The sequence below is a fragment of the Camellia sinensis genome, chromosome 4 (genome assembly GCF_055761805.1).
Source record: "Camellia sinensis isolate YWXY chromosome 4, ASM5576180v1, whole genome shotgun sequence".
NCBI classification, from domain to species: Eukaryota; Viridiplantae; Streptophyta; class Magnoliopsida; order Ericales; family Theaceae; genus Camellia; species Camellia sinensis.
In genome coordinates this window covers 68,003,918-68,076,006 of record NC_138964.1, presented here as the reverse complement: position 1 = coordinate 68,076,006, position 72,089 = coordinate 68,003,918, and positions in this window count along the sequence as shown.

Sequence of the window (72,089 nt, the reverse complement as noted above, 5' to 3'; positions counted from 1 at the left end):
GGCATGCAAGCCAGGGACTGCCTTGACTCTTCTCCGGGTGATGAATGATGCATGTGCGGGTTGCCTTTGCGCGGAAATCCATGGCGATGCCCCGATTAGCCTCTATTTGCACTTTTTCTTGAAATGCGCGTGTAGACACCCCATTTTTGACCGACCTTAAGACTCAGACGTCACCGATTGAGCGCTAGGTGATGTTGCATAATTTGCTCATTCAGAAGTTTCAGAGTCGCGGCCGTGAGCCCTGCCTCCGGACTTCCGAACCCTTTTCTGTGCCTTGTCTCGGTTTGCGAACCAGACTCGGTTTTCTCTGTTTCTTTTTTTCGAGGGAAGGGAGAGGTCCCGTAGACCATCTCTCAATGTCCATAGGCTACATTTGGTGGCCGTAGGCCATTTTGCCCATTTCGGAGTCCGGTTCCCGGTTTTCGGAGCCGTCAGGCCGTGTGCCTCGGTTCGGGACCGCCTAACCATCTCCGTTTGCTCTAATTTTTGGTATACATCTTATTTCATCCCTTTTGAGGGACACTGGGGGCTAAGAAACCCACTTCGAGGTCGAATACCATTTTCGGTGCTTAACAGCCCATTTTCGGGACCCCGAACTGCGTGTTTTGGCCCCGGAACGTTCGTTTTACAACAGTTTTCGTTCATTTTTGGCAGGTACCTCTGTTTTATCACAGGAAAGGTCACTGAAGGGTGGGAGGCCAGCAATTGTTGCAGCAACCATTTATCTCTCTTCCGGAGCCTCCCGGCGCCCGTTTTTCGCACTTCCGGGCTAATGTTGAATACCTTGGAGCTAGTGTTGCCAACTTTCAACCACATATCTGTGATCTACACATCTGAGAGGCCCCTAAAAGTTCATGGCCGGCCATGAAGGTCACCTGACCCTTTTGACCCCTTTCTTCCGGGCTAATGTTGAACCCCTTGGACCTTTTTTCTTGAACTTTGAACCACATATCTGTGATGTACACACATGAGAGGCCCCTAAAAGTTCATGGCCGGCCAGTAAGTCAACTTGACCCTTTTGACCCCCTCTTTCCGAGCCATTGTTGAACCCCTTGGGCCCACTTTCTTGGAATTTCAACTACATGGTTGTGTTGTACACACATAGGACTACCTCCCCAATAGCTGGCCGGCCAGAAAATCACCTTGACCCTTTTGACCCCTAGCCAGCCGGCTAGGGGGTGTGGCCGGCCGGCCACCTCCAGCAAAAGTGTGAGGCCGGCCTGCTTCCTTGCACTGTGCCCTTTCCAGCTGTGGGGCAATATCCCCCAGATATTTTCTGTATCCGGGGGATATTTTGTGGGGGAGTTTTGCCCTCCTTCTCCCCCACCTTTACACCCCATTTTGAACCCTTATAACCAGCTGGTGGCCTTCTTTGTAAGGGTTAGAAAAATTATTCTTCAAAGCTCCATAGCCAACTCCATCTTCTTCCCTCTCAATTCTTCAAAAAACCCTAAGTCCCTAACCTTCATTCCTTCTACACCACCAAGCTCTACCACCACCACATCACTTCCAGCAGCAAGGAAGGTTTCTAGAAGGCAAAAGAAGCTGCAAATCCATCCAAGAAGCAACAAAAGCTTGAATCTTCAAGGGTAAGTTACACTTTTAACCTTTTGACCCTTTTCCTTGATCTATTTCTAAGCCCCACTTATTTTTGGTTTCAAGCTCCGGCCCTAACTGAAAAGGGCCATATTTTGAGCTCATCTTCACTTCTCATTAAGGGCTCAACCTTGTTTGAGCCCTCCATAATATACTTGCTTCATTGATCATCTTGTATGTCATGATTTTGCATGCTATCTTTGGCCCATGAGCAATCTGTTTTTGAGCATGTTATAAACTGATATAAGGCTTATTTTGAGCCCCTCTTCAACATTGGAGAAGGGCTCAACAATTTTTGGTATTTCCATGTGTCACTTGTAGTTATATCCCCTATTTGGCCCCATTTTTGCATAAATTGATAGCCCTCTTTGCTTCTGTTTTTGGCTCTTGGTCCGAACTAAAAGTGGCCTTATTTTGGCCTATACTTCATGTTTCATTCACACTTTTTTTCTGTTTGGTGATTATTTTATATACTTCATGTTATAGCACCTTTTGAGCCTTGTTTTGCATCACATTTTTAGCATGTTTGTATACTGATTTGAGGTCTGCCATATACTGTAAATGTTCATATTTTTGGTCCATATTCAGTGTTGTAGAAGGAAATTTTTCAGTTTGAGTTTTGCTTATACCACTTGCCTCATTACCCCTCTTTTGGCCCCTATTCTTGCACGCTATTTTCCCCTTACTTATACTTGCTGTTTGGCCATGTTTATAACTGTGAAAGTACATCTTTTGGGACTGTCTAGCTTCTGTCTTTGCATTGCATGTCCATATTGTACATGTTTGGCATAGCTATAGGCCATTTCGGGTGCCTAATGTCGCATTTCGGGACATTTCCTTGCATTTCATGTCATTTCGCTTCATTTCGGGACTATTTTCCCCCATATTTTAGTGCTGAAATTCCATTAGTATGCTTGCATATCACTTTTGCCATATTTCATCACATTTTAGCATCACCTCAGTTTGCGTGCCAGTGTGCACGCATTTCGAGGCACTTCATTTTCTGCCATCGGCATCTTATGTGAGTGTGGCTGAGGCTCTCTCATGTTGGTATAAGCCCATTTGTCATTTTCATGTCATTTTCATATCATTCTGTCATCGCCTCGGTTTGCGTGCCCGTGTGCACGCATTTCGAGGCACTTCATTTTCTGCCATCGGCATCTTATGTGAGTGTGGCTGAGGCTCTCTCATGTTAGTATAAGTCCATGTTGCATTTTTCATGGCATTCGCATCGCTTTCGCATCGCCTCGGTTTGCGTGCCAGTGTGCACGCATTTCGAGGCACTTCATTTTTATCCGACGGCATCTTATGTGAGTGTGGCTGAGGCTCTCTCATGTTAGTATAAGCCCATTTGTCATTCCCATATCATTTCATCATATTCTAGCATTGCCTCGGTTTGCGTGCCCGCGTGCACGTACTTCGAGACACATATCATTGCCTCGGTTTGCGTACCCGCGTGCACGTACTTCGAGGCACATATCATTGCCTCAGTTTGGGTGCCCGCGTGCACGTACTTTGAGACACATATCATTGCCTCGGTTTGCGTGCCCGCGTACACGTACTTCGAGACACATATCATTGCCTCGATTTGCGTGCCCGTGTGCACACATTTCGAGACACATATCATTTTCTCGATTTGCGTGCCCGTGTTCACGCACTCCGAGGCATTTCATTTTCTCGGTTTGCGTGCCCGTGTTCACGCACTCCGAGGCATTTCATTTTCATAGCATTCTGTATTTTCTCGATTTGCGTGCCTGCGCGCACGCATTTCGAGGCATCTCATTTCATAGCATTGTGTACGTTAGGATTGTATCTTAGTTGAATTTCATGCATATCATGCATATTGCATCGTGTCCAGAATAGGAGTTAGCCCGGGCACGGGAAACGAGGTACATTTCGTACTCCGAGTGACGGAATGTGTCTCAATTCCCCAGTCACCGACACTCCGGATTACCCATGATGGAGTTAGGTTTTAGCTGTAGTTTCATGTGCATTCATCCTATATTGAGTTGTGCATTTCGACTCCTCGACCATCATGCCTCGGTATGCGTGATTGGTGGCACGAGGATCGAGACATGCATATATTTTTGCAAATACATTGCTATGCCCCTTTCCTGCTCTCTGTTGCAGCAAAACCAGGAATCAGCAACTTTCCGGGACTTGGCACGCTTTTCAAGAATAACAGGTGTAAACAGAGGCTAATTGGGGCATTCCGGTGGATTTCCGCGCAAGACAGTCCGGACATGCATCATCCACCAGAAGCAAGGCAGTCCCTGGCTTGCACGCCAGTTTATTTGCTTTCTAGTTAATTCATTAATTAATTAGAATTCTGTAATATTTTGGACTGTAATATTCTTTTATTTTGGGGACTGTAATATTTGGACTGTATTACTTATTCGGATCCTCCGAGTGAGGGCACAACTGTAATAAGTGTGGGTGAGTGTGATGTATGTCTTCCAACCCCACGTCTTTCTCCCTTTTATTTATCCGCTTTTGATGGTTAGATTAGGGCATATTTCAATTAGCATACAGTATGACAGCATGTTTGCATCATTCATCTGTATTGCATGCATCGGGCTCGGCGCATCATACTAACTGCATTGTACTTTCAATTCCAAGTTGAATACATGTTAGTTGTAGCATTTCATATGCCATCTTAGAATAGCCGAGCCTACTATAGTTGCATTTTCCATGTGTTACATTAAGCATTTTTGTATACTTAGGATCATGCATGATTTCTAATGTAGTTTCTGTTTTTGGCTTGGAGTACTCGGTAAGCTTTATGCTTTAGCATCCTTGCATGCGTGTGAATGAATGCCATGATAGCATGCTTACCATGAGGCTATGTGCTTATCTGATATATCTGCCTGAATGCCTGTGGGTGAAGGTTGGGTTATCTGAATTGGAATGAATCATCAAAATGTTTCAAGCCTACATGCGGGTAGCAAACCATTTTAAAAAACAAACATAAAATGTTTTGTTCCAATTCGGGCGACCCGGTCTATACTTATATGCTGTGAGCATCACATAGTAACCTAGGCTAATAACCGGAATAAGAACTCACAATGTTTTCAAAAATTGATATCATGGTTAGTAGAGGCCGGTCTATGACCGGGCGAGCGGGGGTGCTCACGAAGTGACCTTCCCCAATCGTACCCAAGTTCCCGAGCCGAGGCAACTTTGGTGATGACGGACACGTGGCCTTTTGGCACCGAGTCAGGGTTTCCTAAATTTCCCAAAATAAAATATTTAGGTGGCGACTCTGTATCTGGCAAAGCAGTCCATGTTTGGCACTTCTTTCAAACATCAGTTTTCCTAAAACGATTTGCCGGACTTGGACTCTTTGGTTCAGATTTAGAACCGTGACTACGAAAAGTCGAGTACGAGCTGTAGCGAGGTCCCCCGCGGGCTTGTTACAGTTTCTGGCGACTCTGCTGGGGATTTAGAGAACTTGACTCGAACTCATGATATCTGTTTTTGACTACACTGGTGTGATTCTTTGCATTGCATTTGCATTGGTGCGCCTAGGACACCGTGTTTGCCATCTGCTATTCCTGAACGGTTTGCCGGAGGCTTGTCTTGTCAAGGCATGACCATAAGGCTGACCGGTTGTGGGCTCTGCCAGTATGGGAACACAAACCCCGGTTTTTACCGGGGCACCCTTTTTGACCATTCGACCTAGTGCATATTCGGATCCATAGTGACCATTCCAAATTAGGACAGGTTGCTTGCCCGTTTATAAGTTGTTTGAAACCGCTGCGTGCGTAGTGAAACCCTAGTTCCTGACACAATAGGACAGGGAAACCCTACCCCAACATAGGGGTGTTTTGGCTCTCACTTATCTGTTATGTGCTTTAGAGTGCGTCTCTACAGGAATACATGTATCTGTATATGAGTTTGGGCATCAAGCCTGCGGGCTTCAGTTCAGAATTGTCAGCATCAGGCCTGCGGGCATCAGATCAGTATATGAGTTTGAGTATCAAGCCTACGGGCTACGGTTCAGTATTGACAGTATCAGGCCTGCGGGCATCAGTTCAGTATTGTCGACATCAGGCCTACGGGCATCAGTTTTGTATTACGGGTATCAAGCCTGCGGGCATCAGCCAGTATTTGAGGATTAATTATCTGCGGATATCAGATTCTGTTTTAGGGAACAATGATACAGGGATAATAATCAGTGTTCGAGGCCAGTGTGTATTTCAGCTTATTGACTGTGTGTTGATTATGCCCGACTGTGCGTCTTGCATTTTATTTTAAGCTGTTATGCTGTCCGTTTATCTGTTTATTTATTTCCTTTTCGCTTTATTTATCTTTTGCTAGGTCAGTTTTAGCACGATTGCTTCCAACCCAACAGGCATTCCCCAAGCACCTTGGACACGAGGTCGTCGACTCCACCGATATGAGGATCTAATCGACGGACAGCCAGTGTTCCGTTCTCTACCCCCTGTTACCAGAAGGAAGCCAAAAAGGCGCAGTACGTCAGAACAAAGATTGTCAGAACAGTGGGTTACTTTATCAGAGGACTACAGGACTGAGGTCTCAATTACTGCTGTAGAAATAGACATACCAGTTAGACAGATGGATCAACCGAATACATTAGGGATGGAGGCTTTGATGCGCCAGATGCAGGAGAGTATGAAGCAAATGCACGATGATGCCGCCCGTCAAGCGGAATTCTCCAAACAGCAGGCCACAGTCATGGCCCAGCAGGCTGAGTTGATTGCCAGACTGCAACAACAGAATACGGCGTCTCCTTCACAAACAATCCCTCCTCCGGCAGGAGCCCCAATGCCTGAGCAGGCACCTGTTGTTCAAAATATTCCTCCGAATACCCAGAATACTGTACCAACTGTCCAAATTTTACAAGAGGACACGAGTCTTCCAACGGGGCCAGCTCCGCCCCCACTTCCACCACAACTGTCCAAGGTCCATACATCCAATCACCCGGACTCTCCATCCGAGGTCGAGGTTGATCATACGGCTCTGAAATTGAGCAAATTGGAGAAACTCTTTAAGAAATCCCAAGGGGCCAAGGCTATGCCGGATATCGGAGATGGATATACCGAGGAGGCCGTGACACTCCCCGATAGGTTCAAAATGCCACAAATAGACCGTTTTGACGGGACTGGCGACCCCATGGTCCATATCCGATTGTTTGCAGATGTCTTGCGGCCAATGGGCCTTACACGACCACAGAAGCTCTCACTATTCGGCCGAACCCTGTCAGGTGTGGCCTCCCATTGGTACGCAAGATTACCAGATGAAGTGAAGAAGAATTGGGATGAGATGGCTGAGGCCTTTGTCACACAATATTCATACAACACTCAGATCGAGATCACAACCCGTGATCTTGAGACGACAAGGCAAGAGCCTAAGGAATCTTTCTCGGACTTTGTGATCCGATGGAGGGCAAAGGCGTCAACGATGACTTTAAGGCCTACTGACAAAGATCAAATTCGGATGATTGTGCGCAATCTCCACCCGAAGCTGATGCAAAGAATGATTGTAGTCCCCTTCCCTACTTTCGCAGATTTGCATGATATGGGGGTGCAAATAGAAGATGCTATGAGGCAAGGTCTGTTTGACCAAGACAGAGAACAACCCAGGAGGACCTTCAATCGCAATAACAATGCAGGCCCGAGCGGCGCTGCAAATACGAGAGCCTCGGAAGTTGGTATGGTCACCACCACTCCCCCTCCCCCTCCAAGACCTATGACTGCCACATCTTTTTCCGGCGCGTCCGGAAGCAACACACAAGCCAACAGCCGATTCCAACCACGAGGCCAAAGAACCTTTACCCAACTATATATGCCTCTGACCAAAGTTCTAGGAATACTGATCAGAAAGAATCATTTAAAACCCCTAGAACCAAAGCCATTACCGAATCCACTTCCCCCCTCATATGACCCGTCAAAATACTGTGCATACCACCAACAACACGGTCATGACACCGACCGTTGTTACAGATTGCGTCATGAGATCCAAGATCTTATTGACAAACAGGTGATCGCACCTCCCGATCAACCCAATGTTACAACCAACCCTCTCCCATCACATAACCAAGCTCCTCCTCCCAAAAGAATTAACTTTATCCAGACTGGGGTCGCATCTTACGATCCTAGCATCTACATTACGCCCACCCACCTACCCAAGCCAGAGGTGCTCCTTCCCGATTGCACTGATTTCTTGTGCATGGTGGACATCTCCAAAACCCAAACAGAACCGGTGGTGGTGACCGTCGAAGACAGGGCAGGGCAGATTTTGGGAGGAAATGAGATTGTTGAATCTGAAACTGGACAGAATTTTGTCGGGGGAACCTATGATCCAAGAAAGCACATCCTATCAACAAGCCGAATTGGGCTAAGTGTAGAATTGCCAGAGACAGGAGAGCTATGCATGATCCCGGGGGATAGATCTGGGCTATGGACAGATGAGCTGACAACTACAGGGGAGGACTTTGCCAACCTGCAACTTCTTGATGACCAGGAACTGGGGGAGGCGTCAATTAATTGGTATGATTATGAGGAATCAGAGGAGGCCACAGGATGGCTCGAAGATCAACCGGATGCAGTGGGGGAAGCCCAATCAGAACAGAGCCCGGCAGGGGCAGAAATATCAGTTGTGGCCGGAACGGCCGAAAATCAAGTTGTATCGCCGGAGAGCGCCGGTGTTAAGAATTCCGCTCAGGACATGGGCATTACGGATATGGGAACTGTTGAACAAACAGCTGTACTGATGCAGCTAGAACCAGAAAAGTTTGAGGAGGCTGAGAGAGCCAGAAAAGCTAAAGACCCTGAGGGGATCGAAAGTGCTGCGTGCACGAAAACAGAAAATGCTGCGAGCATATGGACAGAGAGCACTGAGAGTGCGAGTGAACCGGAGCCAGACAGGTGTCTGTTGGCTGCCAGTGGAATGTGGTGGGAAGATGACGACTTGTGTCTTGCCCACACGGGTGAAGACTGGGGGAATAACCAGCCGGATGATACTTGGTACCTCGATGAAGTGGACCATATGACAAGAAGTGGGCGGTACTTCAAGCCCCCACACATGGACCAACCCGAGGCATCCGGGAAGGATAGAGAAGTGGAAAGACAGAAGGAGAAGCAGATCGAAGATGAGGCTGTGTTGAAACAGTTAAAGAAAATACAAGCAGACATCTCCATCTGGGGACTGCTAATGGCATCACGAGTACACAGAGAAGCTGTCCTATCTGCCATGGACAAATCCAAACTCTCCATAGACACCACGCCTGAACAGCTGGTTGGGCTGGTTTTTCCGGGAAGAGGTTCCCCGGCATTAACCTTTTCGGACAAGGAGCTACCGCCTGAGGGCACAAACCATAACAAACCGCTCTATATTTCTGTGGAATGTAGAGATAAGTGGATACCGGTGGTGCTTGTTGATACCGGGTCTGCGATTAATGTCTGCCCGACCAGAACGGCATATGCAATCGGGTTGAAACCCGTGGACTTCGTCCCAACTACCCAAGTGATCAGAGCATACGACAATACCAGCAGGGAAGTGATGGGGACTGTTGAAATTCAAACCAAGGTTGGTCCAGGACAACACAGTATCGAATTTCATATCTTGGACGTTCCTGCAACCTTTAACCTACTTTTGGGGCGACCGTGGTTGCACCAGGTCAAAGCAGTCTCTTCCACTCTACATCAGATGCTAAAGTACCCCCACGGGAAAGGGGTAGCGATAGTTTTCGGAAATTCATCAATCCATCCGCCGCCGGAGGTTTCAACACCTGTCTTGGAGATTGAGCACGGCACGGAGGATGTATTTTTATCGGGGTTCACTTTGGCCGAGGCTCAAGTGGTGCAGAATGTCATGGCTGCGAATGAGGGCATGTATGTTAGTGCACAATCCATATACCTCATGAACAAGCTAAAGCATACCCCTGGGATGGGATTAGGGAGAAGCGGCCGGAAAGGCATTTCAGTATTGGCCGAAGTGCCGCACAACCCCCACACCTTTGGACTGGGTTATCTGCCCACCAAGGAGGATTGGGTAAGGAAAGGGAAAGAAATGGCCGGAAGGGCCAGGGCAAAGAAGGCCGGGAAGCCATTTGATTTAATGCACAGGCCCATCTGGGGTACCCTAAACGGACGTTTCGTCCGGGAGGGGGAAGATTTTCCATTCTGCGGCTTCCCGGAGCCATGGCTAAACGCGGACGGGACGCGCGTGCCTGGTTTTGAAATATTCTTCGACATACAATTATCTGGGGATGACGTTGCCGAAGCGCAGACAGACCCACCAACTGAGACTGAGCAGTGTGAAGCAGTGGATCCTGAGAGCACAGAGCTTGAAATGGGGGTAGCACTGGCGAGTCTACTATCAGATCCTCCGATCGGCCAAGAGTGCTTGGGGGATAACTCTTTGGTTTCTGTGATTGGAGATGAAATAGCTGCGGGCTTTCCAGCGCCGATCTTGGATGCATCTATCGCACCTTCTCTCATCTGGCAGTATGAAGAAGGCTTTTTATCTAGCAGTTCCGGGTCAGGTAGTGAGCCGGAATCTGATTCTACCGAATCTTCTGCGTCGGAATCAGATTCCAGCTCGACTGAGTCTGAGTCCGGTATTCCTGGGGGTGATAACCCGGATGCCACAGTCCTGTCTTGGTCGTCTTTTTCATTTTCTTTTGAGTCTGTTGTAACAGAGGAATCTGACGGCTTGGAAGTGTTTAATGAGAATGATGTGGATGTGGTTTCCGAGTATTTTTCTGTGCCTTTGATTTATTGCTTAAATCAGGATTTTCAAAATTTTGATGAAATCAGCGAGGAAGAAATTCCCTCAGTTTTGCAACGATTAATTGATCAAGAGCAGGAAAGATTTGTTAAACCATTAATGAACGAAATCACTACTGTGAATGTTGGTACTGAGAAGGACCCGCGGCTGGTCCAGATCGGGTCCACGTTGTCTTCAGAGGAGCGCGAGCGCTTAGTCGCTTTATTAAAAGATTTCAAAGATGTTTTCGCGTGGTCCTATGAAGACATGCCTGGAATCGATCCTGAGATTGTACAGCACCGGATCCCTCTTGATCCAGAGGCCCGCCCTGTCAAACAGAAGCTCAGAAGGATTCGTCCAGACTGGGCCCTCAAGATTAAGGAAGAGGTCACCAAGCAAATTGATGCAGGGTTCCTGCTGCTATCTGAATATCCAACTTGGTTGGCCAACATAGTTCCGGTGCCGAAGAAGGACGACAGAATTCGGGTCTGTGTAGACTTCAGAGATTTGAACAGGGCCAGTCCGAAAGACGACTTCCCTTTGCCGCACATCGATGAATTGGTAGACTTCACGGCAGGACATGCCTTGCTTTCGAAGACCGCCTTACATATTGTTATAGAGTGATGCCATTCGGGTTGAAAAATGCTGGAGCTACGTATCAACGGGCAGCAACTACAATATTGCATGATATGATCCATAAAGAGGTCGAGGTGTACGTGGACGACATGATTGTCAAGTCCAAAGATAGAGAGGGCCACTACACCGCCTTACAAAAATTCTTTCAAAGGATCAAAGAGTTTCGGTTGCGACTGAATCCCCAGAAATGCACGTTTGGTGTTACAGCAGGGAAGATGCTAGGGTTTCTGATCACACAAAGGGGCATTGAGGTCGACCCTTCCAAAATCAAGGCCATCTTAGAAATGCCACCACCAAGGACTGAAAAGGAGGTGCGGGGCTTTCTGGGTAAAGTGCAATTCATAAGACGGTTTATTTCTAAATTAACCTTGACTTGTGAACCACTTTTTGGTCTCCTGAAGAAAGGAAAGAAATTCCAATGGGACGGCCGATGTCAAGCAGCTTTCGAGCAGATCAAAGAATATTTACAGAACCCACCCGTGTTGTCACCGCCAGAGCCGGGGAGACCGTTGATACTGTACCTTTCGGTAACTGAGACTACCATGGGCTGCATGCTCGCGCAGGAGTCAGAAGACAAAGTGGAAAGAGCCATCTACTATTTGAGCAAAAAGATGCTGGATTACGAAACCCGCTATACGCCGCTGGAGAAGGCTTGTTTGGCCTTGGTATGGGCAACCAGGAAGCTGCGGCACTACCTGTTAGCCCACTCTGTAATGCTGGTTTCGCGTTTGGATCCCATCAAATATCTCTTCGAGAAACCAGCACTTACGGGTAGGCTAGCTCGTTGGCTGCTGTTGCTCTCCGAATTTGATTTGAAGTATGTAACACGCAAATCAGTAAAAGGAAGAGCGGTAGCGGAGTTCCTTGCCGACCACCCGATTGAGGGGGATGAAGCGATTGAGTATTTATTCCCAGATGAAGCCATTCTGCACGTCGAAGATGAAACTTAGACGATGTACTTTGATGGAGCGTCAAACCAGTATGGGTATGGGATAGGGGTGTTGCTGATAGTGCCTGACGATTCCCGTATCCCCTTAGCATTCAAGCTCCGGTTCAAGGTTTCCAACAACGAAGCAGAGTATGAGGCATGTATTGCTGGCCTGGAAGCAGCCCTGGAACTAGGGGCAAGACGAGTGGACGTCATTGGGGACTCGAACCTTGTTGTGTCTCAAGCAAAAGGAGATTGGAAGGTCAAAGAGGAAAGGATGATAATCTACCACCAAACCTTGGATTCGCTAATTCCTCGGTTTGAAAAGCTAAATTTCACCCACCTCGTAAGAGAGAACAACAGGTTTGCAGATTCACTAGCAACTCTATCTTCTATGATAGACATCCCGTCCGGAGTCCGGATGCGTCCAGTCATTATTGATCAGAAGTTCGTGCCGGCATACGAGTCGATTTCCGCCATAGATGAGGTTCAAGACGGCAACCCCTGGTACTACGACATCTGGAACTTCTTGGAAAAGGAGACATATCCACTAGGGGCAAATGCCAAAGATAAGAGGGCTGTCAGAAGAATGGCTGCTCAATTCGTTATCTGCGGGGGAAATTTGTACAAAAGGGGTCATCTGGGAATGCATAAGCTCTGTGTAGAAGCTGAAGAGTCAAAACGCCTGATGGAAGCCATCCATGGGGGAGAGTGCGGTGCACACATGAATGGAGTAATGCTGGCCAGGAAGATCCTCAGACAGGGCTACTACTGGTCAACCATGGAGGAGGATTGTATTGGCTTTGTTCGACGATGCCACAAGTGTCAAATTCATGCAAACCGCATGAACATCCCGCCGTCAAAACTGTACAACATGACTTCACCATGGCCTTTTTCAGTCTGGGGAATTGATGTGATCGGAGCTGTTACCCCAAAGGGGTCAAACGGGCATGAGTTTATCCTGGTAGCGATAGATTATTTTACAAAGTGGGTCGAGGCCCAATCATACGCGGTGTTGAAGGCGTCGCACGTCGCAAAGTTCATCAGGAACAATATCATCTGTCGCTACGGGGTGCCAAACGAGATAATTTCAGATAATGGTTCCCATTTCAAGAAAGAAGTGATAGACTTGTTGGAGAAATACAATGTGGCTTTTCACAAGTCATCTACATACAGGCCGCAGACCAATGGAGCGGTTGAAGCCGCCAACAAGAATATCAAGCATATACTACAGAAGATGGTGGAAACCTATCGAGATTGGCCAGACAAGCTGCCGTTTGCTCTGTGGGGCTATAGGACTTCAATCAGAACTTCTACTGGAGCAACTCCGTATTCATTAGTCTATGGAATGGAGGTTGTTCTACCCATTGAGATTGAGGTTCCGTCGTTACGAGTATTGGCTGAATGCCAGATAGCCGAAGCAGATTGGCAGCAAAGCAGATTCGAAGAACTCATGCTCTTTGATGAAAGAAGACTGAAAGCACTGTACCACATCCAAGGCTATCAACGCAGAATTGCCCGGGCTTTCAACAAGAAGGTTAAGTCCAGGAATCTGAAAGAGGGAGATTTGGTGCTCAAAGACAACCGAGCTCCCATCCACGACCCAAGGGGCAAGTTCAAACCCAATTGGACTGATCCTTACATCATCAAAGCTATCTGGTCAGGTGGGGCCGTGGTTCTGATGGATCTAGATGGCTTGGAGTTCTCACAACCGATCAATATGGACAAGTTGAAGAAATACTATCCTTGAGAGGCTCGCTAGGCCGAAAACCCGAAAGGGCGACCTAGGCAAAATTCAGGGCACAAAAAAATAGAAAATATAAAAACTGAGCTCGCAAGGTTGAAAACCCGCAAAGGGCAGCCTTGGCAAAAGTTAGAGCGCAAAAGGAGAGTGAAAATACTCGAGTGAACCTCAGCCTGAACTACGTAAGGCTTGATTCCCATCCTTGGGATACGTAGGCAACTTCACCTTGAAGTTCAGCCATAAACTTTTCCCCGATCAACTCTGTCCATCTTGATCATCTCAGTCATCTCTATCCATCAGCATTTATCGCGATCTCCGGTACAGTGCTGTTCAGACTAGGGGCAACTTCCCGTTGCCGCGACGGTGTAAAGTTACTCAAACTAGGGGCGACTTTCCATTGCTGTGGAGTGCCGCATTGTTCTTCAGACTAGGGGCAATTTTCCAGTTGCGGGGATCTGGGGTTGTGCATCTCAGTGACAGATTTTCGGCATGTCCAATTCTGATCCACATCGAAAATAGTTTTGAAAAGTTTTAATAAAAGTTGACTTTGTTCAAATTAATCTTTTTACGACTAAGACCATTTTTGGACCAAAAACGGAAAATTTTCAGTACCATAACTTTCAATTTCATTGATTTCAAAATAGAGTTCTCCTGCTCTTGCATTACAATCGAGGTTGCTTATTTTAGTACATTCATAAAGAAAACTTGAAAATGCTAAATAAACAATAAATTTGAGGCATAGTTGAATCAAGTATCTCTGTGTCCCCTCCCGGAGCTAGACGGAGCATCTGATGCCAAGCTGGGCCCAACCTGCGCCTCTTCATTGAGCCAATCCAAACACTCATCGGATAAAGTGCAACTGAAAGTTGGGGCAGGGGCCAGGAGCTCTCTAGTCCTCCATGCCGTGGCATATCGGGCAAGCTGTGCACCCCAAACTGGGAAAGCGGCTGGATACTCAATCCCCTCCGGTGGACAAGTCTGATCATGACCAAACTGACGCAGGAACCGGAACGGAAAATAGAATACGCAGTGGGTTAGACCAATCAATTGGATCCCAATCAGCCGAGACATACTATAGCTCATTGCCGGGAGGTTAAGCCAAGGACAACGCCAAGCAATGCCGTCTGCGGATAAATTGCACATCCAATCGAACCACCACCTTTCGTCGAGAGCATTGACTAGGCGCTGCCGAAAGAAGTAGCCTCGAGCTGAATAGGCCGGGCAAGAGTCCACAACCTGCAACTTGTCCATTAACCATACCTAGGGGAGGGATGGAAAATGAGAGAATAAAGAATAGAGAGATGTACGATGAGAGAAAAGTAAGACAAGGGTTTTGTGAGAAAAACCGAGCCTGAGGGTCGAGTGATGTGAGCAGATATATATGTGAGGTCGGGTGGGAAACATTACCTGCAGTAGCAGTGGACTCCCGGCAAACCTAGTCGCCTCCCGGCGATAGGCAGAATCTAAACCCATCAATGTCTCGGCCAAGGTCATGGCAATACAGCTCTTTCCTTCTCTCAAACCTTGGGCGACTTCAATCAGGCGAATGCTAGCCCCGCCAAAGCCCGAGGAAAGCAGAAAGTGAGACAACAAACATAAGCAGAGGGCGTGTTGCCGGAAACCCTGCCAATAATGGTTGCTGCGGTCACCAGCGTCGGAAAAACGGTGGATCAAGCCGAGGATGTCCAGCTCTCCACTGCAGATCAGAGATCGAGCGTCATGCACTGTGAGCCCACACATCCGCCCTAAAGCTTGGGCGTGACCAAAACGAAACTGGGACAAGATCACTTCAGAACACTCGGACTCCATCAAAACTTGAAAGTCTTCGAAAGTGGGGCACATCTCTTGGTTGCCAAAGCTAAAAACATGCGTCACTGGATTCCAGAACCTTGCCGCGACATGTAGAAAAGGGAGATGTAACGGTGTACGGCTCAGCGTGAATAGTGCATTCAAGCCGAAACCCCGGAAATTCAGCTTTTCTTAGCCATCTAGAGAAGAGATCCAAGATATGATATTTTCTGCGAGAAATGCCTCCATCTTTGCCTAAAAATAAGATGAAATGAATGTTCCCGAAGTTGAGGCTTATATAGAAGGAAAAACACTGTTCACGGGGACACGTGTCAAAAATCTGGTGGCTGCAGGACTGAATGGCCGGCCAGCTACTTTTTCTGGCTGGCCAGCCATTTACTTTTTCAGAAATGGCCGGCCAGCTGCCTCTCTCCACCAAAAATGGCCGGCCAGCTCCCAAGGATGGCTGACAATGCTGCAGTGTATCTCCTTGACCCTGTTTTATCCTTCGAGGGAGAATTCCAAGCATTTCCGGGCAACGGGAGACTCAAAGGCCTTCATCTCCCTCCGTTTCGGATGCGTTCCGATCGTCAGAAGTACACTTTGTTTTTGTTAAGGTGTTTTGATTATCGAGTTGTTGTTTTTGCTTATCGAGTTGTTCGTCGAGCGGACGTGTTTTGTGTTTTTGAGTCATTGCTCTCTGTTTAAGCAATTTTTGTTCAAGTCTAGTTTATTGGTGTTGTTGCATTTTGCTTATCGAGTTGTAAACTTTCTAAGGTCCTGTTATATCTTAGTAAGTTGAGTTGTTTAGTTTGTTGCGTCGGTTCACTACCTGACTTGGTGATTACACAATGCGCATTTCCATTCAATTTTATTTTTGTGCAAAATAAATTGATGCGATACGATGCTAAAAATACAAACATCTTTTCAAAAGCTATTTCATTTCATCATGCTTTACAACATACAAAGGTACAAGTTTTACAAAAAATAAAACTACCTAACAATGTGCAAAGTGTTACAAACTACTAGCAAAAAAGAAAAATAAAGCAGGAAATAACAACATCAAAGTCCTCGGGAGCGGGAACGAGAAGCACGCCTCGTCCTCTTTTGCGGGACGACCTCCACACCATCATCTGAGTCGGAGCCGTCATCCTCAGGGTCCTCCTCAGCCTCGCCTCTGTTCCCCGAGCCAAAACCGGAGCCTCCCTCCTCAACAGATGTCTCGAACTAACGGTCGGTAGCCTCCTCCTCCTCATCATCAGACTCCACCTCCACAACATGAGCCCTGCGTCTGCGGACAGGCCCTCCTCGAGCTCCTCGGAAAGGCCTAGATGGCCCAGATCCTCTGGAAGGCCGAGATGGCCCAGCTCCCCAATGAGGCCCGGATGGCCTAGTCTGCGGCTGGCCGGACCATGAAGGCATCTGAAAACAAAAAGTTCAATTCAAATACATCAGTCCAAATATATACATCAGATGCAGATACAAGCAGAGGCTACATGAAGTGAGTGCATGTAAGTACAGTGTATAAGTGGGGTGTGTGTCAGATGTGCTCTACACAAATAGTCTATCGATGCAGTAGAAATCAGCATGTCATCAGAAGTATGATAAATGCCAGAAAACTGAAGGGTACCTGGATGCCCGCGACAGACAACTGTGCCTCCCTACGCAGGACCATGCCTTCGAGTGTGGCCACCAGCCCAACCACCTCCTCCATGTATCCTCGCGATGGCTGCAAAAACAAGTTCATCATCATCAGTGAACAGAAGAGTGTCTAAACATCTGAATGATGAATGAAAAGAAGTGGAGCATACCGGCGGTGAGTCCGGATCAATGGCGTATCGATCACTGGGCATCGGAGGCTCTAGTGGAATCAGAGTCGGAGAGCTAGCCCCATACTGCCACGCCATCAACTCAGTAGGCATATCTGGCCATCCGACATGAGGATGAATCGACGGAGTCGGAGGAAACGGTCTACTCCCACCTCTAGATGCGCCAGCCCTGCTAGAAGAAGGAATGTCTGTAGCTCGAGCCTGAGCCTGATCCGAGGATGACGTACCGGCAGGCCTCATCATCGGGATACGAGCTTCCGTCAATGGGGGCATCAAGTATATGTGACGGTAGGTGGCGTAGTCCCCCTCCTCAATATATAGTAAGGCTTCAGTACCCAGCATGGCGCCGACTACCTCTGAGTAAGAGAGCCTGTCAGCGGTCCGCATACTAGCTGGGGGTGCTGCGGGAATATCCTGAGAAAGATACCCCCATACCTGGCGCAGAAAGCGCTCCCCCAGGAACCATGCCCTGCCAACCGGCCCTTCAAGCAGGACCCTATACTGGGAGATGCCTGATGCTCCGGTATACTGAAGTCGGAGATCATCACCCAGGGGCGCCCAAGGCTGCCATGTAATCTGCGGATGACAAATGCATAAACCGATCAGAAATCAAGAATATACAGAGCAAATCAAAGATGAAAACGAAAAGAACTGAAAGTTCTGGAGTACCTCTGAGTGTCGCACCGTGTCGAAATACTGTCGCAGGCGAAGGAGGGTCTCTCGAGGCCTCGCCCGGTGCGGGCCCTCAAATATCAATGAATATGGGGTCACGGGAATCCCTACCACCTCCAGCTCTGGGGCTAATGACGGGAAGTATACATAAACCCATAGCTGAGAAAAGCAGTGCAAAATGTAAGTACGAAATGCTGAGAGCAGAATACAGACTGTAAAAGTGCGCTGTGGGTGCAATGTACAAGTAATGAGAAGCAGAAATGTAAATCAGGGGGACAGAAAAGTACCTCCCAGGCTCTCCAGTAGCCGCCAAGTAAGTCGCCCCCCGCCCGCGGGAGGTCGCGCTCATATAAAAGTAGAGGGTAGCCAGGCCAGCGCCACCCCAATCATATCTACTGACCTCTGATAGGTCAACCAGAGCGCCCAGCAGGTATAGCCCAATGGTGTTCCCTCTGTCGGTGAACAGGGTAGTCCCGAAGAGGAACATCAGGAAGCCACGAGCATACTGCTCTGTCTCCTCGGGAGTCTCGGGCACCATCTCTGCCCGCCGAAAATGGGAAGAGAACCAAGTGTATCGGACTCTCCCAGAGACCCTGTCAACAGGTGGGTGAGCCCCCAATAAATACATCCAGGCGGCCTCCCACTCGCCCATGTCCTCGTCGTAGGGGATGGACCAACCTCCGACGTCAAGGCCAGTCAATACAGCGAAATCAAAAGGGGTCATGGTCATGTCCCCGGTAGCAGAGAAATGGAAGGAATTGGTGGTGTCCCACCATCTCTCCACCAAGGCTGCCATCAGCGTCCTCCTGGCAGGACAACGTGACAACCCGACGCAGAAGGGGCCGAACCCCGCCAAATCTACCAAGTCTCTGATGCCCTCCGGGAGCTCAGCGTACCAATCCCTCGCCGCAGTGGAACCATACCCCCGCACACTGCGGGAACTACCCTGCATTCAGAATGAATACATGTGTCAATAATGAAATGAAATGGGCTGTGTGCCAATGAAATGAAAAAGGGCTGTGTGCCAATGAAATGAAGTTTGGGCTGTGTGCCGATGAAGTGAAATAAGCTACTTGCACTATCCACCTGGGCTGCGTGTTCAGAAAATTTGAGATTTGGGCTGCGTGTTCAATTTTCAGTTAATTTGTGGGCTGCGTGTTCACTATCTACCTGAGCTGCGTGTTCAGAAAATTTGAGATTTGGGCTGCGTGTTCAACTTTCAGTTAATTTGTGGGCTGCGTGTTCACTATCTACCCGAGCTGCGTGTTCAGAAAATTTGAGATTTGGGCTGCGTGTTCAACTTTCAGTAAAATTGTGGGCTGCGTGTTCACTATCTACCTGGGCTGCGTGTTCAGAAAATTTGAGATTTGGGCTGCGTGTTCAATTTTCAGTTAATTTGTGGGCTGCGTGTTCACTATCTACCTGAGCTGCGTGTTCAGAAAATTTGAGATTTGGGCTGCGTGTTCAACTTTCAGTAAAATTGTGGGCTGCGTGTTCACTATCTACCTGGGCTGCGTGTTCAGAAAATTTGAATTTTGGGCTGCGTGTTCAACTTTCAGTTAATTTGTGGGCTGCGTGTTCACTATCTACTTGGGCTGCGTGTTCAGAAAATTTGAGATTTGAGCTGCGTGTTCAACTTTCAGTTAATTTGTGGGCTGCGTGTTCAACTTTCAGTTAATTTGTGGGCTGCGTGTTCACTATCTACCTGGGCTGCTTGTTCAGAAAATTTGAGATTTGGGCTGCGTGTTCAACTTTCACTTAATTTGTGGGCTGCGTGTTCACTATCTACCTGGGCTGCATGTTCAGAAAATTTGAATTTTGAGCTGCGTGTTCAACTTTCAGTTAATTTGTGGGCTGCGTGTTCACTATCTACCTGAGCTGCGTGTTCAGAGAATTTGAGATTTGAGCTGCGTGTTCAACTTTCAGTTAACTTGTGGGCTGCGTGTTCACTATCTACCTGGGCTGCGTGTTCAGAGAATTTGAAATTTGGGCTGCGTGTTCAACTTTCAGTTAATTTGTGGGCTGCGTGTTCACTATCTACCTGGGCTGCGTGTTCAGAAAATTTGAAATTTGGGCTGCGTGTTCAACTTTCAGTTAATTTGTGGGCTGCGTGTTCACTATCTACCTGGGCTGCGTGTTCAGAAAATTTGAAATTTGAGCCGTGTGTTCTAATGTGGGCTGTGTGTTCGCAATTAATTAATGAGCCGAGTGTTCAGAAATTCAAGTGTCGAAACTACATGTTCAAGCATGGCAAAGGTGCGAAATGTAAAATACAGAAGATAAGGTAAATACCTCTCGGGCCTCGTGAGAGAGATGCTGCTCCGGCTCTCTGAGAAGCAGATCCACGGGTGCTCGCTCATCAAAGCTGGTAAAATGACGGAAGACGGCACGCGGGAGGACGTGAGCTGGCGGACGGTACCTCCCGGGAATGAAAGGTCGGGTCCTCGGAGGTAGAGTCGTGGGATCGAAATCATCTCCGGCACCCGGAAAACCTCCACCATGGGAAGAAGTACCCGCCATTTTCAGGAATCTGCAAAAGGGGAGCAAAAATGAGCAAAATGGGCCAAAATTGGAAAAAGTCAACAAAAGTCAACTCTCGGGAAATAAAAAGTCAACAAAAGTCAACTCCCGAGAAAATATTCCAAATATTAAGATAAACTTACCTCAAGTGGTGAAAATGCAAAAGGAAGCTCCGAAGCCGGAATTTAATCGCTCCAAAGTGTTTAAAACTGAGTGTTTTTGCAAAAACAATTTGCGCGAGGCGTTGGAAAACGCGCGTAAAACTCAAAACTGGAGAGAAAAGTGTTGAAAGAGGCAAGAAATGAAGTGAGGTTCGGCTACCATTTATAGGCCTCAAGCCTTGGATTGCAAGAGCATCAAAAAGGAGGGAAAAAGACCAAAATGCCCCCGGAAAAAGGGCATGGCCGGCCGGCCCCTATTTCTAGCTGGCCAGCCATCTGCTTTTTGCAGAAATGGCCGGCCAGCCATCTACTTTTGTGGAAACCGGTTGGCCACCTCCCCTGGGGAAGATAAACGGCCGGCCATCATCCTCACATGCTCACCTAGCTCTCTGCAAATTTTGAGGAAGATCGGAGTTCCCGGGACCTGAAAAAGTTCAAGAAAAGTACACTTCCGGTCGCGAAATTGCTCCGTCGGGACTTCGGTTTCAAGTTCTGACATGTGTCTTATCTTCACTCATCAAAATCAAAGTGTATCCTTTTGAATGAGTTGTAACCTTTCAAGGAAGCAGATCGGAGGCCGTGGTCGAGTCGTACTCGCCGAAACGCGCATTTCCATACTCGTTGTTTCATGACAAACAAGCGCCCTGATTCTTGCTCGTGTTACATTATCTTCCATTTTCATGAACATACCTGCATTAACATGCACGTTTCTTGATGTTAATCATACTTCCGTGTTTGAGCATGCGTTGTCACGCATGTTCCATTCTTGCATTGCGATGCATTCACTCACCGGCACTGCATGTGTCGAATTTTCAAAGTCACATTGAATGCATATTGTTAGCATATTGTATTTGTTGCAATTTCTCTCTTTTGCAGGCACGATATTGTATGTACGGTTCAATTGAGACTGGTGCGACCAGACGAATCGCGCAGGTATCGTATCTCCTCCGTATGAGACGTGGCGGGGATTGAATAATCCTCCGCATCCTTAACTGCTTGAAATGTAGTTTTTGGCTTTGCATTCTTGCTTAAAACTGTTGCATCTATTTGCGAATACTTGCTTCATTACAGCTTGCTGCATTTGCACGATCATTGGGTTACCTTAGGCTTCTTGCATATCGTTTGCATTTTGCCCCCCCTGCCTGCGGGCATGCCTGCGGGCGCATCTCTGTTTATCCAGTATGTTTGTCTAAGTCTTCGGCCTTGTCAAAAATGGGTCGTCTCTGGGCTTTGACATTCACTCCCGTCACTTGTGACTTCCGAGTTCTGTCAAAGAGGGGCAACTGTAGACACCCCATTTTTGACCGACCTTAAGACTCAGACGTCACCGATTGAGCGCTAGGTGATGTTGCATAATTTGCTCGTTCAGAAGTTTCAGAGTCGCGGCCGTGAGCCCTGCCTCCGGACTTCCGAACCCTTTTCTGTGCCTTGTCTCGGTTTGCGAACCAGACTCGGTTTTCTCTGTTTCTTTTTTTCGAGGGAAGGGAGAGGTCCCGTAGACCATCTCTCAATGTCCATAGGCTACATTTGGTGGCCGTAGGCCATTTTGCCCATTTCGGAGTCCGGTTCCCGGTTTTCGGAGCCGTCAGGCCGTGTGCCTCGGTTCGGGACCGCCTAACCATCTCCGTTTGCTCTAATTTTTGGTATACATCTTATTTCATCCCTTTTGAGGGACACTGGGGGCTAAGAAACCCACTTCGAGGTCGAATACCATTTTCGATGCTTAACAGCCCATTTTCGGGACCCCGAACTGCGTGTTTTGGCCCCGGAACGTTCGTTTTACAACGGTTTTCGTTCATTTTTGGCAGGTACCTCTGTTTTATCACAGGAAAGGTCACTGAAGGATGGGAGGCCAGCAATTGTTGCAGCAACCAGTTATCTCTCTTCCGGAGCCCCCCGACGCCCGTTTTTCGCACTTCCGGGCTAATGTTGAATACCTTGGAGCTAGTGTTGCCAACTTTCAACCACATATCTGTGATCTACACATCTGAGAGGCCCCTAAAAGTTCATGGCCGGCCATGAAGGTCACCTGACCCTTTTGACCCCTTTCTTCCGGGCTAATGTTGAACCCCTTGGACCTTTTTTCTTGAACTTTGAACCACATATCTGTGATGTACACACATGAGAGGCCCCTAAAAGTTCATGGCCGGCCAGTAAGTCAACTTGACCCTTTTGACCCCCTCTTTCCGAGCCATTGTTGAACCCCTTGGGCCCACTTTCTTGGAATTTCAACTACATGGTTGTGCTGTACACACATAGGACTACCTCCCCAATAGCTGGCCGGCCAGAAAATCACCTTGACCCTTTTGACCCCTAGCCAGCCGGCTAGGGGGTGTGGCCGGCCGGCCACCTCCAGCAAAAGTGTGAGGCCGGCCTGCTTCCTTGCACTGTGCCCTTTCCAGCTGTGGGGCAATATCCCCCAGATATTTTCTGTATCCGGGGGATATTTTGTGGGTGAGTTTTGCCCTCCTTCTCCCCCACCTTTACACCCCATTTTGAACCCTTATAACCAGCTGGTGGCCTTCTTTGTAAGGGTTAGAAAAATTATTCTTCAAAGCTCCATAGCCAACTCCATCTTCTTCCCTCTCAATTCTTCAAAAAACCCTAAGTCCCTAACCTTCATTCCTTCTACACCACCAAGCTCTACCACCACCACATCACTTCCAGCAGCAAGGAAGGTTTCTAGAAGGCAAAAGAAGCTGCAAATCCATCCAAGAAGCAACAAAAGCTTGAATCTTCAAGGGTAAGTTACACTTTTAACCTTTTGACCCTTTTCCTTGATCTATTTCTAAGCCCAACTTATTTTTGGTTTCAAGCTCCGGCCCTAACTGAAAAGGGCCATATTTTGAGCTCATCTTCACTTCTCATTAAGGGCTCAACCTTGTTTGAGCCCTCCATAATATACTTGCTTCATTGATCATCTTGTATGTCATGATTTTGCATGCTATCTTTGGCCCATGAGAAATCTGTTTTTGAGCATGTTATAAACTGATATAAGGCTTATTTTGAGCCCCTCTTCAACATTGGAGAAGGGCTCAACATTGTTTGGTGTTTCCATGTGTCACTTGTAGTTATATCCCCTATTTGGCCCCATTTTTGCATAAATTGATAGCCCTCTTTGCTTCTGTTTTTGGCTCTTGGTCCGAACTAAAAGTGGCCTTATTTTGGCCTATACTTCATGTTTCATTCACACTTTTTTTCTGTTTGGTGATTATTTTATATACTTCATGTTATAGCACCTTTTGAGCCTTGTTTTGCATCACATTTTTAGCATGTTTTTATACTGATTTGAGGTCTGCCATATACTGTAAATGTTCATATTTTTGGTCCATCTTCAGTGTTTTAGAAGGAAATTTTTCAGTTTGAGTTTTGCTTATACCACTTGCCTCATTACCCCTCTTTTGGCCCCTATTCTTGCATGCTATTTTTCCCTTACTTATACTTGCTGTTTGGCCATGTTTATAACTGTGAAAGTACATCTTTTGGGACTGTCTAGCTTCTGTCTTTGCATTGCATGTCCATATTGTACATGTTTGGCATAGCTATAGGCCATTTCGGGTGCCTAATGTCGCATTTCGGGACATTTCCTTGCATTTCATGTCATTTCGCTTCATTTCGGGACTATTTTCCCCCATATTTTAGTGCTGAAATTCCATTAGTATGCTTGCATATCACTTTTGCCATATTTCATCACATTTTAGCATCACCACGGTTTGCGTGCCAGTGTGCACGCATTTCGAGGCACTTCATTTTCTGCCATCGGCATCTTATGTGAGTGTGGCTGAGGCTCTCTCATGTTGGTATAAGCCCATTTGTCATTTTCATGTCATTTTCATATCATTCTGTCATCGCCTCGGTTTGCGTGCCCGTGTGCACGCATTTCGAGGCACTTCATTTTCTGCCATCGGCATCTTATGTGAGTGTGGCTGAGGCTCTCTCATGTTAGTATAAGTCCATGTTGCATTTTTCATGGCATTCGCATCGCTTTCGCATCGCCTCGGTTTGCGTGCCAGTGTGCACGCATTTCGAGGCACTTCATTTTTATCCGACGGCATCTTATGTGAGTGTGGCTGAGGCTCTCTCATGTTAGTATAAGCCCATTTGTCATTCCCATATCATTTCATCATATTCTAGCATTGCCTCGGTTTGCGTGCCCGCGTGCACGTACTTCCAGACACATATCATTGCCTCGGTTTGCGTGCCCGCGTGCACGTACTTCGAGACACATATCATTGCCTCGGTTTGCGTGCCCGCGTGCACGTACTTCGAGACACATATCATTGCCTCGGTTTGCGTGCCCGCGTGCACACATTTCGAGACACATATCATTTTCTCGGTTTGCGTGCCCGTGTTCACGCACTCCGAGGCATTTCATTTTCATAGCATTCTACATTTTCTCGGTTTGCGTGCCTGCGCGCACGCATTTCGAGGCATCTCATTTCATAGCATTGTGTACGTTAGGATTGTATCTTAGTTGAATTTCATGCATATCATGCATATTGCATCGTGTCCAGAATAGGAGTTAGCCCGGGCACGGGAAACGAGGTACATTTCGTACTCCGAGTGACGGAATGTGTCTCAATTCCCCAGTCACCGACACTCCGGATTACCCATGATGGAGTTAGGTTTTAGCTGTAGTTTCATGTGCATTCATCCTATATTGAGTTGTGCATTTCGACTCCTCGACCATCATGCCTCGGTATGCGTGATTGGTGGCACGAGGATCGAGACATGCATATATTTGTGCAAATACATTGCTATGCCCCTTTCCTGCTCTCTGTTGCAGCAAAACCAGGAATCAGCAACTTTCCGGGACTTGGCACGCTTTTCAAGAATAACAGGTGTAAACAGAGGCTAATTGGGGCATTCCGGTGGATTTTCGCGCAAGACAGTCCGGACATGCATCATCCACCAGAAGCAAGGCAGTCCCTGGCTTGCACGCCAGTTTATTTGCTTTCTAGTTAATTCATTAATTAATTAGAATTCTGTAATATTTTGGACTGTAATATTCTTTTATTTTGGGGACTGTAATATTTGGACTGTATTACTTATTCGGATCCTCCGAGTGAGGGCACAACTGTAATAAGTGTGGGTGAGTGTGATGTATGTCTTCCAACCCCACGTCTTTCTCCCTTTTATTTATCCGCTTTTGATGGTTAGATTAGGGCATATTTCAATTAGCATACAGTATGACAGCATGTTTGCATCATTCATCTGTATTGCATGCATCGGGCTCGGCGCATCATACTAACTGCATTGTACTTTCAATTCCAAGTTGAATACATGTTAGTTGTAGCATTTCATATGCCATCTTAGAATAGCCGAGCCTACTATAGTTGCATTTTCCATGTGTTACATTAAGCATTTTTGTATACTTAGGATCATGCATGATTTCTAATGTAGTTTCTGTTTTTGGCTTGGAGTACTCGGTAAGCTTTATGCTTTAGCATCCTTGCATGCGTGTGAATGAATGCCATGATAGCATGCTTACCATGAGGCTATGTGCTTATCTGATATATCTGCCTGAATGCCTGTGGGTGAAGGTTGGGTTATCTGAATTGGAATGAATCATCAAAATGTTTCAAGCCTACCTGCGGGTAGCAAACCATTTTCAAAAACAAACATAAAATGTTTTGTTCCAATTCGGGCGACCCGGTCTATACTTATATGCTGTGAGCATCACATAGTAACCTAGGCTAATAACCGGAATAAGAACTCACAATGTTTTCAAAAATTGATATCATGGTTAGTAGAGGCCGGTCTATGACCGGGCGAGCGGGGGTGCTCACGAAGTGACCTTCCCCAATCGTACCCAAGTTCCCGAGCCGAGGCAACTTTGGTGATGACGGACACGTGGCCTTTTGGCACCGAGTCAGGGTTTCCTAAATTTCCCAAAATAAAATATTTAGGTGGCGACTCTGTATCTGGCAAAGCAGTCCATGTTTGGCACTTCTTTCAAAAATCAGTTTTCCTAAAACGATTTGCCGGACTTGGACTCTTTGGTTCAGATTTAGAACCGTGACTACGAAAAGTCGAGTACGAGCTGTAGCGAGGTCCCCCGCGGGCTTGTTACAGCGCGCCAAACTCCGGAAAGTTGCTGATTCTTGATTTTTGCTGCAACAGAGAGCAGGAAAGGGGCATAGCAATGTATTTCACAAATATATGCATGCCTCGATCCTCGTGCCACCAATCACGCATATCGATGCATGATGGCCGAAGAGCCGAATTGCGCAATTCAATGTAGAATGAATGCACATGAAAACACAACAAAACCTAACTCCATCATGGATGATCCGGAGTGTCGGTGACTGGGGAATTGAGACACGTTCCGTCACTCGGAGTACGAAACGCACCTCGTTTCCCACGCCCGGGCTAACTCCTATTCCGAACACAATGCAATATGCATGACATGCATGAATGCAACTACGATACAGCCTAGCATGCACAATGCTATGAAAATGAGATGCCTCGAAATGCGTGCACACGGGCACGCAAACCGAGAAAATGACATACGCAATGCAAATGACATGGAAATATGATATGGGCTTACACTAACATGAGAGAGCCTCAGCCACACTCACATAAGAGGCCGATGGATGAAAACGAAGTACCTCGAAATGCGTGCACACGGGCACGCAAACCGAGGCGATGATAGAATGCGATGCAAATGACATGGAAACATGATATGGGCTTATACCAACATGAGTGAGCCTCAGCCACACTCATATAGGATGCCGGTGGATGAAAATGAAGTGCCTCGAAATGCGTGCACACGGGCACGCAAATCGAGGTGATGGCAGAATGCGATGTAATGACATGAAAACATGATATGGGCTTATACCAACATGAGTGAGCCTCAGCCACACTCACATAGGATGCCGGTGGATGAAAATGGAGTGCCTCGAAATGCGTGCACACGGGCACGCAAACCGAGGTGATGGTAGAATGCGATGTAATGACATGAAAACATGATATGGGCTTATACCAACATGAGTGAGCCTCAGCCACACTCACATAGGATGCCGGCGGAAAAAAATAGAGTGCCTCGAAATGCGTGCACACGGGCACGCAAACCGAGGTGATGGCAGAATGCGATGTAATGACATGAAAACATGATATGGGCTTATACCAACATGAGTGAGCCTCAGCCACACTCACATAGGATGCCGGCGGATAAAAATGGAGTGCCTCGAAATGCGTGCACACGGGCACGCAAACCGAGGCGATGACAGAATGCGATGCAATGACATAGGAAATGATATGCAAACATGGTAATGGGTTTTCAGCACTGAAAAATGGGAGAAAGCAACCCCGAAATGAGACGAAAGTACTCCCGAAGCACGAAATGGTCCCGAAATGCAATATTAGGTACCCGGAATGGCCAATAGCTATGCCAAACATGCACAATATGGACATGCAATGCAAAGAAAGAAGCTAGACAGTCCCAAAAAAGGCATTTTCACAGTTATAAACATGGCCAAACAGCAAGCATAGGTATGGCAAAAATGGCATGTAAGAATAGGGGCCAAGAGAGGGGTAATGAAGCAAGTGATATAAGAAAAATCCAAACTGAAAAATTTCCTTCTACAACGTTGAAGAGGGACCAAAAATATGAATGTTTACAGTATATGACAAGCCTCAAATCAATATAAAAATATGCTAAAAAAAGGCACAAGATTGAGGCTCAAAAGGTGCTATAACATGAAGTATACAAAATAATCACCAAACAGAAAAAAAAAATGTTAATGAAACATGAAGTATAGGCCAAAATAAGGCCACTTTCAGTTCGGACTAAGGTCCAAAAACAGAAGAAAAGGGGGCTGCCAATTTATGCAAAAATGGGGCCAAATAAGGGATATAACTACAAGTGACACATGGAGGCACCAAATGGTGAGGTTCCCTTCAACAATTTTGAAGAAGGGCCTAAGATAAGCATATTTACAGATTACATCATGCTCAAAAACAGATTACTCATGGGCCAAAAATAGCATGCAAGATTATGACATATAAGAGGATCAATGAAGCAAGTGCATCATGGAGAGCTCAAACAGGGTTGAGCCCTTAATGAAAAGTGAAAATGAGCTCAAAAGAGGGCCCCTTTAAGTTAGGGCCGGAGCTTGAAACAAAAAGCATATGGGGCTTACAAATGGATCAAGAAAAAGGGTCAAAGAGGAGAAATGACACTCACCCTTGAAGACTAAAGCTTTTGTTGCTTCTTGGACCAATTTGGAACTCCTTTAGCCTTTGAGAAGTCCTCCTTGTTGCTGGAAATGAAGTGGTGATGGTAGAGCTTGGTGGTGTAGAAGAAATGGTGATTAGGGACTTGGAAATTTTTTAGGAAATGAGAGGTATAGAGAGGGATTTGTGTATGGAAGCTTGAAGATGATTTTTCCTAACCCCAAAAACAGATATGGAATGCTGGTTATAAGGGCCAAAAAGGGGGTGTAAAGGTGGGGGAAAAGGAGACCAACTTTCCCTCACAAAATATCCCCCGGATATTGATATTTTCTGGGGGATAAAGCTATACAGCTGTAAAGTGAACAATGCAAGGAACTCGGCCGGCCAGTTACTTTTGCTGCAGGTGGCCGGCCGGCCACAGCCCCTAGCCGGCCAGCTAGGGGTCAAAAGGGTCAAGCAGATTTAGTGGCCGGCCACCGCATGATGGTGTCCTCCCATGTGTGTACATCACAAATATGTGGTTCAAAGTTCAAGAATGTGGGTCCAAGGGGTTCAACATTAGCCCGGAAAGAGGGGTTCAAAAGGGTCAAGCAACATTAGTGGCCGGCCACCATTTTTTAGGGTCCTCTCATGTGTGTACATCACAAATATGTGGTTTGGGTTTGAAGAAAATGGCCCCAAGGTGTTCAACATTAGCCCGGAAGGAGGGGTTCAAAAGGGTCAAGCAACATTAGTGGCCGGCCACCTTTTTTTAGGGTCCTCTCATGTGTGTACATCACAAATATGTGGTTTGGGTTCGAAGAAAATGGCCCCAAGGTGTTCAACATTAGCCCGGAAGGAGGGGTTCAAAAGGGTCAAATTGAATTAATGGCCGGCCACCACTTTTTAGGATCCTCCCAAGTGTGTACATCACAAATATGTGGTTGAAAGTTCAAGAAGATGGCCCCAAGGTGTTCAACATTAGCCCGGAAGTGCGAAAAACGGGCGCCGGAGGGCGTCGGAGGATGTATAACTGGCTGCTGCAACAATTACTGGCCTCCCATCCTTCAGTGACCTCCCCGGTGATAAAACAGAGGTACCTGCCAAAAATGAACGAAAACCGTTGCAAAACGAATGCTCGGGGACCAAAACACGCAGTTCGAGGTCCCGAAAATGGGCTGTTAAGCACCGAAAGTGGCATTCGGCCACGAAGTGGGTTTCTCAGTCCCCAGTGTCCCTCAAAAGGGAGAAAATAGGAAGTATGCCAAAAACCGGAGCAATAGGAGATGGTTAAGCGGTCCCGAACCGAGGCACACGGCATGACGGCTCCGAAAACCGGAAACCGGACTCCGAAATTGGAAAAATGGCCTACGGCCACCAAATGTAGCCTACGGACATTGAGAGATGGTCTACGGGACCTCTCCCTTCCCTTAGGAAAAGAAACAAAGAAAACCGAGCCTGGTTCGCAAACCGAGGCAAAGTGCAAAAGAGGGTTCGGAAGTCCGGAGGTAGGGCTCACAGCCGCAACTCTGAAACTTCTGAACGAGCACATTATGCAACATCACCAAGCGCTCAATCAGTGACGTCTGAGTCTTAAGGTCAGTCAAAAATGGGGTGTCTACAATGCCTTGCCTCTTGAATTGATTATGATAGAGGTTGGGCTTTATGTGTTTGTGTGCATTACATTTGACATCAAAATGCACAACTTGACTCATTTGGCCATCACGCATTGAAATGCGCGATTGGTGGTCTGAGGGTCAAGGACCATCCTCCTTTGAGTCATGAACATGATAAGGAGGGTGTTGGTGCACACATTTGCTTGAAATGCATTGGCATTGCATGTTTGCCATCTGCTGCTGTCAAAACAGGATTCTGCAGGAATGGATGGCCGGTCGACTTCATAAAGTGCCGACTGACCAATAATATTTGGCCGAGAGCTGAATATTTGGTCGATGACCAATTACCTATGGTCGGTGGTGTTCCCCCTTAGCTGGTGACATCCCATAACCCTCAGGGAGTGATGTTGTAGCATTCTTGGGATTTGTGTAAGTCTTAGAGGAGAAAAACAGGGAAAACAGAGGCAGCTTGTGCATGGCGGCGGATTTCCGGGCGAAGCCAATCCGAGCATGCGTGCATCCCTTTTCCCGAGGCCTTTTACTGCTTTCAGTAGCTTAATTGATTCGTTAAATGGTTAAGTGTTGTATAAATTAATTAATTATCTTTTAAGTTAATTAATTTGTATTATTCCTTCAGTCCCTCCGAGCGAGGGTGAATTTGTAATAAGTGTGGGTGCGTGTGTACATGTCTTCCCACCCCCACTTCTTTCTCCCTTTTACTTATCTGCTTTTGATGGTTAGTATTAGGACATATTTAATTTAGCATCCTTATGCTATGCATGCGTGCATCCATTCATATGTATTGCATGCACCGGGCTCGGCGCATCATACTAACTGCATAGTATTTTAAATCTAACTTGAATACGTGTTACTTGTTGCATTCCACATGCCACTCTTAGATTAGCTGAACCTATTCTAGATTGCATTTTGTATGCAATGCATTAGCCATTTAACATGGACTTGGATCATACATTTGATTGCTAACATGTTCATTGTTTTGGCTTGGAGTACACTGTAAGTGTTTTATGCTTTAGCATCTCGCATGAGTGTGAATGTTAACATGACAGCATGCTTACCATGTGGCTATATGCTTATGTGATATATCTGCCTGAATGCCTGTGGGTGAAGGTTGGATTGTTTGAGTTGGAACAACTCGTTGAAATCCATGTTTTTCCAAACAAATGGATATGCGATGCTTTGTTCCAAATTAGGCGATCTAGTCTATACTTTTGTGTTGTGCACATCACATAGTAAGATTAGCTAATTAATCGGAATAAGAACACATAATGTTTTCAAAACTTAATATCATGATTAGTAGAGGCCGATCTTTGATCGGACGAGCGGGGGTGCTCATAGTTGACCTTCCCCAATCGTACCCAAGTTCCCGAGCCAAGGCAACTTTGGTGATGACGGACACGTGGCCTTAGGAAAACGAGTCAGGGTTTCCTAAATTTCCCCATAAAAAATATTTAGGTGGCGACTCTGTATCTTGCAAAGCAGTCCATGTTTGGCACTTCTTTCTAAAAATTTGTTTTTCAAAATGATTTGCCGGATTTGGACTCTTTGGTGATTTATCAATCTCACATTGCACATTGTGAGATCAGATTAAGAACCGTGACAATTTGAGAGTCCGAACTGTAGTGAGCCCAAATGAACAGAATGGGATTCATCCTCCCAGGACGTTCGGGGACGTCTTCCGAGCATTGGGAGATTTTTAGTTGTATAACTCATGGATTTGGTTATGGAAATGTTTAATTAGTGAATTTGAAAAATGTAGTTTGAATTGTTTTTAATGAGAAGAGTGAGTGATTTGTGTTCCTTTCTAGTTGACCAATTGTATAAAAGTTTTAAAAATAAAGGAATAAACTCCGCTGCGTTGTTTTATTGATAATAATCTCCAACATAACAAATGAAAGCAAACTAACTAATTCCCATTCAACAAAAGTTTTGAAATGCTAAAGTAAAAAGAAAGTGGGGACAAAAGTTTAAACTAGGGGTACCGCGAGTCGAGTCAGAATCACCCAGTCTTATTCTCTTGAATGCTTTCTCTCTGTGTGTTTCGACCCATTAGATCTCATGCTCTAGCCATCAAATATATGCACTCAACAGTCTGTAACTGAAACCTTCTCCTGCTATCATGAGTGTTTTGTCCTGCCAAGCCTTGATGTTTGCTTTAAATGCGAAGCCCAAAAAGCAAAGGAAGGTACGAACAAAAATGAACCCAAATGAGCCACCTACTTACGCCCAAATTGTTATAGAATCCAATGAGGAAAGTAGTAAGCGATGCGAGTCAGATCGACTACTTGCACACTTGGAAATGGGAACATCTCTCGAGTCATAGCTCGAAGAGCCAACCAGGGACAACATCGAGCTATATCTCTGTAAGTTTGGGAACACATCCAGTCATGCCAACCATTAACAATGTTCATCCTTACCAACTGGGCAAAAGTATGGTATGAAATCACTGAGTAACAGGTAGGAGCTTCTTATACCTTTAACTTGTCCATAAGTTATATTTGGGAAAACAGAGAGAAAAAGAAAAGAGAGACAAGAAACTGTGGGCTTGCCTTTTTTCACGCCCCGCCTTTCGGAAAGGGTTTGAAAAGAAGGCCTCATAGTTCGGACTCTAGCGGTTCTGAATCTAGTCTCACAAGTGCAATGTGAAACTGATAAACACCAAAAAGTCCAAATCTGGCAAATCATTTTGGAAAATCGATTTTAAAACAAATAATGTCAAAATTGGACTACTTTGCAGATTGCAGAGTCGCCACCTAAATATTTTGTTTTGGGAAAATTTAGGAAACCCTGACTCATGCCAAAGGCCACATGTCCGTTATCACCAAAGTTGCCTCGGCTCGGGGCCTTAGGTACGAGAGGGGAAGGTCCTGAAATGAGCACCCCCGCTCGCCCGATCAAAAGATCGGCCTCTACTAATCATGATATGTTCTTTTATAGAAATTATGTATTCTTATTCCAGTTATTAAACTAGTTTTACTATGTGACGCGCACAAGCAAGTATAGACTAGTCGCAAGAATTGGAACAACTTAACTCATGTTTGTTTTCAAAAAATGGTTTGAATTTGCCACCCTCAAGTGGGCTTAAAAATGCGGATTTGCCACCAAACATAATGGACTTCAAACATGATTTGCCATTTAATAAAGTGGGATTAAAACGTACATTCGTTGAATTGTTCCAACTCAAACAACAAAGCCTCTATCCACAGGCATTTAAGCAGTTTAGCATTTAAGCATATAGCCTCATGGCAAGCATGCTAATCATGGCAATATGACAATCACACTCATACAAGTATGCTAAAGCATAAAACTTACCGAGTACTCCAACCCAAAACAAAAGCTAGTTAGAAAGATGCATGATCATAACTATACAAGATGCCTAATGCAGCACATGCAATAATGCAATTAATAGGCTCGGCTACTAATATGGCATATGATTGATTTGAACAACATGCGATTAAACATGTATTCAAAGAAGATATCGAAATTGCAATGCAGTTTGAATGATGTGCCGAGCCTCGGTGCGTGCAAGACAAATGAATGAATGCAAGCATGCGATATGCTAATCTAACCATAGAAAGCGATTAAATAAAAGGGAGAAAGACGTGGGGTTGGAAGACATACACATACACGCACACCTATTACAACATTATGCCCTCGTGAAGGAGGGTCCGAATGAATAAGCTAACTAGCTACGCTAATTAAGCTAAGCTATTACAACACGAAACTAATTAACTAACTACTCTAAGCTAATTAAATATTACAATTCGAATTAATAAGCTAAACCCTTTAACTAACTAATTACAAAGCAAGTAAATTAGCTACCACTAATGAACTAAATAAAGCAGTTAAATGGTCTCGAGGGATTAGGGATGCATGCATGCTCGACTTCTCCGCCTGAAAATGCCACCGCCTTGCTATTGTAGCCTCTGTTTGCACATGCTTGAACACCAACAGTGCTGCCGACTTGCAGAATGCCTCTGCTCCAACTCAGGAGCACACTTGTGCAACTTTTTATTGATGGCCAGTTGGCTAACAATGGTGGCCGGTCGGCTACTGCAGGTGGCCGATCGGCTACCCCTTCGCTGAACTTATTTTTTTTGCTATAACAGAGAGCAAACAGAGGCAAAGCAGTGTATTCTCAAAGAGTGTATGTACTCCTACCCTCCATATCATTACACAAGCTCAAAGGAGTGTAGTTCTTGGCCCTCAAACCATCAACCGAGCATTTTCAATGCATGATGGCTAAGGAACCAAGCTTATACAAGCTTAATGAGTGCCCAAGAAGACTTAACAAAGCCACAACCCTATCATGTTTGATCAAGGGTGATGGTAACCAAGGAAAGTGGCACGTTTCATCACTTTTAGTATGAAACGTCCTATTTTCCTCGTGTTCGAATTAACGTCTGATCCGAACACATGCAAGGCAACACGAAGATGTTTATCTCGCCTCTTTTACTTGCCATGTTTTATTTACTCATTTTAGTTACCGATCCATTCTTTAATCGATTAAGTCCAAAAGTGAGTGTCTTCTGAAGCGAAAGAAGTGTCAACCAAGGGGAAGTTCAAGGCATGAGGGAAGCATCATGCCATTGGTAATGAACCCTCAAAAGAGGATTAAACCATTAAGCATGAGCCTCAACCTCAAGCTTAAACAACCCTCAGGTTGAAACAACCCTCAAAGCAAATGAAAAAGTGAAGCAAAGTAGGAGGTTGCAGAGATTTTAAGTGCTGGAATTAGGTATGAAAAAGCATTAAAGCATGTAGCCAACACACACAAATGATGCTCAATGCCTAGAAACACTAAGCTAGTGAAGGAAATTACACCACATCTATGCAATACAAAGCTCAAAAGCAACAACCAGCCCAAAACAGATGCAAAACAGCCTAAAATATAGCTTAAAACATTCTGAAATTAAGCTAACAAAAGCTAGAATAATAGGCTAAAATATGAAGCATGCTACACTAGTAAGCAAAACACAAGGAGGGGAGGCTACCTCCTCCATTTTTAGACTTCAAAACATGTTTTTATCCACCGAAATAGCTCTAAAAAAATAATGTTTAAAAGCTTGGAAAAAGATAGCAAAAGGGTGGGAAACACAAGCACAAAGGCCTCGAAAACAAGGTACAAAGAAAGGCTATCAACACCTCAACCTTTAATGGCCTTTGGAACCAAGCTTCAGCCCAAAAACACAGAGTTTTTATAGCCCAAAATCAGTTGGAAAACATGCTGGAATGAAATAAGCTAAAACATGGGGTTGCACTACAACCATGCAAAAGACTACTCATATAACACAAACAGCCCAAAACAGAGCTGAAGTAGTCCAAATCAGAGGGAAAAACATGCTGGGATTAAGCTACAAAATGCTAGAAAAACATGCTCATATGTTAAGCTATCTAGGCATGCAAATAAGACACAAGGAGGGGGTGAGCCCCTCCAATTTTGGAGTTCAAAAAGGTTTTTACCACTAAAAAACTTCTGAATTTCAGTGGTTTAAAGGCCCAAAAAGTTTGATTTGAATGTGAGGAAAGATGACACAAAAGCTTTAACAACAAAGGAGTGAGAAGGGTGAACCACCTCCTAACTTGAAATGGCCTTAAACCAACACTTTTAACCCATAAAAATATAGGGTTTTTTAGTTCAAAACCACCCCAAAAGCAATATAAAATGATGGCAAAAACAAGTATGAAAAACAAGCTTAATGGGTAAAGGTTATATCTCTTGAAGCCAAACACATTTTAGGCACAAATGAGGCACCAAATCAAGCTAAAATCACATTCTAAAGCTCAAAGAAGGTCCCAAGGAATATCAGCCTAAAGATAGGCAACTTTGATTAAGGTTGTCTAGGCAAAGGAGAAGTGTATCTCTATTTGTATGCAGAAAATGGCAAGAGAGAGAGAGAGAGAGAAATATATATATATAGAGAGAGAGAGATTTTAGAGAGAGAGGCTCCCAAACATTTACAACCTTGAAAACAATAGAGAATGGCCTCTATATATAGAAAAATATGGCTTCAGGTCGAAAATATCTAAATTAGAGGCAATTGGAGCAGTGTGATATAGCTGGAGGAAAATATCTGCAAAATTTGAGCTTTCTGGACACTTGTGGCCGACCGGCCACCATTGGTGGCTGACAGGGATCACTCCTGGCCGACCTATGGCCGTCAAACTCCATTTGTGGCCGACACATGGCCGACAAGCTTCACTGGTGGCAAACAAGCAAAAACTAGTTTTTGGTCCTGACTTCAATTAGGCATATCTTCTTCATCTAGACTCTTTTGCAAGTCATTCTTGAGTCTAACTTGTAGCCACGAAAGTCTTCGTTCCAATAGTGATATCCTCACATCAAAATTCCAAGTGTACAAAAAGATATGCCTCTTTTAGTAAAGACTGCTCAGTTTCGGTCCCGTCGGCTTGATGCCCAATTTCAACCAGCCATACCTCTCTCATCCGGACTCGGATTTAGGAGATTCTTAAGTGTAAAATGAAGCCCTGGAAGTCCACTTTCCAATGGTGTTGGCCTCATACCTTAAATCCAAGTATACAAAAGGATAGGCCTGATTTAACGAGGGCTGCTCGACTCTCTCTTAACGGTTCATGCCCAACTTCTTCCCCAACTAGGTTTCTTTCCTCTCCTCTAATTTTCTTCAACTCCAAACCTCTAAATAAGGTGTTTTGAAAGAGTTTTCAAAAATTTCACCTCTCTTTCATGCATTTCCACTTTGTCCTTGCTCAATTTACCGAAAAGCGCAACATTTAACGAAATGTGAGCCTCGGAACATCGTAGGAACTTTTTCAAAAATATTTTGAAGAGAGGGTTTTTAAGTTCTAAAAATCTTTTTGGTCGAAATAGTTTTTGGTCCAAAATGGGGTCTGAGGTTCGGATTTGGAGCTCTCCTTGCTGAAGAAATCGAACCTTTGCACAACATAACCTTCACCATCAAGTAAGCAATCAGTGGGACCTAAGTCTTAAGGGCGGTAAAAAATGGGGTGTTTACAGTTGCCTCTCTTTGACAGAACTCGAAAGTCATGAAATGACGTGAGTGAATGTCAAAGCCTAGAGACGACCCATTTTTGACAAGGCCGAAGACTTGGACAAATAAACAAAATGCAAATGTAGTTGGTTGAACCCGAGGCTTGTCTACGTATCCCTTTGCAAGGAATCAAACCAGCGTAGTTCAGGGGCAGAATGCGAATGATACACATTGCAACGAAACAATGTAATGATATACAATGTGAATAAATAATCAATCCACAAGCAGTACAAAACCACACAAATACCATAAAGGGATGGAGATGCAAAATCAAACTACGTTTACCACAGAAAAGGGGCCGGAGCATTCTAACCACAATTTTTGCAGAATAGGTGCATGCACATGCACATGCAGAACTATGTGTTTCGCAAAAAGAATACAAGTAATTGGGTGAGATGATATAAGTGGGGAATGATCTGCAGAGGAAAGATCGTGATCCTAAATGTTGAATGCAACAAAACAAAGCACGATGCAATGGATGCGGTGAATAAGGCGCAAGCCAAACCATATTTTATCTAGAAAAGGTATGGACACAAAACAAATCACGTCTAACAAAGAAAAGGTGTCGAAACCCTCAAACCACAATTCTCTTAGTGGTATAGGTGCCTACACATGCATAGCTATGCTTTAACGAAGGAAATGTATGAGCATATGCTAGACTAAGCTTAACATGGAAAGGATGCAGGCGAAAAAATGCTATAATGCAATGGATAGTGTAGTAGATGCAAAGGGTGACATACTCCAACCATGCTGGAATTATGAAAAGAGGAAGAATAAATTCCAAATACGCCAAAATCGTGTGAGGAAATGAACACTCTAACCACGCTGAAATCGTGAGAAGAGGTCTGAAAACAACTACTCAAGGGCGCGTTCCATGCAACCTAAGATAAATTCCAAACACGCTGAAATCGTGTGAGGAAAGGAACACTCTAACCACCCTGAAATTCTGAGAAGAGGTTCAAAGAAAACCAATCAGGAGCGCGTTCCATATATCCTGAGATAAATTCCAAACACGCTGAAATCATGTGAGGAAAGGGACACTCTAACCACACTGAAATCGTGAGAAAAGGTCCAAAGAAAACCATCAGGAGTGCATTCCATGCATCCTGAGATAAATTCCAAACACGCTGAAATCGTGTGAGGAAAGGGACACTCTAACCACGCTGAAATCGTGAGAAGAGGTGCAAAGAAAACCAATCAAGAGCGCATTCCACGCATCCTGAGAAAGCCCTGGGGGACAACGATCCTAAATGCTACTCAGCGTAAAAGGATAAATGATACAAGATAACACAAGATGCAAATAAATGCAAGAAGTGCGATGATATGGTACATGTTACAAGCAATGTAGTGCATGATGTTTAGGGAATGCAATAAACAAACAAAGCGGCACTTTAGCAAGCACCTCATGGGACGAGTGGCGATGAACCACTTTACTCTGACAGGGATCTCCCCTTGTGTTCTTTGAACCCTTACCTTCAACTCACAATACAAAGGTCCTAAAATGCTGACAAGGGGTAACCTCTGCATGTAGAAGCCACGGATGCTGTTTTTCTTCCCGATCATATTCACAACTTTCTTTATTCTCCAACGGGGTGACAGATTAGGTTGGTTCAATATCCAGAACTGAGGCGCACACATGCTATCTCAATCTATGGGGTTGCCATACAGATTTCAAGCCGGGGATGCATCCCTGGGTATTTAAAGCAGACTTTAGTCTCGAAAATTTCAAACCTTTATGTTCTAGGCATTAGCCACTCGAACTCTAGTTTCCACCGTCGCTGTTGGTCTTCTAGGAACTCATTGCAAACACAGCCAAGATGCCTCTTGCAGGGACTAGTTTTCGGGGATAGGACTTTGATCGCCATTCTGGCTTGAAGCAGGCTTGAGCTTGAGCTTGTGGTAGAGGTACATTCATACTTCGGAGCATTGACAAGACCTGAGGAGGTATATCCGGAATGCAATCTCAGAAATTACTGAAGGTGAAACAAACTCAGATGCTCTAATTTTTCCTCTTTTCTTTTGCTTTGCAGTTCGGAACCTATATAGCTTCATATAGGTCCTTGTTCTATTGTTCTTACATGACCTGGGTTGAACCCTATAGTCTATAAAAGAAAGAATCCTATTTTGTACAAATATGGAGAATGTCACAGCACTCTGAGCACAAATCGATTTATTTTTGCAATTGAAATTGAGAAATGAGTTCTTAACTAGGTATTGAGCCTACGACTGACCATAGTACACCACGACTCAACAAAGGAAAACAAAGGTAAAAACAACAAAACTATAAATGACTCAAAACAAGAATCGAGACAAATAACAAATACAACACTTGAATGTGTTCTAATGGTTAGAGACTTCTTAGTTTACGTGGAGCCTGGTTCTCCGGGTATTGTTTCCCACCCTTTCTTATTTGTGATTCTTACATCACTATGGCATTCAACCTCTATTTCTCTAACAAGCCCTTTCCTCACTTTTTCTTCTCAGTGCACATCTCTCTATTCTTTAATCTCTCTTATTTTTTATCCCTCCCCTGGGTGGTTAATGGATAAATAGGAAGTTGTGGGCTCTCACCTCTAGTATTCTACTAGATTCTCTTTCTTTCGCTCACAACTCGTGAACTTTCCCACAGAGGGGTTGCACTACAATTGGGTGTGCAGTAGATCCGCAACTGACATCGGTTGATGGTGCCACTGGTTTAGCTTGATCGAGGTGAGTTACAGCATGTCCCACCGGCTAGGCATACAATTGATTGGTCTCACATATTGCATTTTCTACGTCCCCATTCTGGGTCAGATGCCAATTTGAGCGTGATCGTCTAGATGAGGGAACCGAATATCTAGCTTTGTTTTCAATTCGTGCTTCACACTTGGCTTGATACCTCACTGTTTGGAGGATAAGAAGGCTTTTGGCCTTCTGCTGTTAGCTTCAGTTGCGTCTTTTCTGGCAAGTGCATTGATAAAGGGGGAAAAGACAGAAAACCTGACTTGACTGTGCCCCTAGTTCATCATTTTGACCATTTTTTGTTTTTGGCTTTCTACTAAAATAATTTTGACCAACATGAGAGCTAGATTAAGATACTTGTTCAATTTTCTGATTTGAAATCATGCAAGTTAGGTTGTGCGCACTGAAATTTTTCCTTTTTTGGTCCAAGAAATGGTCTAGTTTTGGAAAAATAGAATAATTTTCGAGAAAACTAGTCAACCCCATTAAAAATCTTCAAAATTGTTTTTGCAAATGGCCATTGCTCAACCAACACGGAATCTACTCTCAAGATGCACAATCTTAGATCTGAATTTGTTTTGTCTTGCAGCTGAATTTTGTAACGGAATAGGACACCTGAATTTGAACGAAGACAAGCCAATTTGCACATGGATCAGATAGTCGAGTTTGAACAAGGATAAACCAATCAACATGGATAAGACAAGCAGACTGAAAAGGATTGGGGCCAAACTTTAGGATGAAGTTGCCTACGTATCCCAAAAATGGGAATCAGGCCGTACGTAGTTCCGGGTTAAGGTACACTCGGGTGTTAACACTCTCCTTTTACTCTTTAACTTTTGCCAAAGCCGCCCGTTCAGGTTTTCAACCTTGCAAGCCCAATTTTTATTTTCTTTTCATTATTTTTCTTTTTTCTCTTTTGTTCTTTCTTTTTTTTCTTCGTCTTTTCATTTTTTTGTTTCTATTCTTTTTTTTTTTTCATTTTTTGTTTTTTTTTTCTTTTTGCTCTAATTTTGGCCTGGGTCGCCTTTCCGAGTTTTCGGTCTAGCGAGCCTCTCAAGGATAGAAAAGTTTAACTTTGTCCATGTTGATCGATTTTGAGATCTTGAAGCTATCTAAATCCAAGAGAATGGCTGCTGTTCGATGATGATGTAGGAGTCCATCCGATTAGGGTCTGAATTTGCCCCTAGTGTTATGGAGAAGAACTTGATTTTCCTTTGGCAATAATTTCTCTTCCCTCTATGCTGGGATTTGGCTTTCTTGCCGATCCCCATTGGCTTGTGAAATGACCCAACTTTGAATCTTTGAACACATTTGATATTTTTACCCCTAGCTCAAGGGCTACTTCTGACCTAGCTTTGCAAGCTTCCTTTGATGACATTTGACCTTCTTGCCCCTAGTTCAAGAGCTGCTTCTAATCCGGCCATACAAGCCTCATGTTTTGGTTAATCGTTGAACATTTTGAGTCAAAGTTCATGGTCTGAATATAAAAAAAGATGAGTCTCAAGGCCGAGAGTGATCCTATGCTGTACAATCTCAAGATCAATTCCACGCATGTCTTCGCAGGACCACGCAAAATATTTTTTGAAATTGTTTAAGAAAGTGACTAGTCGCTCGCACTGAAGACAATGTAGAACCAATCTGGATCAAGCCAGGATCTTTCCCAGTACTCACATTAACAAGCATGATCTTATTCTTTAAGGGCTTAGCATGCTTCTCTTTCTCTCAGTTGATCAAATTTTTACAAATGCAAAGGAATTCCTCCCTCGTTGTTTTCATAGTGTTAGAAAAGTTTTGAAAAACTTAGGTCAATGCAATGACTTCCAGGCACAGAAAAATTTAGGTGAAAATTACTGTCGTTTCATTCAGATCTTCTGGCACAACTGGCTCAATGGCAGAAACAGACACAAAAGAAAGAGTGTAAAAGATAAACACAAAACAAGATAATGATGTTCGAGGTAACACCCCCAAAATCACTCGACTCTAACACAATAGGACTGACTCGATACAACAAGACAGACTTAATACAACACAACAAAATAGACTCAATACCCAAGTCAGAATGTACAAGAAACAACATTTTCAAATTGTTCAAAACAGTGTGTGCCACCCACCACATCTGGAGTAAAATGATCGCCATCAGCATGGTGGTTCATTCCCTAATCACATAATCATAGTATTCCCCAAGTTCATCGATCTAGTACCGATAGACTTTGCAGGACCTGGTGCAATGATGACCTCTTTATCGATCAGATCTTGTATTTCATGGCGAAGACGGAAATAACTGTCAGTGTCATGACTGATTTGTTGATGAAAGGCACAGTACTTGGCAGCATTGTGCTTGGCCGGAAGGGGATCCGAGAGAGGCCGAGGCTCAAGGGGTTTGAGATGGCCCTTTTTGGTCAACACACCCATAGCTTTGGATAAGGACATGTAAAGCGGGGCGAAAACCCTCTGGCCTCGGGCCTAATGGCTTGAGATTTGTGGGGTTGTATTGGATGTACTGGCAAAAAGGGTGGTAGGTGCTAACTAGGTTTGATGATCTCTTTCGAGTGTAGGATTGGAGCTGAAATGGGTGTTTCTGGTATGATAGCCCTTCTCTCGGCTTGCCCCTTGATTCATAATGCTCTCATCCTGAGTGGCAAATATGTCATCGACAGTCTTCGCAACAACTGTGAGCACTTGCTGTTTGTTCAGCCCTTCGGCTTTCAAAGCCTCAACAGCCCACTGAAGATGTTCATAGGGACCAATGCTTGCCCCTACCTTGTTCTTATCACTTGCCTCCACTTTGCTAAGGGATTGGGTCGCTATATCAGAGAGGAGCCTAGTTGTTGTCGACATGACATTGCCCAGACCTGAGATAGCTTTAGGTTGGCCATTTTCAACCACAGCTTCCCCCAAGATTGGGGGGCCTTCTGGCGTGAAATTTTTGGCATGTGATGTGGTCGATAATGGAGCCAAAACCCCAAAGGCTAAATCTTCCATAGCTCTCTGCAAATCTTCAATCATACTCATTAGCTTAGAAGTAGTAGGTTCACGGGTTTAAGATGATTGGGGTTCGAGTTCATCCATCATGCATAAGTCCGTGCTTTCTGGAATAAACACGTCAGGCTTGGGTAGATGGGCTGGGGTGATGTATGTGTTGGGGTTGTAGGTGGATGGCAGTGTATGAAATAGATTGAGATGTGGAGGTAACAGGTTAGGGGTGGCCTGTGGTCTTTTTGGTGGAGCTATAGTCTCTTCATCAATAAGATCCTGAATCTTATGACGAAGGCAGATGCAACGGTTCATATCATGAGCGTGCTGTTGATGATAGGCACAGTATTTAGCTGGGTCATATCTTGGTGGAAAAGGATTTGAAGGGGTTGAGGTTCTAGGAACTCTAGGTACCCTTCTTCTCATAGCATTTTCAAAGCTTGAGACAGACTCATGTAAAGAGGATGGAAATTTCGGGCTTGGGGCCACGTTGAAGTGGTTGGTTTTTGGCCATTGAAGAGAGTGGTGACAGTGTTTACTTCTGAGCATTTCGCAACTGTGGTACCATCAGTAGTAGCATTGGAACTGCGAACAACATTCTTCCTCAAAGGCTCATTATCTTCCACAAAGATTCCTTGTCTGATGGAATCTTCGATTTGAACCCCCGTTTCATGAAACTTGGAAAGGTAAACAAAGGTAGAACGATCATCTTCTGTAGCAACTTGTCATGCAGATTTCGAACAATCATCTTGATCTGATCTTTTTCGAAAGGCCTTGTAGTCATCATCGAGGCCTTTGCTCTGCACCTCATCATGAACTCTGAGAAACCCTCCTTTAGCTCTTGGCAGGTGACTTCGAGATCATGAGTTGTGACCTCGATCTGTGTGTTGTAGGAGTATTAAGCAATAAAGGCCTCAGCTGTCACGACCCGAACCCGCCCCCGTGGGTTAAGGACGTAACCGGCCAGTAATCATGAGATTACCTACGGCCTTAAACTGTTCTAAACGCATTCTAACAGAGTTAATGGGGGCTAAACGGAAGCAAAATTAAAAAAACTTTGTCCATAGAGCCGTGCTTATATGCACATCAAACAAACCATACTCAGATACGTTAATAACTCACATCAAAAGTACAGTTTCACAAAATTCATTACAGACAGGATCGTCCAAAACGAGTCAACCTATAACAGACTATGTACAGACATGCACTAGGTCCTTGCCAACAAGACAAAACATAGGTACATAGTAAAAGGGCAAGGATGGTCTCATGCGCGAGGCACAAGGCTGACTCTCCCAAAACTCCTGTTGTTCCTAGCAGACTTCACTGGGGCTGGGTTTGGACTTCCCTTGGCTCACCTACAAATACATGAATGAGCGTGAGCGACAGCCCAGTGAATAATATCAAATATAACAGTTACATAACAATATGTAGAACGACATGCTCCAAACGGCCTTGGGCCCAATTCATACTTCTGTTTAACAGCAAAATATATATAACTATACGAAATGCAAGTCAAGTAACTGTAGTTCCAAACATTCTGGCCTTTGGCCCATCCGGGTTTCCATTCTTGGCAAAACGGCCTTCGGCCCATTCATTCATTTCAAACGGCCTTTGGCCCATTCATTCATGTCAAACGGCCTTTGGCCCATTCATTCATGTCAAACGGCCTTTGGCCCGTTCATTCATGTCAAACGGCCTTTGGCCCATTCATTCATGTCAAACGGCCTTTGGCCCATTCATTCATGTCAAACGGCCTTTGGCCCATTCATTCATGTCAAACGGCCTTTGGCCCATTCATTCGTGTCAAACTTTTGTCCACAATCCCAATTAACAACTCATAATATTTATAGGGGAATAACAATTGGACATTGACAAGTTTTCAAATATTGATATTACTCACAGTGATCGGCTTGTGGATGCGCCCTGGAGCTTGACCCTACACATTTCATGAATACAAAAGGGTCACTAACAGTTCAATTCGTTCTTTAATTCACATATTCCTCTTTAGGCTTTGTTCTTATCTCATTAACTCATTTACAATGCTTAACACATGCCTAAGAGTGCTTACAAGTGAAAGAGAACGGAAAACGAATCACAGAATGTATGAACAAAATTCCAGAAAACAGGGTCCCCGCTCGAGTGTAAGCTTCTCCGCTCGAGCGGACCCTTAAGGCCTGCAAGGTACTGGTTGCACAAAAGATGCGCTCGCGCTGAAGGTCCGTCTACAAAGATCCACGCTCGAGCGTGAAATGTCCCGCTCGAGCGGGCATCCAACTCTGCAAAAATGCTGGGAGCACGATTTTCCCGCTCGAGCGGCCATTACCCCGCTCGAGCGGACCTCAAAAATCTGGGTTTCCCAGATCGTGTTCTTGAGCTCCAAATCAGTTTTCCATCTACATTTCTTGCATGCAATGGTTCAAATTACACATTTACACATGCTAACATGCTACTAATGCAGATTACAACATTAGGAAGCTCAATTACATGAATTATCTACATGCATGTCCCAAATTGTCTCAAACCCATCATCAACATGCTCAAATTCAACATTCAAGACTTATACTCCCATGATTTGTACATGCATGTGGGAGATGCTCATCATTCTCAACTTAGATGGTACAAATGGTGACTACAATATGAGCTTTACCCAAAACTCCACATGAATCATGTGTTTCAAGCTCAAACATGCAAATTCAAAGTAATTTCTTACATGCATGAGTTCTAAGACTTCAATCTCAACAAAAATCAACTCATTACATGTTCTTGATCACAAACAACCCTTGAACTTACAAATTACAAGTAAGATTTCATGAAATCACTTACCTAAGAGCTTCAACACTCAAGCTCTAGCCAAATCTTGAGCTAGATCTTCAAATTCCCAAGTCTTGAGCCCAAATTACACAAATCTCTCCCTTTTTCTCTCCATGGCCGGCCTCTCTCTCCCTCTCAATTGTCTAACTCAGATTTTGAGTTTTAAGAGAGCTAAAGGGGAGTGCAATGCAAATATACAACAAGCCCCACTAACAAATATTTTAATATAAAATAATGGGGTGCTTAATTTATCAATTTAATCAGTTTAAATTGACCAGAATCAAATTTCAATTAAATTTCACCGTAGGCCCTAAAAATTATGCCAACCACAATGGCGTAGTCAATTTCGGGTTCCGTGGCCGATAAGGCCCTCAATTAAATTTCCAAAACAGACTACTCAAACAGATATTCCTACGATGAACAGATAAAATTTCAAGCCACATATTTTCACATAGTGGAACACAAAATCATATCAAAATACATAATCACATCATGTTAAGGACCAATTAACATACTACGGAACAGGGGTGTCACAGTCTTCCCCCCTTTAGGAAGTTTGGTCCTCCAAACTTAACTTACCTTCGTCGGGAAACAAATGTGGATAGCGTAGACGCATTTCCTCCTCTTTTTCCCATGTAGCATCTGTCCCATAGTGTTCCTTCCATTCCACTTTCACCATTGGAATGGATTTGTTTCTCAATTCTTTCACTTGTCGGTCAACAATTCTTTCCGGCCATTCAGCATATTCCATATTTTCATCGATAGCAATCCGGTGATAATCAATCACATGCAACGGGTCTCGGAGGTAACCCCTCAACATTGACACATGAAACACATTGTGGATTTGTTCAAATCCCGGTGGCAAAGTAACTCTATAAGCAACTGGACCAAGTTTCTCCAAAATTTGAAACGGCCCAATATAACGGGGCGTCAACTTGCCCTTTTTCCCAAACCTGACTTGGCCTTTCATTGGAGAAACACGGATGAACACATGGTCGCCGACCTCATACTCAAGAGGTCTTCTCCGGACATCTGCATAACTCTTCTGTCGGTCTTGAGCTGTTTTGAGCCTTTGCCGAATAATCTTGATCTTTTCAGAGGTGTCTTGTACAATTTCAGGCCCGAGCAAAGCTCTGTCCCCGACCTCTGTCCAACAAATAGGTGATCTACACCTCCTACCATACAAAGCCTCGTATGGTGCCATACCGATGCTGGAGTGGAAGCTATTATTATAGGCAAATTCTGCAAGTGGCAGGCAATCTTCCCAACTCCCCTGAAAATCCAAAGCACACATGCGAAGCATATCTTCCAAAGTCTGTATTGTTCGTTCTGACTGCCCATCTGTCTGTGGGTGGAATGCAGTACTGAACTTTAGTTCTGTTCCCATAGCTTCCTGCAAACTCTTCCACAATCTAGATACAAACTTCGGATCTCTATCCGACACAATGGTTACTGGAACTCCATGTAAGCGGACAATTTCATCAACATAAATAGTAGCCAACCTGTAAGCAGTAAATGTAGTTTTGACAGGCAGAAAATGTGCAGATTTAGTCAGTCTATCAACTACAACCCAAACAGAATCCATACCGCGGGAAGTCCGAGGTAGGCCAACAACGAAATCCATAGTCACATGTTCCCACTTCCACTCAGGAATGGGGAGAGGTTGAAGTAGACCGCCTGGTTTCTGATGTTCAGCCTTAACTTGCTGACACTGAAGGCACTTGGACACATGTTCTGCAATCTCTTTCTTCATTTTAGGCCACCAATAGGTTTGTTTCAAATCCCGAGACATTTTATTGTTACCCGGATGCATAGCAAATACGGATCTGTGGGCTTCGTCTAAGACCCTCTTCTTTAGCTCCGGAATAACTGGAACACATATTCGGTTTCGAAATTTCAACATTCCATTCTCGATACTGAACTCTGCTTTTGGGCTGACTTCAAATTCATCAATTACCTTTCTGAGGAACTCATCCTCTTTCTGTTTTTGCTTGATTTCATCAACAATTGCCGGCTCGGCTGTAATAGCGGCTATCAATCCGCCCTGTTCACACACTACCACTTCAATTTCAGACTTTTCAAAGTCTTGCAAAATCTCCCTTTGTTCAGTAAGCAAGCAAGCCATACTCCTTGTTGATTTTCTGCTCAAGGCATCAGCCACTGTATTAGCTTTTCCGGGGTGATACTGAATTTCTAGGTCGTAATCTTTTATCAGTTCCAGCCATCTTCTCTGACGCATATTCAACTCTTTCTGCGTGAAGAAGTATTTTAGGCTTTTATGATCTGTGTAGACTTCACACTTTGCCCCATACAAATAATGCCGCCAGATTTTCAAAGCAAAAACAACTGCGGCCAATTCTAGGTCATGTGTTGGATAATTCTTCTCATGTGGCCTCAACTGCCGGGAGGCGTAAGCAATAACCTTTCCGTTCTGCATTAACACACAACCCAAACCCTTATAAGATGCGTCACTGAAAATCACAAAATTTTCCGTACCTGAAGGTAGTGTCAAAATTGGTGCAGTGGTCAATCTTGTCTTCAATTCATGAAAGGCTGATTCTCTTTCACTATTCCACTCAAATGGTTGTCCTTTACGTGTCAATTGGGTAAGAGGCACAGCTAATTTCGAAAAGTCCTTTACAAACCTTCTGTAGTACCCAGCTAAGCCCATGAAACTGCGAACTTCTGTCACATTAGTGGGTGTAGGCCAATTCACAATTGCTTCTATTTTCTGCGGGTCCACTGAAATTCCTTCCTTGTTGACCACGTGCCCTAAGAAAATAACCTCATCCAACCAAAACTCACATTTCTTTAACTTAGCAAATAGTTTTCTTTCCCGAAGTATTTGTAAAACAGTCCTCAAATGATGTTCGTGTTCAAGTCTATCTTTAGAGTATATTAAAATATCATCGATGAAGACAATAACAAACTCATCAAGGTAGGTTTTAAAAATTCTATTCATTAAGTCCATAAATGCTGCCGGAGCATTAGTCACTCCAAATGGCATAACAAGAAACTCAAAATGACCATACCTCGTTCTGAATGCGGTTTTCTCAACATCTTCTGCCTTAACCTTCAGCTGATGATACCCGGATCTCAAATCAATCTTAGAAAACACCTGTGATCCCTGCAACTGGTCAAATAAGTCATCAATACGGGGTAAGGGATATTTATTCTTTATCGTTACCTTGTTCAATTCCCGGTAATCAATACATAGGCGTAAGGTACCATCCTTTTTCTTTACAAATAACACTGGTGCGCCCCAAGGCGAAGTACTGGGCCGGATAAACCCTTTATCAAGAAGGTCTTGCAACTGTTCTTTTAATTCTTTCATTTCGGCTGTAGCCATCCTGTAGGGAGTTTTAGAAATAGGTTGGGTGCCTGGCACAGTTTCAATAGTAAACTCTATCTCCCTGTCTACCAATTCACCTGGTAATTCATTTGGAAACACATCTGGGAATTCTCTAACGATGGGAATATCATTCAATTCAACATTCACGGATTGTTCAGTCAATACATAACACAAATAACCCTGGCATCCCTTCCTGATCAATTTACATGCTTTCATTGCAGATATCAAATATGGTGGAGGTACTACCCCATTTCCCACAAACACAATTTCTTCCTGTTCTGGTGGTTTAAATACAACCCTCTTTGTCACACAATCTATAGTGGCACAGTATTTGGTCAACCAATCCATGCCCAAAATTACATCAAAGTGTCTAAAGTTTAAGGGCAACAAATCTACATACAGGGTAGCATCCTCAATATGCATGTCACAAAACCGATATATATAGTCACATAACACAGATTCCCCCGATGGAGCAGACACACATAACAAATATGGCAACAATTCTAGGGGTCTTTTCAGTCTAGATGCAAATGCATATGTCACAAATGAATGCGTTGATCCAGAATCAATTAACACAAAAGCATCCTGATTACATATCGAGATAGTACCTGAGACAACGGCATTGGCATTCCGTGTATCACCCGGAACGAGTGCAAAGACTCTCCCTTGTCTCACTGTATCCCCAGTAGTAGCAGATCTCAAAGTGTTTCCCGGCTTCGGGATCGATGCAGTGGAGCTAGCAGCTATCTTCCCACTATTCTGATTACAATCTCGGGCTATATGCCCTTGTTTCCCACACTTAAAACAGGCTCCCGATGCACGGTAACAAACTCCACGGTGCCTTTTGCTACAAGTGTTGCACATGGGAGTCGTGTCTCGGGAAGAACTTGAGGTAGTTGAGGAGCCCGTGTTTTGCTTTTTCAGAAATTTCTTCTTCAAAAAGAAGCCTTGTCTTTTGTTGCCTCTCCATTCGGTTGTTGGCTTAGCTTGTCTAGCTATATTAGCCTCTGATATGATGGCCCGGTCAAGCACCCCAATGTAGGTCTCCAATTTCAGGACATTCACCCGCTCTAGGATGTCACTTCGGAGCCCACCTTCAAAATGCCTTGCCTTCTTATAATCAGTGTCAATTACGTGTGGTGCAAACCTGGCCAACTCAGTAAATTTGGCCTCATACTCAGCTACAGTCATACTGTCTTGTTTGAGTTCCATGAACTCTGCCACTTTCCTGTCCCGGACACACTGCGGGAAGTACTTGTCATAGAAGATTTCCAAAAATTTCGCCCAATCAATATCTCTGTGGTTGCCCTCATCAACATCCACCATCTTCTCGCTTCATCTTCTAGCATAAAGGTGGCTAGAAGCACTTTCTGTGTATCCGAGCACGGAAACACCTCAAACAGTTTTTCAATCCCAAGTACCCAAGCTTCGGCTTTTAAGGGATCTAGTCCACCATGGAACTGTGGTGGTTTCATTTTCTTGAATTCCTTGGTGAGAGCGATTATCCGATCATCATTTTGATTATCTGGCACAGGTGGTGCCGGAGGTGGAGGTGGCGGATGTGGTTGCTGCCACTGTTGTTGCCACTCCTGTTGCTGTCTCAAAGCTTCTGCCATTTCCTGAATCAGTCTTTCCATTCTGTCCAGTCTGGCAGCAGAGGATTCCTCTAACTCATCACCTCTGGTTCTCACCATCTAATTAAACTTGCATTATATTCCATACCAAAGGTACACAAGTACACATACACTAAGGAGCACATATTTCCAAATAATTCGTAATGCAAGTAGTTCACAACTTACACATATAATTATTCATAACAAAACATTTAAGCACATAATCAATGCTTCCAAACTCGTATTTATCACATGAATGCATCCTAGATCTTATCTAGACGCTTATTGCTCTTTTTGGACAAGTGTGTGAGTTATTAACTCGTGCTCTGATACCACTCTGTCACGACCCGAACCCGCCCCCGTGGGTTAAGGACGTAACCGGCCAGTAATCATGAGATTACCTACGGCCTCAAACTGTTCTAAACGCATTCTAACAGAGTTAATGGGGGCCAAACGGAAGCAAAATTAAAAAAACTTTGTCCATAGAGCCGTGCTTATATGCACATCAAACAAACCATACTCAGATACGTTAATAACTCACATCAAAAGTACAGTTTCACAAAATTCATTACAGACAGGATCGTCCAAAACGAGTCAACCTATAACAGACTATGTACAGACATGCACTAGGTCCTTGCCAACAAGACAAAACATAGGTACATAGTAAAAGGGCAAGGATGGTCTCATGCGCGAGGCACAAGGCTGACTCTCCCAAAACTCCTGTTGTTCCTAGCAGACTTCACTGGGGCTGGGTTTGGACTTCCCTTGGCTCACCTACAAATACATGAATGAGCGTGAGCGACAGCCCAGTGAATAATATCAAATATAACAGTTACATAACAATATGTAGAACAACATGCTCCAAACGGCCTTGGGCCCAATTCATACTTCTGTTTAACAACAAAATATATATAACTATACGAAATGCAAGTCAAGTAACTGTAGTTCCAAACATTCTGGCCTTTGGCCCATCCGGGTTTCCATTCTTGGCAAAACGGCCTTCGGCCCATTCATTCATGTCAAACGGCCTTTGGCCCATTCATTCATGTCAAACGGCCTTTGGCCCATTCATTCATGTCAAACGGCCTTTGGCCCGTTCATTCATGTCAAACGGCCTTTGGCCCATTCATTCATGTCAAACGGCCTTTGGCCCATTCATTCATGTCAAACGGCCTTTGGCCCATTCATTCATGTCAAACGGCCTTTGGCCCATTCATTCGTGTCAAACTTTTGTCCACAATCCCAATTAACAACTCATAATATTTATAGGGGAATAACAATTGGACATTGACAAGTTTTCAAATATTGATATTACTCACAGTGATCGGCTTGTGGATGCGCCCTGGAGCTTGACCCTACACATTTCATGAATACAAAAGGGTCACTAACAGTTCAATTCGTTCTTTAATTCACATATTCCTCTTTAGGCTTTGTTCTTATCTCATTAACTCATTTACAATGCTTAACACATGCCTAAGAGTGCTTACAAGTGAAAGAGAACGGAAAACGAATCACAGAATGTATGAACAAAATTCCAGAAAACAGGGTCCCCGCTCGAGCGTAAGCTTCTCCGCTCGAGCGGACCCTTAAGGCCTGCAAGGTACTGGTTGCACAAAAGATGCGCTCGAGCTGAAGGTCCGTCTACAAAGATCCACGCTCGAGCGTGAAATGTCCCGCTCGAGCGGGCATCCAACTCTGCAAAAATGCTGGGAGCACGATTTTCCCGCTCGAGCGGCCATTACCCCGCTCGAGCGGACCTCAAAAATCTGGGTTTCCCAGATCGTGTTCTTGAGCTCCAAATCAGTTTTCCATCTACATTTCTTGCATGCAATGGTTCAAATTACACATTTACACATGCTAACATGCTACTAATGCAGATTACAACATTAGGAAGCTCAATTACATGAATTATCTACATGCATGTCCCAAATTGTCTCAAACCCATCATCAACATGCTCAAATTCAACATTCAAGACTTATACTCCCATGATTTGTACATGCATGTGGGAGATGCTCATCATTCTCAACTTAGATGGTACAAATGGTGACTACAATATGAGCTTTACCCAAAACTCCACATGAATCATGTGTTTCAAGCTCAAACATGCAAATTCAAAGTAATTTCTTACATGCATGAGTTCTAAGACTTCAATCTCAACAAAAATCAACTCATTACATGTTCTTGATCACAAACAACCCTTGAACTTACAAATTACAAGTAAGATTTCATGAAATCACTTACCTAAGAGCTTCAACACTCAAGCTCTAGCCAAATCTTGAGCTAGATCTTCAAATTCCCAAGTCTTGAGCCCAAATTACACAAATCTCTCCCTTTTTCTCTCCATGGCCGGCCTCTCTCTCCCTCTCAATTGTCTAACTCAGATTTTGAGTTTTAAGAGAGCTAAAGGGGAGTGCAATGCAAATATACAACAAGCCCCACTAACAAATATTTTAATATAAAATAATGGGGTGCTTAATTTATCAATTTAATCAGTTTAAATTGACCAGAATCAAATTTCAATTAAATTTCACCGTAGGCCCTAAAAATTATGCCAACCACAATGGCGTAGTCAATTTCGGGTTCCGTGGCCGATAAGGCCCTCAATTAAATTTCCAAAACAGACTACTCAAACAGATATTCCTACGATGAACAGATAAAATTTCAAACCACATATTTTCACATAGTGGAACACAAAATCATATCAAAATACATAATCACATCATGTTAAGGACCAATTAACATACTACGGAACAGGGGTGTCACATCAGCCATGTCTTCCCAGTTCTATTTCACAGAGTCCTCCAATTTAGCATACCAGATTACGGCTATCCCAGACATGGTTCGATGGAAGAGAAACAAGTTTTGGGCTGGGGTCAAACCCATTAGCCTCAGGATATCAGAAAACAGGCAAAGGTGCACTACTGGGTCTCTAGAGCCATCGAAGCAGTTGATATGCGACATTTTAAACCGCTCTGATAAGGTAACTGCAGATTCAGTATACCCGCCCTCTAAATTCGGGATGGAGTTCACTCCTTGTGCTCGTTTGAATAACTTCTCCAGTTTATTGACCTTAAGTGCAGTTGGGTCAACCCGAAATTCAAACGGAGCTTCAGCTTGATAGACAGGAGCTTTAAAGGCCTGTGACGGGATGGCCTCCGCCGAATTACCTTAAGTCTCTTGGACATTAGCAGTATGGTAGTGGCTCTGGGTGTCAGGTTACCCGTGGGAGGTGCATGAGATGCAGAAGCTACTGCTGGTTGTGGTTGTTATTGTTGAAGCCTATCTATCACTTCTGCTTGGCGGGATATGACCTCAGCTTGGGGGACTATGACCTCAGCTTGGTGAGCAGTATCTTGCTGTAGTGCTTCAACTGTTTGTTGTAGGTGCCGCATGAGTTCTTCCACACTAGATGGGGAATACTGAGCCATTTAGAATCAGCGTTTTGAACTCGTGCTGAGCAACAAGCGGATGACCGTTCTCAGACTTAACTGCACACTGGTGAATTGAAGGGTGACTGCTGTAGACGCTGCACTAGTGAATTCTGCCTCAACCTCTTTTGTCTTGTAACTGGTGGGAGTGAGGTAAACACAGGTTTATTTTGAACAAATTTCGACCTGACAAAGTCTATCGATACAAGTCTAGAGTACCTGGGGGATATCGGAGCCTTCTGAAGCTATGGTTCCACGACTACCTTGCAAAAGAAAAAATAGATAGCATCTCAGCCCAATTTCACTGGAACGGATATGATCACAGCTGAGTGACTATATTCCACACTGAATTCTGCCCCAAAATAAATACCAACTTGGCAACTGATAAGCACATCCCTGTACAGTTTCACTGTAAAGCACTTACTGGTTAAGTGAGAGCCAAAACACCCCTATGATGGGGTAGGGTTACCTTGTCGTAGTTTTTTCAGAGCTAGGGGTTCACTACACAAACAAGCAGCTTCATACAATTCTTGCGTTCGGGTAAACAACCTGTGCTAGCTTGGAATAGTCTCTATAGCTTCCGATATGCAACTAGGCTGATTAGTCAAAAATGGTACCTCAACAAGACTACCTAATATACCTCTCACACATAACACCGAGAAGTGGAAGGAGGATCAAACAGTATAGCAGTAGTCTAGATCCAAGAGTTGTGTTCCTATCATGGCAGAGCACGCAACCAGTCAGCCTTTTGGCAAACTTTTCCAATCAAGCCTCCGACAAACCGCTCAGGAATAGCAGATGGCAAACACTATGACTTAGGCGCACCAATGCAAATGCAAATACAAAGAAACATATAAGTGTAGATAAAATAACATATCATGAGTTCGAGTCAAGTTCTCTAAATCCCCAACGGAGTCGCCAGAAACTATGGGCTCACTGTTTTTCATGCCCCGCCTTTGGGAAAGGGTTTGAAAAGAAGGCCTCACAATTCAGACACTCGCGGTTCTGAATCTAGTCTCACAAGTGCAATGTAAAACTGATAAATACCAAAGAGTCCAAATCTAGCAAATCGTTTTGGAAAATCGATTTTAAATCAAATAATGCCAAATTGGACTGCTTTGCCAGATTACAGAGTCGATACCTACATATTTTGTTTTGGAAAAATTTAGGAAGCCTTGAGTCGTACCAAAGGCCACATGTCCATCATCACCAAAGTTGTCTCGGCTCGGGAACTTAGGTACATGAGGGGAAGGTCCTGAAACGAACACCCTCGCTCGCTCGATCAAAAGATTGGCCTCTACTAATCATGATATGTTCTTTTATAAACATTATGCGTTCTTATTCCAGTTATTAAACTAGTTTTACTATGTGACGCGCACAAGCAAGTATAGACTAGTCGCAAGAATTGGAACAACTCAACTCATGTTTGTTTTCGAAAAATGGTTTGAATTTGCCACCCTCAAGTGGGCTTCAAAATGCAGATTTGCTACCAAACATAGTGGGCTTAAAACATGATTTGCCACTTAAGAGAGTAGGCTTAAAACGCATATTCGTTGAACTGTTGCAATTCAAACAACAAAGCCGCCATCCACAGGCATTCAAGCAGTTTAGCATTTAAGCACATAGCCTCATATCATGGAAATATGGCAATCACACTCATGCAAGTATGCTAAAGCATAAAACTTACCGAGTACTCCAAGCCAAAACAAAAGCTAGTTAGAAAGATGCGTGATCCTAACTATACAAGATACCTAATGCAACACATGCAGTAATGCAATTAATAGGCTTGGCTACTAATATGGCATATGATTGATTTGAACAACATGTGATTAAACACGTATTCAAAGAAGATATTGAAATTGCAATGCAGTTTGAATGATGTGCCGAGCCTCGGTGCATGCAAGACAAATGAATGGATGCAAGCATGCGATATGCTAATCTAACCATTGAAAGCGATTAAATAAAAGGGAGAAAGACGTGGGGTTGGAAGGCATAAGCACACGCATGCACACTTATTACAGCATTATGCCCTCACGGAGGAGGGTCTGAATGCATATGCTAACTAGCTACCCTAATTAAGCAAAGTTATTACAACATAAAACTAATTAACTAAACACTTTAACTAACTAATTACAAAGCAAGTAAATTAACTACCACTAATGAACTAAATAAAGCAGTTAAATGGTCTCGAGAGATGAGGGATGCATGCATGCTCGACTTCTCCGCCCGAAAATGCCACCGCCTTATCATTGCAGCCTCTGTTTGCACATGCTTGAACACCAACAGTGCTGCCGACTTCTAGAATGCCTTTGCTCCAACTCAGGATTACACTTGTACAACTTTTCATTGATGGCCGGTCGGCTACCAATGGTGGCTGTCGGCCACCATTGGTGGCCGGTCGAATGCCCCTTCCCTGAACTTCTTTTTTTTTGCTGCAACAGAGAGCAAACAGAGGCAAAGCAGTGTATTCTCAAGGAGTGTATGTACTCCCACCCTCCTTTCACACAAGCTTAAAGGAGTGTAGTTCTTGGCCCTTAAACCATCAACCAAGCATTTTCAATGCATGATAGCTAAGGAACCAAGCTTGTACAAGCTTAATGAGTGCCCAACAAGACTTAACAAAGCCACAACACTATCATGTATGATCAAGGGTGATGGTGACCAAGGAAAGTGGCATGTTTCATCACTTTTAGTATGAAACATGTCATTTTCCTCGTGTTTGAATTAACGTCCGATCCAAACACATGCAATGCAACATGAAGATGCTTATCTTGCCTTTTTTACTTGCCATGTTTTATTTACTCATTTTAGTTACCGATCCATTCTTTAATCAATTAAGTGCAAAAGTGAGTGTCTTCTAAAGTGAAAGAAGTGTCAACCGAGGGGAAGTTCAAGGCATGAGGAAAGATTCATGCCGTTGGTAATGAACCCTCAAAAGAGGATTAAACCATTTAGCATGAGCCTCAACCTCAAGCTTAAACAACCCTTTGGTTGAAATAACTCTCAAAGCAAATGAAAAAGTGAAGCAAAGAGGGAGATTGCAGAGATTTTAAGTACTGGAATTAGGCATGAAAAAGCATTAAAACATGAAACCAAGACACACAAATGATGCTCAATGCCTAGAAACACTAATCTAGTGAAGGAAATTACACCACAGCTGTGTAATACAAAGATCAAAAGCAACAACCAGCCTAAAACAAATGCAAAATGGCCTAAAATATAGCTTAAAACATTCTGAAATTAAGCTAACACAAGCTAGAATAATAGGCTAAAACATTAAGCATGCTAGACTAGTAAGCAAAACACAAGGAGGGGAGGCTACCTCCTCCATTTTTGGACTTCAAAACATATTTTTATCCACTGGAATAGCTCTAAAAAAAAATAATGTTTAAAAGCTTGGAAAAATATGGCAAAAGGTGGGAAACACAAGAGCAAAGGCCTCCAAAACAAGGTACAAAGAAGGGCTATCAACCCCTCAACCTTTAATGGCCTTAGGAACCATGCTTCAGCCCAAAAACACAGAGTTTTTATAGCCTAAAATCAGTTGGAAACACATGCTAGAATGAAGACAAGAGTTGCTAAAACAATAAGCTAAAACATGGGGTTGCACTATAACCATGAAAAAAACTACTCATACAACATAAACAACCCAAAACAGAGCTAAAGCAACCAAAATTAGAGGCAAAAACATGCTGAGATTAACCTACAAAATGCTTGAAAAACATGCTCGCATGTTAAGCTATCTAGGCATGCAAATAAGACACAAAGAGGGGAGACGAACCCCTCCAATTTTGCACTTCAAAACAAGGTTTTTACCACTAAAAACCTTTGAATTTCAGTGGTTTAAACGCCCAAAAAGTTTGATTTGAAGGTGAGGAAAGATGGCACAAAAGCTTTAACAACAAAGGAGTGAGAAGGGTGAACCACCCCTTAACTTGAAATGGCCTTAAACCAACACTTTTAACCCAAAAAACAGAGGTTTTTTTAGTTCAAAACCACCCCAAAAACAGTACAAAAAGATTGCACAAACAAGTATGAAAAACAAGCTTAAAGGGTAAAGGTTATACCTCTTGAAGCCAAGCACACTTTAGGCACAAATAAGGCACCAAATCAAGCTAAAATCACCTTTTAAAGCTCAAAGAAGGTCCCAAGGAATCTCAGTATAAAGATAAGCAGCTTTGATTAAGGATGTCTAGGCAAAGGAGAAGTGTATCTCTACTTGTATGCACAAAAGGGCAAGAGGGAGAGAGGAATCTAGAGAGAGAGAAATATATATAGAGAGAAAAATCTAGAGAGAGAGAAATATAGAGTGATAGATTTTAGAGAGAGAGGCTCCCAAACTTTTCCAACCTTGAAAACAATAGAGAATGGCCTCTATATATAGAAAAATATGGCTTCAGGTCCAAAATATCTGAATTAGAGACAGCTGGAGCAGTGTGATACAGCTAAAGGAAAATATCTGAAAAATCTAAGCTTTCTGGACACTTGTGGCCGACCGGCCACCACTGGTGGCTGACCAGGGTCACTCCTGGCCGACCTATGGCCGTCAAAGTCCATTTGTGGCCGACAAGCTTCATTGGTGGTCAACAAGCAAAAATTAGTTTTTGGCCCTGACTTCAATTAGGCATTTATCCTTTATCTAGACTGTTTTGCAGGTCATTCTTGAGTCTAAATTGTAACCCCAGAAGTCTTCTTTCCAATAGTGACAACCTCACATCAAAATTCCAAGTGTGCAAAAGATATGTCTTTTTTAGTGAAGACTGCTCAGTTTCAGTCCCATCGGCTTAATGCCCAACTTCAACCAGCAATAGCTCCCTCGCCCGGACTCGGATTTAGGAGATTCTTGAGTGTAAAATGAAGCCCTGAAAGTCCACTTTCCAATTGTGTGGCCTCATAGCTAAAATCCAAGTATCCAAAAGGATAGGCCTGATTTAGCGAGGGCTGCTCGACTCTCTCTTAACGGTTCATGCCCAACTTTTTCCCCAACTAGGTTTCTTCCCTCTCCTCCAATTTTCTTCAACTCCAAACCTCTAAATAAGGTGTTTTGAAAGATCTTTTCAAAAATTTCACCTCCCTTTCATGCATTTCCACTTTGTTCTTGCTCGGTTTACTGAAAAGCGCAACATTTAACGAAATGTGAGTCTCAGAACATCGTAGGAACTTTTTCAAAAATATTTTTAAAGAGAGGGTTTTTAAGGTCTAAAAATCATTTTGGTCAAAATAGTTTTTGGTCCAAAATGGGGTGTGAGGTTGGGATTTGGAGCTCGCTTTGCTGAAGAAATCGAATCTTTGCACAACATAACCTTCACCATCAAGTAAGCAATCAGTGACACCTAAGTCTTAAGGGCAGTAAAAAATGGGGTGTCTACAGAAAAGAATAGAGAGGTGTGAGATGAGATAAAAAAAAAGTAAGATAGTGGTGTGAAAAAATAGAAAAGAGAGATAAAAGAACAGAGAGGTGAAAGATGAGAAACTACGTGAGTTAGGTGGTACCCGAAGTAATAACGGGCTACCAGCAAAGTCCGTGGCCTTGCCCTTATGAACCTCGTCTAAACCCAGTAAGGTCTTTGCTAGAACTAGCCCAACAAAGCCCTACCCATCCTTAACCTGCCTAGCCACATTCACTAAAATAAGGCTCACTATCCCATTATTCGGTACCACTAAGAATTGAGAAAGCAAGCAGATACATAAGGCAGTCCGCTTGCACTCTTGAAGCTTCCTATTGTTCCAATCTCATTTATTGGAAAACTTGTCAATCAGAGTAATGACGGATAGCTCACCATCCCAAATGCAAGCCTTGGCCTCACCCGAGGGTAGTCTACAAGACTTCCTAAGCAATTTGGGATAACTTACCAAATCATCCCTCGGGGTACACTCCAGTAAGGTCTCAAATTCTTCAACTGTAGGGCAAAGTTCTTGATGTCTGAACCAAAAAACATGAACACTCAAGTCCCAAGACCGAGCTTATCACGACCCAAACCCGCCCCTATGGGTTTAGTATGGTAACCGGCCAGCAATCTTGGGATTACCAAAGACCTCTGAGTAGATTAAACAAAATACAGGAGCTGGTGAAAGCAAATACAACAAATAATGTCCATAGAGCTGTGTAGACATACATGGAACAGAAAATTTAAGAATAATTTACATAATTAAGGCATTGTGCCTACATCAACATTTATACATATAAACAAATAAAAGACATATTCAACTTAACAAAAGAAATACAAAAGTTCTATAACATGGTTCACAAAAACTTGATCACAAAATATTTCGGAACCTCCTTTAGAGGAACACCGGTTGGCAGACTCAAACAAATCTCCAGGCAAACCTCACTGAGCTTGGTCCCATGCCTGATCACCTACATACATAAATAATAAGGTGAGCTGGAGCCCAGTGAATAGTAACGGAGTAAAGGTTTTAATGAATGATATCCACACCAGATTCAAAAATCATAATTCAGATTCAGAAACAAATTCATATTCATATTCATATTCATATTCACGTTCAGAGTTCACATATCCATATGATCATTTGTGGTACATCCATTAGCCCTAACAAATCTGATGACCCATAATTGGGATGACCATAAAGGTATTCTGATGACTCATGTGCACAGAGACGTTTTCGATGACCCATAAAAGGGACGACCATAAAGGCTTTCCGATGAACCATAAAAGGACGACCATAAAGGCATTCCAATGACCCATAAAAGGATGCATATCATATGATGCTAAGGATGCCACGAATACATTTCAAAGAATTGGACCACCATTTATTTAATCTCAAAATAGCATTTCATAATGTTCAGAAAATATTTAACATTAAACATAGCTTTACAAAGTTATTGCTCAAAGATGGCTTCGATAGCAGATCAGACGAATCAAACAAACCAATTGGCTAAGTCGCGTGACCTACACAAACACACAGCGGATACACATTGAAAGACACATTCGGAAAACAGTTAATTTGTTTCTTTTCTATCTTGGTGTGTTTTTATTCTTTATCCTCGTTATTATGCCTTAATTAGGGCTTAGGAATGCCTAGGATGCAATGAGGATGCCAAAATGTGATTTGAAACACTTAGTCAAATTTTCAAAAACAGGGCAGTCCGCTTGAACGTAACTTTGGTCGCTCAAGCGGTCTGCAAAACTCTGTAAAACTTCTGAGAGCTTACATTTTACACTCGAGCACAACCTATGTCGGTCGAGCCAAGGTTCAAAAATAGGAGCGGTCGCTCGAGCTCAGGTTACCTTGCTTGAGCGAAAGCTCATGTCTACAAAAGTACTGGGAGCATGAATTTTACACTCGAGCGTAGACTTCTTCACTTGAGCGAAGATACAAAATCTTGTGAGCGGTCGCTCGAGCACAAGTTCTGACGCTTGCAACTTCTGGGAGCTTGCATTCTTCGCTCGAATGAAGCTTCTTACGCTCGAGCGAAGAGCTCGAATTCTGGAATTTCCAAATTGCTCTTCGAAGTTCAAAACTCACTTTTAGACCTCCAAAACACATACTTTTGGGCCCAAATCATAGTAAAACATTGAGAAACTCATAGTATATGGTGAATTACAAACCATTTCGCTAAATCAAGCCCAAAAGCTTGTCAATTGTACAAAATAAAACTTGAAACTTAAGGAACATGACATGCATGAATTGTCTTGAACTTAGACCTTCTAAATCATGATCAAATCATAACTTTTTTTAAAAAACATGTTGATTCTCCAAAGAAGATTAAAATATGAACATGCATGGAGGATTTCTTTGAAATAACTTCAAAACTTCATGAACTATGCATGCAATGCTTGAGTTGGTCTAAACTCTACTCTTTAAGCTAAATTCTCTTATTTAACCACTTAACCTCTTGAAGTCATGTATTAAGTGCTACAACTACACAACGAAAGGAGTGAATTCCTACCTCAAGTTTTGAATTCTCAAGTGTAGAGGTTTAATTCTTCCATGATTGAGCAATTCTTTGATCTTCCTCTTAATCTCCCTAATTTCTCTAACAATTCCTATATTGAGTTCAATATCCTACCCCCTCTCTCTCTCTCTCTCTCTCTCTCTCTCTCTCTCTCTCTACTTTTTTTTTGAGGCTCAAAGAAATGAAGAATGAATTGATTCTAGAATATATTGGCCTTATATAGGATAATTAGTGATTGTTAATTAGGCTTAACTTAAGGCTAGTCAATTGTGATTAGTTTACACCAATTCTTTGGCTTCGAATCAAATTCCAATTAAACCTACCATAAAATTCTAAATAACACATACCAAGTCAATTTCGTGGTTGGATGCCAATAAGGCCTTCCATTCGCATATCGAACCAGAAATACAGACAGATATGTCTACATTAAACAGATATAAACACATATAACACAATACATCTGCAATCAATGTTAAATTTTCTCTTAATTACTTATTAGGCATTCTTAATCATGATTTAACAGTGAATCACAGGTTGAAGTTGTTAAAGCCTTCCCCCCTTAAAAGAGTTTGGTCTTTCAAACTCGAATTACCTTTGTTTCGGAAGAATGTTGGGTCCAATGGAAATAAATTTGGATATCTCTTCATCATGTCCTCTTTGGTTTCCCACGTTGCATATGTCCTCCATAATTTTGCCAATCTACCTTCACCAACGAAATTGTTTTGTTTCTCAGTCTTTTGATTTGACGATTCACAATTTGGAATAATTGTTCTTCATACGTGTAGTCATCCTTCAGAAGCACATGTGTTGGTTTAATCACATGGAGTGGATCTTGTAGATATTCCCGAAACATTGAAACATGAAAAACGTTATGCATGTTTTCCATAACTAGAGGTAAAGCCACTTGGTACATCACATGATTAATTTTCTTAATGATTTCATACGGGCCAATGTATTACGGTGCTAATTTGTCTTTAACCACAAATCAAGTTGGCCCTTTCATTGGAGTTACCTTAATAAATATGTGATCACTGAATAACTCTTTTGGCGACATTGGGCAGTTTTCAAACGTCGTTGAATCAATTTCACTTTCTCAGTTGTGTCTTGCACTAGTTTTGGTCCCAATAATGGTCTATCTCCCACTTTAGCCCAACAAATCAGAGATCGGCATTTTCTACCATACAACGTTTCGTAAGGAGCCATAATGATACTCGAATGGTAACTGTTGTTGTATACATACTTGGCCAAAGGCAAATAAGCTTCTTAATTTCCTTGGAAATCTAGGACACACATTCTTAGCATGCCTTCCAAAGTCTATATCGTTCGTTCTGATTGGTCGTCTATCTATGGGTGATAAGCACTACTCAATCTCAATTCAGTCCCCAAAGCTTGTTGCAAAAATTTCCAGAATTTTGAAGTGAACTTAGGATCTCTGTTAGATACAATAGATATTGGCACTCCGTGTAATCTCACAATCTCATTCACATAAATGTTAGCCAATTTATCCGCATTATAAAAAGTTTTGACAGATAAGAAATGTGCAGATTTAGTCAAACGATAAACAATTACCTAGATAGAGTCCATACCTTTAGAAGAACGAGGTAGACTGACAATGAAGTCTATCGTAATATGCTCCTATTTCCATTTTGGTATTGGAAGTGGTTGAAGCAATCTAACGGGTCGTTAATGTTCAGTTTTCACTTGTTGGCAATGCAAACATCGTGTTACAAAATCTGTAATACACCTTTTCATTCCAGACCATTAGAAATTTTATTTCAAATCATGGTACATCTTTGTATTCCCCGGGTGCATAACAAATTTAGAGTTATGAGCTTCGGTCATGATACGCATTCTCAATTCAGAACAATCCGGCACACAAAGTCTTCCTTGGAATTTCAACACATTATTTCCATACACAAATCCCGGCCCTGGTTTCCATACACAAATCCCAGCTCTAGTTTAGAGTTAATTTCTTCAACAAACTTTTTCAGAAATTCATCTTCTAATTGCTTTTCTTTGACTTCCTTTATGATAACTGGTTGTGCAAAAATGGCAGCTAGGACTCCACCTTGTTCATGTATTACCATTTCAATTTCATTCCTTTCCAGCTCTTACAACAAGTCTTTCTGATCAGTAAGTAAACATGCCAAATTCCCAATAAATTTTTGGCTCAAAGCATCTGTAATCGTATTTGCCTTTCGCAGATGATACAGAATCTGTAAATCATAGTCTTTAATCAACTCAAGCCATCTTCTTTGTCTCGTGTTTATTTCTTTCTGAGTAAAGAAATATTTCAGGCTTTTGTGATTAGTATACACTTCACAAGTTGTGCCATACAGATAGTGACACTAAATTTTTAAAGCAAGCACTATAGCTACAAGTTCCAAGTCATGGGTCGGATAATTCTTTTCATGGGGTCGGAGTTGTCATGAAGCATATGAAATTACCTTCCCATTCTGCATTAACACATATCCCAAGCCTTTGTACGAAGCAACACTGTAAATTTGAAATTTGGTTGTACCATTAGACAAGGTCAAAATTAGTGCGGTTACCAATCTAGTCTTTAATTCCTGGAAGGCTGACTCTCGTTGACCATTCCAATCAAATGATACATTTTTTTTTTTTTACATTAATTGAGTCAATGGCATGGAAAGTTTGGAGAAGTCTTTCACAAATCTTCTGTAATAGCCAACAAGTCCCAGAAAACTTCTAACTTTTGACACATTTGTTGGTCTAGGCCAGTCTACAATAGCTTCAATTTTCTGTGGCTCAGCCGATATGCCATCCTTGTTGATTACATGCCCCAAAAATGTCACACAATCAACCCAGAATTCGCATTTGGAGAATTTTGCATAAAGTTTCTTTTCTCTCAGGGTCTGTAGCACATTTCTCAGATGATTTTCATGTTCTTCCCTGCTTTTAGAATAAATCAATATATCATCAATGAACATAACAACAAACTTATCAAGAAATTGTTTAAACACTCTATTCATTAGGTCCATGAAGACGGCTGGTGCATTTGTTAGCCCAAATGGCATTACCCAAAACTCATAGTGCCCATATCTAGTCCGGAAAGTGGTTTTCTATATGTCTTCTGCCTTAACTTTCAATTGGTGGTATTTGGATCTAAGGTCAATTTTTGAAAAGACTTGGGCTCCCTAGAGTTGGTCAAACAAATCATCTATTCTAGGCAGTGGGTATTTATTTTTCACAATCACTTTATTCAATTCTCAGTAGTCTATACACAATCTCAATGTTCTATCTTTCTTTTTAACAAATAGAACTGGAGCACCTTAAGGTGAAGTGCTCGGTCGGATAAACTTCTTGTCTAACAGTTCTTGTAATTGAGTTTTCAATTTTTTCAATTCGAAGATTGACATTCTATATGGAGTTTTGGAAATTGGTTGTGTCCTAGGTACTGTTTCAATAGTAAATTTAATTTCCCTATCAATCAAGTTCTTGGGCAGTTTATTAGGGAAAACATTTGGGAAATCATTCACTACATGAATAGTTTCGACACTAGCACTATCCACAGACACATTCAAAACACAACACAAATAGCCCCGGCAACCATTTCTCAACAATTTAGTAGCCTTCATAGAAGAAATCAAATACGGAGAAAGGACTATAACATTTCAATAAAACATAAAATCCGACAATCTGGGTGGTTGAAATACAACAGATTTATTTACACAATCAATGGTAGTACAATATTTGGTCAACAATCCATACACAAGATACAATCAAAGTGAGTAATGTCCAATGGCAACAAATCAACATATAACAACACATCCCCAATCATGATGTCACACGCAGTATACACATAAGCACACATCATAGAACCCCCAGCAAGTGTAGATACAGATAACAAATAATTAATGCGTTTTAGTGGTCTAGTCAATTTTCGAGAAAAAGCATACGACATGAATGAATGTGTAGAACCAAAATCTATCAGCACATATGTATTTTGAGCACAAATAGAGAGTATACCTGAGACCACAGATTCGGTGTTCTGCATATCACTAGGCACAAGTGCAAATACTCATTCTTGCCTTAAGGTTTCTCTTATAGTATTAGCTCTTGTATTTGTTCTTGATGCAAAAATAGATCTAATCGAACTTGCTGCTGGACGGCTGACATTTTTGGACCCAACAGAACAATCTCTCATCATGTGGCCAGTTTTACCACATCTGAAATAGGCACCCGTTGCTTGATAACAAACATCCTTGTGTTTTTTACCATACTATGGACAAGTTGGTGTAGATCTAGTACTTTGGCTTGAGCTACTGGAGGATCACGTGTTTTGCTTATTTGAAAATGACTGACCATTTTTGAAATTGAATCCAGATATCTTGCCTCTCCATTCGGTTGTTAGAGCCTTAGTCTGTTTCATTGCGGCTAAGTTGGCTTCAGCGATTGAGGCTCTATCAAGCACATCCACATAGTTGGCTAGTTTCAACACACCAACCCGATCAAACACTTCCAAAGTCAAGCCTGCTTCAAATTTTTGAGCCTTTTTGTGATCGGTATCCACTCTATGCGGAGAAAATCGGGCCAATTCGATAAACTTGGCTTCATACTCTGCTATTGACGTGTTGCCTTGCTTGAGTTCTTGGAATTCAGACACTTTTCTGTCCCGGAAGCATTGAGGGAAGTACTTCTTGTAGAAGATCTCTCTAAATTGATCCTAAGTTAAAGTTCTACTGTTATCTCGGATAAGCATCCACCAATGCTAGGCTTTGTCCTTTAGAGTGTAGGTGGCCAAAAAAACTTTTGAGTCTCGGTACATGGAAAGACTTCAAATAATTTTTCAGTTTCTAGCATCCACATTTCAGCCTTCAAAGGTTCAATTCCACCCAAGAAAGTCAGTGGCTTCATCGTATTGAATTTCTGAGTCAACGAGATAATGTCATTGTTTCTCGATTCTACTTAGACTGGTGGGGGCGGAGGGACGGAGGGGCAGAGGTTGTTGTCTTTGTTGTTGCATCATTGTTTCTGCTAAAGCTTCTAACATTCGTTCCATGCGGTTCATTCGGGCCACAAAAGTTTCAGTCGCATCATTACTTCTTGTGTTGTCCATTTGCTATAGGTAAACAGAGCACTAATAAACATAGGAATAATTTTTTCACAGTGTTTAGTTTCATTTCAAAGTCATGTCTCATTAGTTAAGATATATTCACACACTGACAAATGCAGATGTAATGTCCCTAATTCTTTCTAGGACATCCTATAGTTCATATGGACTCGTGTGTGCGGTAGAACACGTGTTTTGATATCATTTTATCATGACCCAAACCCGTCCTTATAGGTTTAGCATCGCAACCGGCCAGTAATCTTGAGATTATCAAAGGCCCCTGAATAAATTACACAAAATACTGGGAAAAAACAAATAATATCCATAGAGCTGTGTAGACATACGTAAGAAAAAAAATTTAAAACTTAATTTACATAATTAAGGCGTTGTGCCCACATCACCATTTATATATATAAACAAACAAAAGACATGTTCAACTTATAAAAGAAATACAAAAGTTCTTTAACATGGTTCAGGAAAACTTGATCACAAAACATTTCGGAACCTCCTCGGGGAGGCACACTGGTTGGCAGACTTAAAGAAATCTCCAGGAAAACCTCATTGAGTATGGTCCTGCGCCTGATCACCCACATACATAAATAATATGGTGAGTAGGAGCCTAGTGACTAATAACATCGTAAAGGTTTTAATGAATGATGTCCATATTTAGAAATTAGAATTCAGATTCAAAAACAGATTCATATTCATGTATTCACATATCCATATGATCATATGTGGTACATCCATTAATGCTAACAAATCCGATGACCCATAATTGGGACGACCATAAAGGCATTTCAATCACTCATATGCACAAAGACGTTTCCGATAACCTATAAAAGGGACGGCTATAAAGGCATTTCGATGACTCATAAAGGGAAGACCATAAAGGCATTCCGATGACCCATAAATGGATGTATATCATATGGTGTTAAGGATGCCACAAATACATTTCAAAGAATTGGACCACCATTCAATTAATCTCAAAATAGCATTTCAAGAAACAGATCATATCATATCATAATGTTCAGAAAATATTTAGCATTGAACATAACTTTACAAAGTTATTACTCACAAATGGCTCAGATAGGAGATCAGATGAATCAAACAAACTAAGCGGCTAAGATGCGTGACCTGCACAAACACATAGCGGATACACATTGAAACGCACATTCAGAAAACACTTAACTTGTTTCTTCTCTATCTTGGTATGTTTCTAATCTTTATCCTCGTTATTATGCCTTAATTTGAGCTTAGCAATGCCTAGGATGTAATGAAGATGCCAAAATATGAATTGAAACACTTAGTCAAATTTTCAAAAATAGGACAGTTCGCGCGAACACAACTTTGGTCTCTCGAGCGGTCTACAAAACACTATAAGACTTCTGGGAGTTCACATTTTACGCTCAAGTGCAACCTTTGTTGCTCAAGCCAAGGTTCAAAAATAGGAGCGGTCGCTCGAGCGCAGGTTACCTCGCTTGAGCGGAGGGTCATGTTTGCAAAAGTACTAGGAGTAAGAATTTTACGCTCGAGCATAGACTCCTTCGCTGGAGCGAAGATACAAAATCTTGTGAGTGATCGCTCGAGTGTAGGTTCTAACGCTCACAACTTCAGGGAGCTTGCATTCTTCGATCGAGCAGAGCTTCTTATGGTCGAGCGAAGAGCTCGAATTCTGGAATTTCCAGATTGATCTTCCAAGTTCAAAACTCACTTTTAAACTTTCAAAACACATCCTTTTGGCCCCAAAACGTAGTAAAACATTGAGAAACACATAGTACACTGTGAATTGCAAACCATTTTGTAAAATCAAGCCCAAAAGCTAGTCAATTGTACAAAATAAAACTTGAAAGTTAAGAAACATGACATGCATGAATTGTTTTGAACTCAAACCTTCTAAATCATGATCAAATCATAAGTTTATTTCAAAAGCGTGTTGGATTCTCCAAAAGAAGATTAAAATATGAACATGCATGTAGAATATTTTTGAAATAACTTCAAAACTTCATGAACTATGTATGTAACGCATGAGTTGGTCCAAACTCTACTCTTTAAGCTAAATTCTCTTGTTTAACCACTTTAACCTGTTGAAGTCATGTAAGTACTACAAATACACAACTAAATGAGTGAATTCCTACCTCAAGCTTTGAATTCTCAAGTGTAGAGGTTTAATTCTTCCAAGATTGAGCAATTCTTTGATCTTCCTCTTAATCTCCTCAATTTCTCTAACAATTCCTATGTTGAGTTCAATATCCTACCATCTCTCTCTCTCTCTCTCTCTCTCTCTCTCTATGTCTTTTTTTTTCCTTTTTTTTTTTGAGGCTCAAAGAAATGAAGAATGAATTGATTCTAGAATATATTGGCCTTATATAGGCTAATTAGTGATTGTTAATTAGGCTTAACCTAAGGCTAATCAATTATGATTAGTTTATACCAATTCTTTGGTTCCGAATTAAATTCCAATTAAGCCTACCATAAAATTTTAAATAACACACATACCAAGTGAATTTGATGGTCGGATGCTGATAAGTAATTCAATTCGCATATCGAATCAGAAATACAGACAGATATTTCTACGTTAAACAGATATAAACACATATAACATAATACACATGCAATAAATGTAGAATTTTCTCTTAATCACTTATCAGACATTCTTAATCGTGGTTTAACAATTAATAACAGGTCGGGGTTGTTACAGAGTTGCCACACCAAGGAAAGACAAATCAATGTTCATCATACAGAGAAAAAATAATGAATTCAATCCATAGCTACGAAAACCAACACGCTCGGTGCCATCAAGATTGCTCATCGAAGTTGCCAAACCGCCTTGTGAAGAAATGATTAGAAATTGAGAAATAAAGAGATTTGAGGCAAAAAATCAAGTGGAGAGGCGCTCTGTGTAGAAACTGTAATAACCCGACCCTCATATCTGTTTCTGGTATATTTTTGGTCCTTTATTTTGCGCATTTACTTGCTTTCTGTGAAATTTCATGTGAAATGAGGTTTAATTAAGCAAAACTTATGAAAATTGATTCATATCTGTTTACTAAAGAAGTATCTGTCAGAATTAAGAAGTTGGAATCAGAAATTGGAAGCCTCAGAGACTTAATTTTCTGAAATTGATTTTATATTTGAAATCAGCATAATTTTCAAGTAATAATAAGCATTTCTGTGAAATTTCAATTTGGAATGATTAAACGATTAATTTTCGTCTTATTCACCTATTATATCTACCTATGTTCTCTTTACCATTTGACTTAGAAATTATCTTGGAGAGAGTGAGAGGAGAAGAAATTTTGAGAGTGAGAAGAGAGTTCCACAAGGAAGGAATTGGGAAAGAAATTAAGAAGGTTTATAGGGAATTCAACTCAAGGTATGTTTAATCTCTTCTAATTGATCCCTCTCTTTGATTTGAAAAGGAATTCCTCCATGTTATGTAAGTTAGGGTTTATAATAAGGGTCAAGCATGTATTAAGTGATTAATTGGATTGATGTCTCTTATGTTTGGTGGATTTGGAATTATTTTGACCCAATTAGTGAGAATTTACATTTTATTTCTTCAAATATCTATTTGAACTCATCTATGTAAACAAATGGCTAAGTGTATGTATATTTGTGGGAGGAAGTTGGGAACTCCATGGAATTGGATTGTGAATCATGAATTTAAAGTGAGTAAGAACCTAAGTTGATTTATGATTAATTTTTCATGTGATTTTGAGCTTTATTCTTGTGTTAAATTGATCTAACCTTGCTAAGTGTTCTCCAAGTTGGGTTTGGTATGAATTTCGGACTGTGAAACAGGGCCTAGGCTGCACGTACGGAGAAGAGGGGAAAAAATAGGTTTTCATTCTGTTTTTGGGCGCTCGAGCGGCTGGGTTCTTCCGCTCGAGCCGGAATTGGGCCACACGAGCGGCCAAAGTGGGCGCACGAGCGGCCACCCCTGTTTCAGCTTACGCTAAGTAACTTTGAATAGGCATATCTTTTACATCCGAACTCCGTTTTGAGTGGTTCTTGAGCCTAAAATCAAGCCCCGGAAGTCTAGTTTCCAATGGTGGTGGTCCCACTCTAAAATTCTAAGTACAAAAATAGTTATGCCTAAATTAGTGACGACTGTTCACTTTCTGTTTACTGAATTTGTACCGTTTCTTCGCCTGAACCTTTCTCCTATTGATTCCTCCTATTTTATGAGGCATGGATTATAACCGATGGAGGAATAATGGGTCTAGAACCATCATAGCTGCTGGGTGAGGAATAAAAATAGATTGGTTTTATTCTCATAATCTGCTATGTGCATTGTGCATTGTGTTTGTAGGTCAAGACGAGGACATCGTTCTACCGCTATCAGAGACCTACCACTGTGAGTAGTAGTACGGTAGTCGTACATTCAATGAACTTTAATGATTCTTATTGTTACCATACTATTCCTTGCAAGTATGTTAGTTGGAAAATCTAAAGGCATTATTGCGCAATACATTTTATTTATTGTTGACAAAGAATACTAACGTTATGTGCAAGATATCTATAGTAATTCATGACGAACCAAGAGAACGTATAAGCACTATGGAGTCACGGTATGCACGTATCTCTGATATCATTCAATCTATACAACATGCTTACCTTTTGTTAATATTTATCAAGAATGTCCTGTTAGACTTAAATTAACTAAGTTAATTCATGTGACTGGTGTAACGATTACCATTAGTACTTTGTTAATTACAAGTCAACTATGTTAACATAGACGAACGATCAAACAAAGGTGTATGCTTCTA